The following is a 72089-nucleotide window of genomic DNA, read 5'->3' as shown; positions in this document are numbered from 1 at the left end:
TGACTAATGATAGCCTGTGTTGATTTCCCAAATCACCAAAATCTATCACATCTCAGTGCAAGTTTGTTTAAAAAAATATTTTCCCTCTATAAGTGTAAGAATACTGGAACTGTAGAGAAATATATATCACAATAACTTCAGATAACTAACACATTTTGCTTTCATATGCAACTTTGTTATTCTTATAACTCCAAATTGTTTTATTGTGAGTTTGAAATTTCATGTAGATTCCCCTCATCCTTTGGCAACTGCTGCTGAAATCCTTTATAAATATTAATGATTGCTTTTCAAAGGCACTTTTTAATCTGCATCACCCTACAGATGTATGCCTGCGAGTTTGTTTATTATTACTTTTTGTTTTTTCCAGAGAAGAAAAGGTTTGCTTCAGGTCCACTTGCTTATTTTTTTTTTGTATTCCAGGGTTGTTTTGAGAGTTTCTCACAAAAGAAATTGAGAAGTAATAGTGTCTCTGCTAATCCTGTTTTGCTTTGAAGATGGTCAGCATCATGATGCTTGCATACAGTAACTTAGATGCCTTGCTGTCTTAGCCTTAGTAATATCGTCTTCCTCCTGCCATGTTGTAGTTTCTCCAGACTCAATATGGGTGCATTTTCCCCTTGCGTTATTCTGGTGCCTTTGGTCTCATGGGCCTTCAAGCTCAGTGTTATGTGTTTTCATGGGGGTTTATGATCATCGTAATTTCATCATAATTTCACATTTCCCCATCCTCCCCCCTCACCCTTTCTTTTATCTTTTCTTTTGATGGTTTTACTTTGTGGAAGAGAAAAACAAAAAGCAATGCACAGCAAAATATATCACAGTCATTCAGATAAAACATTAATATTGACCAACTTGTGCACAGGAACTTAACAACCTGTTGTTGTCCAACCTTTTGGCTTGTCTGTGGCTACATTTAGTGAATAGTTATCTTGGACCACACATAAAATACATAATAAAGTTAATACATGTAATTAAGAAAGCTTATTTTTTAATGTATCTTTTATTAAAACATTAAAAAAAAAAAACAACAGATCAACAAAACATAATACTAATGGGATGTTTCTTTTTTTCAAACTGATGCATCAGGCTCAAGGGCAGTGGCTGTGATTCCTAGCGAGTTCTCAAGGTGTAGGTCAAATTTTTGATGAAATATTACTCTTTCTATACTTCACCCTTGGTAATAATTGTTCATACATGTATATACTGCCAAAAAATGATGACATGAGCAAGACATGACTGTGAATTGAAGGATATATTTCTCTGGTAAGAGAGACTCATGAAAGTCTGGTAGAGAGACATGACCAAATTTTTCTTTGAGTTGAATGTGATTGCAACTCTATACATTCCATGTGAAGATCTCTGGATAATGTGTTTATGTTACGTTGAATGAAAATAGAATTGCAAATATACAGAAATTTTATGGGTTTTTTTTTTGAAATCTTGAAATGTATTCTCAAATTCCTGTATCAAAATGGAAAACATGGCTGCACATTTTTCACTGCCACAGGACAGTGTTTTGCTAATGTATCAAAATGCATGAGATTATTTGCCATAACTTCAGTTTGCCGTAATTTAAGTGTAATTTTAAATGCTACTGACTGAAACATATTACAGATATTGTGATTTTCACCTTGCAGATTCATGTTTAACTCATTTAAATGAATGACCAAATCCACCAAAAACACTGTATCTGTAAACCATTTTAAATTTCACATTCTGGCATGAATTTTCTTCTTGATTTCCTAAAGGACTTGATTTCACTTTGTAAATCATAAAGTCTTTTTACTCTGTCTTAGCCACCCCCCTTCAGAAAAGGAAATGGTGTCCCCATACTTGGCATCCAAAGTTTTGAGGAAGTCCAGGAATTGGCAATAATTCATTTCAGTGATTTGGAGGGCAGGGGGCACACTGTGGGCTGTGCTGGGTGTCATGTGGCCTGCAGGATGCAGGTTGGACATGCCTGTAATAACCAGTGGATATCCAACAATTAAACTTCATGAGCGTATTCCAACCAGTGCTAACAGTGTTGCAGACTGAAGCAAGTACTTGGAGCAAATCACAGTGGAATGTACTGAGGAGAAAAGCATGCTGATGTTGGCTTCTCTGCTATTGTTAATAGCTGTGCTGGTGAGAGCATTTAGATGAGGACTCTGTGGATGCTCTTCCTTTCTGGCTATATCTTGCCTCTCTCTTCCTCTCTATCACTGTCTTCCTCTTCCTCTCCCTCTCGTTTTTCCTATTCCTATTCCCCCTTTCTCTCTCTACCCCTCTCCTCCTCCCTTTCTTGTCTTTTTCTTCCAGCTCTGAGCCACTCTAATAAATCTCTGTGCATATGAAACTGTCTTGACATCATTTGTGCAACAGTGCCGCTCAACAGTACAGTGCTCCAAAAACATGAATCTCCATGGTTTTAAAGCTAGTTTGCTGTAAATTCTACTTTACAACAGTAGGAACTTGATCGAACATCTCTCCCTAACTCCAGCTATTTTTAACTGGGACATACCGGGAGAAAGTTTAACTGGGAGTGCTGCTCACTGTATGCACTGCTGAGTGCAGTTCATACCCTCCAAGTGATGTGACATGGCTGTATGGCTGTCAGACTTCACCTGCATCCAATGCTGCAGCTTTTGTCTCCAGGAATAGCTCATTTCACCTAAAAGTATTGCCCAACTAACCCAAGACTTTGACAGAGAGAACATGAACATATCTGATCTATTCCAATGATCTTAAGTCACTGTTGAAAGCAATTCAAACTAACTGTGCACATTTCAGCAAGTGTGCTGTGATGCAAATCCACACTCTATCCCGGTGCTCTGCTGTAGGACTTGCAATCAGTAGAAAAGGGGCAGAACTGATAATATGGAGATATCCACTTCTCAGACAAGTGTAATTTAATTGAAAGAGCTCTTGTGATCCCTCCCATAAATACCTACAAATTGTGGTATTTTCTATGTACTGGATGTTTGATCCAACTGAAGTATAAAGTCCACTAATACCAGGGCTTTTACACTGCACTGGAAGACTAACTGATTTGGGGAAGCAATTCAGAAAACCAAGCATTGATTTGGCAGCTGTTTCCAACATGCTAATAAAAGTTGGTAAGACACAAGGTGAAATGTGAAATATGTAAAATGCTGCAACTTCTGGGAACATTCTTTCTGCCTTCCAAAACTTGTTTAAACTGTCCAGTGAGAAACTCAGTGCTATTTGGAGTAGCATGTCTAAATAGTACTTTTTTTCCCCTACAAGATCAGTCCCTTTAGATGACTTCTTTTTGGAAACATAGGATATGCACTGAGGGTATGTGCTTAGTTCTTTGACCAAGGCAGTTTTGGGCATTCACACAGGGCTGAACCTCAGACACAGCCATCAAGGGAATGTTTAGGAAAGATCTCAGATTCCTGGTGGATAAAAAACTGAACATGAGCCAGCAATTTGTGCTTGCAGCTTGGAAGGCCAATGGTATCCCGGGCTCCACCAGAAGAGGGATGGCCAGCAAGAACAGGGTGATGATTGTCCCTTTTAACTCTGCCCTCATGAAGTATCCAAGTCTGAGGCCACCAGTACAGGAAAGATGCAGAGCTGTTGGAGAGGGTCTAGAGGAGGGCCACAAATATGTTCAGATGGCTGGACCACAGAAGACATGGAGGACAGCTGAGGTAGCTCGGCTTGTCCAGCCTGGAGAAGAGGAGATTGCAAGGAGACCTCATTGCAGCCTTCCACTACTTAAAAGGGGATTATGAAAAGGAGGGAAATCAGTTTTTATTCAGGTAGATAGTGGTAGGACAAGGGGAAATGGTTTTAAACTCAAGGTTGGGAGCTTCACAGAGGGAGCTGGAACAGGCTGCACAGAGTGGCTGTGGATATTCCATCCTTAGAGGAGTTCAAGGACAAGTTGGATGGGACCCTGGGCCAGATCTGGAGGCTAGTGGCACTGCCTGTGGCAGGGGGGTGGGAATTTGGTAATACTTGTGGTCCCTTCCAACCCAAGCAATTCTGTAATTCTATGCTTCTGTGCTTCTGTGATCCTATGATCTTATGATAAAGAAATATGGGGATTAAGAAGCCAATCATGAAGTGGGATAGTTAAGTACAATTTGAGGGGCACTGAAGAAGTCACTTCTTCAATTTTTGGTGACTTTTCCATGAGAAGAACTGTCTTCTCTGAACAGAAACCTCAGATAGTATTGAACCATCTCTGTTGTTGATTCCATCCAGCCCCTAATTAAAATTAAAAAAAGAGGCAATAAGTCACTTCAAATCGTTAGTCACCTGTGCAAATCCTCCAATACTTTTTTCTTTTGTGGTAATTTTTTGTTCTCTTTCAGATTTTCTAGTACTGCAAAATCTCTCTCTTTCTTTTTTCACTACCTTTTTAGGGTAGGACAGACTTTCTGCCGAGAGCAGGGTGGTGCCATTTTCTTGGTAGTTTGCTTTTTTCCCCTTAATATTTATTTTTAAAGCACCCAGTTTAACATTTTATGTGTTCTGAGGCAGTGATTGTCATTCTCATTTTGAAAATGTCACATCATTTATTTGTGACATTATCAAAATAAGATTATTATTTACTTTAGAGCAATAATTTTATTTAACATTGACCTAATTTTGGAGGCCTGCTTGGTCAGGGCATGTGAGTTGCATCTATCATGAAATAAATTCTAATTGACCAAATCTGAAAGGTTTGAGACTTACAGTTTTCTTGAAAGTCAGTAGCTTGGCAAAGGAAGCAAATCCTTATGGTGGCCCAATGGGAAGGCAGTAGAATTTACACCTGTGATCACCCTTAAAATCTTAAAGGAGCCAGGCTTCATTGATACCACTACTTGTGTAAGTCTGGCTTTATTTTCTAGTCTTTTCTGGTTTAGCAGCTAGACAAAGCACTCACTATTTTCTCAAAATACATTAATCACAGTGTCAGTGTTAGAAATGCCTCACCAGCACCCATCACTATCTTCCACATGCTGGGGCTTTGCACAGATCTTTTGAATTAGGCTCTTGGAGTGTTCCTCATCCTTGCTTCAGAGAAAAGCTGCTCTTGTACTCACACAGAACTGTAGGAATGCATCCACTATCTAATTCCATCTTGAGAGACTTGGCCTTCCAGCCCATGATAGTCCAGACATTGACTTTGTGAGGAATTAAGTGTATGCTCACTTGTGCTTAGGAGCAATTTGGGCAAGTGGGGACATAAGGCTGAACATGGCTTCCCAGTACAGCTGCTGAAATGACCTCCCTTGACACCCCATCATATTCATGTCAGATGTCTTATTAGTGCTTCTTTCCATCAGGAAGAAAAGAAGTCAGATACGAAATTCTGAATATATGGAAATTTATTAAAATATTTTCAGCATCTGCATTTATTTATTGGAAATAAACTTTTCTTTGTAGTCAGAAAAAGGCCAGGTACCTAATTTTGCTGCTGACTGCTCTTTTTCAGTCTGTCTGGTTAGGCTACACCCATGAACTGTATTTTGTGAAAATAGTAATGAAATAGAAGTGCAGTAAAGAAGATTTAGGTCGGACAATGGGGAAATACTTTTAGTAGGGATATTTAGGCACGGCATTAGGTTGCCTGGGAAGGTCAAAGAATCTCCATCAGCAGAAACTTTCAAAATCTTTTTTGACAAATATCTGCCAGAAGTTATTTAGTTGTTCCTGCCTTAAAAAGGCTAATAAGTAAGATGACCTTTAAAGTCTGTTCCAGCTCTGCTTCTTACAGTTGCCAAGAAAGGAACAGAATACATAAAATAAGAACACTTGTGCCCCATTGTAGGTTCTGTGGCAGTGTTAACAATGGGGCTGTGCAACAGGGAGTCAAACACTCATCTTTCTGAAGCTCCAAAGTGCTCTGCAATAATCGTGTGTGCTTTAGAATACAGAGGAAGTATCATCATTAAATACAGAAGTTAAATTTATTTTTAGATGTATAGAAGCGCATGTTTTTAGTAGCCTGGCAACAGACTCGTCATCCAACACTGTAGTGCATTTAGAGGCACACAGATGTGCGTGAATGAATACTTTAAAGATAGAAAATGTAAAAGTAAGCTGGATGCTCTCCTGCTTACTCATCATCAGCATCAGCATCAATTGCAATAAGATTCTGTAGGATGTGTTCTCTTCACACCAGGGAGTCTTGCTAATTTCCAGCAGTGCGCTTAGATGGGGCAGGATAATGTCGTCAGTGATGATACCATGAAGTAACTGAAAAACAGACATCTGGTAAATGAGATCCTGAAGTAAAACTCTCAAGGTTTTATTTATCTCCTTAATTGAGTAGCTTAGTTTTCCCAAGCGGTCAGCACAAAGCAACCATCATTTTCTGCATTTCTGATAATCTGATTGTCGACTGCAAAAAAAGAGAGGAAAAAGAAAAAAAGAAAGAAAAGTAATACCATCTTCTTTAGACACAGTGTTTTGTAATACTATAGAAATCCTCCAAACTCAAAAAATTACATTCTTTCTCTACATTAACCCCTAACTTAATAAGTTTTCAAACATATGACTTATTTTCTGTGGTGGATGATATAAAAACTATACATCCCATCCTCATACCTGCTACAGATCTCTGATCAGAATCACCAATGTAGTCCTCTGCAGTAAATCCTCCTTAGCAACAATATATCGTATAATGATCCCAAGATGAGAAAACTCTGCATAATGCTGATTTTGAACAACTACTGAAGTTAGTGCTGGAACTGTTTTAATCCAGAGCAGAATTAATGCATTTTATGTTTATCTTGCTCTTGTTTGGTATAGCTATCAGAGACAATTTAATTGCTGTCCTAAGTCCACTGGCATCAAAGAAGTTGATGCCAGAAATCTGGAAAGCCATTCCATGCATAACAGGTGGTTTAAAAGGACATATAAAATTGGAAAATTGTCCTTAATTTATTATACAGACTGATTAATCTTCGTAGTGAAAGGACAATTACTGGGACAACCATTTGCTGCTTCAATAGTAGTGCTTTTTGGAGGGAATTTGTGATTGTCTGTGTGAAGTTTCGGGGTGTTTTCATAGGGATGAGATGCATGCTTTTTATGGAGGTTGAGTTAATCACACTGGTTTAGGTACAGGCGTAGTCCAAATGGTATACAAAAAAATACAATCAAGGATGTATGTCTTTCAACATAACTAAAGTTATACCAGGACAAAACTGCTCACACAAAAATAGTAAACCGTACTGCAGCTTGATTTTTCTTCCATCTACTTTTCTTCACAGTTTCTGCTGTATTTCTGTGTAAATGACATGACAGAAAAGCCATGTGACAGTAAAGCTGTTACACTCCATATTTAATCTGTGTCAGGATTATTTATAAAAAATTGTTCATGAGTCCAAGAAGAAAATGCAGGATAGACTGACAACTCTTGCATGTCTTGAAGATAAGATATTGGCTTTCTTGTGGCTTTCCCACACAGGCCATTTGAGCAAAAGGAGAACAGCAGTTTGGCAGGTGCAGGTAACATGGAATTTTCAGTGATGCACATCAGTTTCATAAGGTGCGTGCTGTGGAAATGAGGAAGTGAACTGAAACAGTCTCACCTTTAATTCCTGAGCCATTTCAAACATGACACGTTTTATTTCTGAAGTGTATCTTTCTTTCATAATGCAGAACTAAACACAATCTCTGTCCATGCCATATATTTCACTAGAATAGAAATCCTTCTTGTCACCACTAGCATACATTTTGTTAGTTTATAGCATTGTTTACATGAAATCTAACCTGTATAAATCTTCTTTGCTGAAAAATCCCATTATAATCCTTGCAAAAATATTCTGCCCTTCTAGAAAGAATGCAGTGGTATCACTAGATGACACTTTTACAAAACTGGTGGCACGCAAAGATGTAAACTAGCATTTCCCATTGGGATTGTATGATTAGATTCATTAGGGACCGTCAGACTGCTCTTGAAGATAATGCATGCACACAGCAGCAATCCTTCACAGATGACGTGTTTTCTTGTATTTCAGGAGACAGTGGCATCTGTACATACCACCCTGCAGGTGAGAATGAGAAGGCTCTGATCACTCTCTCACTGGAATAAAATAAGGTAAGAAGCAAGGCTGGACTTGGGCACAAACCCAAGCCAACTCTAGAAATGCAGCGGGGGACCTGTCCTATGCTGAAGTGCACCTGAGGAGCAATAATTTTTTTGAATTCATTTTTTTCTCCCGTTGCTCAGGATGAATAAAAAAGATGTGACTTCATTGACAGGTACCAGAAGAGCTGAGATGTGCAATGTACATCATTTTATTTTCACATTTTCTTCAACACTTTGTAAACTTTGGTGCCATTCTGACAACAACAGTCTCATAGTCAGATATTTTAGTGTCCATTAGATGGTAAATGCTCTTATCTAAAAAGGTTTTTGTCATCTAGACCAGATGGTATAATTCATTTCTGTAATGAATGCTTTTTAATGTAGACAGTATAAAGCAAAGATATGACAAACACACAAAAGGGAGGCTCAGAAAGCTCATATATAACTAAATGGTTCCAGAATGATCAGATATGTCATTTCTGCACTTTAGGGAAGCAGAAATTACTGCAATATCATTGTCTGCTTGTCTTTTTATGGGTTTACAAATGCACAAGTGATAGAAAGCTGCATATAAAAAAAGGAGCACTTATTTTAGCAAGTGGAGTTAGGAAGTAAGAGGAGGATCCACTGAAGAACCTCATGGACCTTAGTTCAAGTTAGGTGGCTGGAAGATTCATGGATCCTAGAGCATCAGTTTGAGGTGCTTGTTGTTACTAGTTACCAGTACTATTACCAATACTAGATTTGTTCAGGGAATGAATCATGAATCATTTTGTTCAAAGCTACAGTAATTTCCCTTTGAGAAAAAAAAAGAAAAAAAAAAAAAGAAAAAAAAGTAAAGAAGAAGGAATTATTATGAAATTAAAGAGCAATTAACCCATTAATCTGTTCTAATCACTGTTGTAGGGCAAGAGGAATGAAGCAGCTAGAAGCTAATACGGAGTCTTTCAGATTTACTTTGGGCAAGAATGCCTCCACTCCTGCTGAAGAACTTTGTTCTTTGACATACATTTTGAATATTGTTCTCATTGGTTTCCTGCCTTATGCTTTTACCGAAATAACGTGTTTAATGCAAATATTGATGAAAGTATGGCTAAGCCCCAACTTAACCTATTCTAGGCCCAGACACTGTTGCTGTATACAGTGCCACAAGGAGTACTGTCAAACTACTGAAGTATAAAGGATTTGTTTCTTCTATCTGATTATATGAAGAACAGATAAACCCTTCATTTATTTCTCAGACATTTTTGCTGTCTCTTTTTTTCTTTATGAAAGCCTTGAAACCTTCTTTAAATTTCTTCAGTGTACAATAAAGCTTCACTTTTACAGAGGCTGTTACTATTCTAACCTTCTACTTGGGGAATGATTTTGGTTTTACTTCTGTAATGTCACATGCGTGACACTCCTCATCATGACAAAGATCGTGACAAAAGGCCAAAGTTCCAGAAGTAAGCTTCAATTAATGCTTTAAATCACTGTAGTATCTTCTATAAGTCTTTGGAAGGTGCTGTAACTTTCTGAAGGTGTCATTTTCATTTAGCAATTTCCATTTAGTTGGCTTACGCAAGACTACTAATTTAGTAAGTCATCTTCCAAGTGAGACCAATTTTGTTTATGATTAACGTACTTCTCATAGCTGCTGATGGCATTAAACAATCATTCATTTACTCAAGGCCAAGTTCTTAGCTTGGTAAATTTTAATTACTTCAAGAGAATGCAGTCAAGAGCAATTTTATTTAATTTAGTTTCATATTTGCTCAGACATCTAAGAATTTCTTCTGTTGGTTTGACTGAAGATTTAATTGAGCAGACAGAGCACCTTAAAGGCTCTCAATTTATTGGAAAATTCCATCTACAAAATGAACTAAAACTTTTAACTCTTAAAGCAATAGCTTCAATCATTCCTTCCAGCCTGCACTTCAGTTTCTGTTCACCCCTGTTCAAAATCATAGTGGAAGGATTGCCTCTGATGATGTAAACAAATTAGTATGCATTTAGCCTACCTACTTTAAAGGAAAAAATGCTTCACGGATCTTGGGAAAGTTTCACTAAAAGATAAAAATGCCTGATGAAAGAATGAAATCAGATCTCCTGTCCAGTCAGCTTCCTCACTTCTTTCCTTCACCTATTCTCCATATCCTAACCACTGAGACCATTAAGCCTAGTCTTGCTATTTTCACACACCCTAACCATGCCCTGACTGAAAATCTTCCAAGATTTTCTGGATAGGTAATGATGAATCAAACGTCAGCTTCGATGTTTCCTTCTGGCCCATAATGGGAGCCTGAGGAGGACACATGCTCTACTTGGGACTTGTAGCTGAGTACAGCAGCGATGCACTGCTGAAGTGGGCTTCTTTAGTCTCCTCTTGCAAGTGATTTTTGTTGTAAGTTCCGCATGACAGGATCCAGTGGTCCTTCTAAAGTAATGAAGCAAGTTTTTAAGCCAAAATGTTGATGAACAAGTATATATTTGAGACTACAGTTGTTGGGCTTCTTTTTTTTTTTTTTTTTTAATTTTTACTGCATGCTTGAGTTACCTTACCATGCTTTTTCATAAAGCTCTGAGAGCTATAAATTCATGTAAGGCTCTCATGCAGTGATTTAAATACAGAAATGTGGTTCTTACGATGTTTTTTATCATCAGACCTTCAAGAAAGTTGTAGAGACTTGAAGCAATATTTTTGCTGAGGTATTTATGTGAATGTATGCTAAAGTTAGGGGGAAAAAAAAGAATGTCAAAGGAAGGTTAGAAAATCTCACTTCATACACTGAAGTGCAGAGGCTGAAAACCCTGAAATGAATTTTTCAGGGTCAAATATTCTAGCATTCCTCATCTGCTTCTTCACCTCCTCCTCAAATCCTACCATTTCTAATTTGTTTATAAAGGAAACAGTATTCTCCTTGGGAGTATTCTCCCACATTTTTGGATAAGACTAAATAAGTTTTTATTTTTCTATGCTGGCAGTTTGAGTAAAGATGAAGATTTCTTTCTGCCTTCCAAGTAAAATTTTAGTGACATCCATGTAAGTTACAGCTCTTCTTTTTTTTGAAGAGGTTTAAGTCATGCATGTCCAACCTGTGGCCCATGGATTCCATGTCTCCTGGTATAGCTCTCACTGTGGCCAGGCCTCTGCCCCACATCATCACGGTGGTGGCTCGGCCCTGAGTGGCCCAACCTGAATCCAGGTGTGCACCTATGACTCAGAACCATACAAACAGTGTGCTATTAACACATCTGGGCTGAAATCAGGGCATGCAGGGAGAGCAGTACAGCACTAACTCACATCATGGCAAATAAGTTTATGGATTTTGATACGCTGGCAAAATGCAGTCCTGTGATAACCAAAGAATGTGCAGATGTGTTTTCCATTTTGATACAGGAATTTGAGAATAGGTTTTAAGATTTCAAAATATCAGTGTTTAAGACTCCATTTTCAGTCAACTTAAACACATTACCTGACAATTTTCAAATGGAATATATGGAGATGCAATCACATATTCAACTTAAAGAAGAATTTGATCATGTCTCTCTACCAGACTTTCATAAGTCTCTTACCAGAGAAAAATATCCCTCATTTCACGTTTTTTCCCTCATTTCAGTCACGTCTTGCTCATGTCATCACTTTTTGGCTATATGTACATTTGTGAACAATTATTATCAAGGACGAAGAGTAATAGTTCATCAAAAATCTCTTATGAATGGCAGCCACTGCCCTTGAACCAGCTTGTTGCATTAGTTTCTCAAAAACAAGATAAAGAATCCCACTAGTTTTATGTTTTTGTGGATCGCTTTTGTTTGTGTTAATGAAAAATAAAAATTGAAGTAAAAAAAGTAATTTTTTTTACTTATATACATTAGCTATATAATACATTTTATATGAGTGCTGCTACAAAAGTCATGCCTCCTGTTTTATTCTGTTTGCCTGTTATATCAGAGGTGGATGTTGGTAGAGGCTATAGAGGATGAAACTTACCAGCAATATTCTGTTACATTTTGTTGTCGTGCAACAGATGGCAGCAGAGGGGCAGTCTGATACAAAGGCATCTGCCATAGAAGTGCATATGAAGCAAAGGTGTGTCATTGAATTTCTCTGCGCAGAAAAAAATGGCACCCACTGACACAGATTAACACTTACCGAGCGTTTCTGGGGACCAAACATTGGATGTGAGTGCAGAGAGGCAGTGGGTGGTGCATTTCAGCAGTGGCAACAGTGACAGTGAACCTCTACTGGTTCATGTTGTTACAAGTGTTACAAATGCAGGCAATTGTTCAGGACTGGAAAAATGCACAGCTGATGGTGGTGACTGTTTAAAAATGGTGCTCTGTAACAGAGAGAATTTGCTCTATCAAATAATGTTACTGTGCTCTTTATATCATATATGTAGTTTATATGGAAATAAGTGAGGCATTACTTTTGGAGCAAACTTTGTAGATGCAGCCCTAGACAGCTCCTCTTTAGTCAATGTAGCCCAGGCAAGCCAAAAAGTTGGACACTCTTGTCTTAAAGCAAGAGGTTTTTGAAAGTAGCTTAATAATCACTATAGAAGATCCACAGACACCAACTAAAGTATCCCTTCCAAACCATAGGAGATCTTATTTAGTTAAATGGTAAGGGTAGCTTAATGAACTAATAAATTATTATTACTTTCTCTCCTATCTTTGTCAAAAAATTGCTCTCAGGATAAATACACATAACAGGGCCTGAACTTCCATAACAAGCAGTAACAGCTGGTAAGCTAATAGACTGAGTCAATGTTTTTGGTAAAGCTGTTCCTACATATGCATTAGGTATCTATAAATATTTATAACAGGAGTCCAAGTTTAACTAGCTGGGAGAAGTATCATGTAAAAATGAGGGGTGTTATTTCTAATCTATCATTTATATTTGGAAAAAATATCCAGAGCAGCTTTAAAACAGTTGCCTGTGGCTGGAAAGGGATCCTTATCCAATTAAAACCAATTGGTAAAATTTGGAGGATGATTTTGCTTTTTCTTTTGGGAGCTTCAAGAAACATGGCACTTCTGTATCACCTATGGAGAAAGTGAATCATGCACTTTTAGAAAAAAAGTTATGTCTTTCTGCTTACTTGCATCTATATTCCTCCTTTCTAGAACACATTTCCCCACTTAGCAATGGCTAGATAATGTTCCTTTGTGCATTATCCATCAGTGGTAACAAGGAAGGAGGTAGGTGAATTGGTTCTGTTATGCATGTGTTTGTTGAGTCACACCAGAAGGGTGAAGAAAAGACAATTTATATGGAAAAGTTATTCCTGTCTTCTTACGTAACTCTTGACCCAAATTTTACTAAAACCAATGGAAATGACTGCAGGATGTATATGCAAACATCTGTTGAATAGCTGAGAAAATTGGCCAGGAAGAGAATGGAGAAATCAATTCGCTTTCAGGAACAAGAGCTGGAGTATGTTGAAAAGCACCACCATGAAAATATTAATTTTCTGTTATACATCTCTACAAAACTAGTAGGATATGGCAAAGAAATATGTGACACCAGAAGGAAGAAGGGCGATAAAGCTTTTAAAAATCAGATTGTTGTAATACACTGTAATCAGAGCTATCCTGGGACAATAGTTTGTGTTTGTGTTTGTGTTTGTGTGTGTTTGTGTAAATTAATATTTTTTCTCCTTTTTAACTGTTTACTGTGAAATTTCTAGTTCATAGAAAGCTATTTACGATTACTGATTGGAGTTGTATGCCTAGATTGTGTCCAAATGAATTATGCCTGAGTAATAGCAATGGGAAAATGTCTACAAACAGAGAATACGCTGCTAAATTGCGCTTGCAAATGTTAATGCACATTAATTGAAGGAATAAGCAAGAAGATAAATTCCCAATGCTTGCAAGACATTTATACTTGATATTTTTCATTAGTTTATTTTAATATGTACTGAATGAGATTTGCTGTCAAGGAAGTTAGTTTTTATCAAAATTTCCTTTAAATTAGCATTTCTCAATATAAAACAATTTCCAGGGAAGCTTATAGTTCAAAGCACCTGAGCACAAGAGATAAAAAGAAAAAAGGCTGAAAATATGCAGCAGCACTACAGGGCTCCTCCTTGGTTATTTGGAAATCCTAATTATGTGAAAAATACATCCACTGGCTCCAGATAATAAGATCCTGATTTCAGGCTGCTGTCTGCCTGCTGTGTTGTTCCATGCATCTTCCGTTAAAGAAATCTGATCATGGCAAGTCCTCAAGGCAGGCTGTGGGTCTGAGTGGGCTGATGTGGTCTCCAGAGGTAAGGCAGTGGCTGTATTTAAAGCTCAGCCTCAGTTCAAGCATTCTTACTCCTGTTTTCGCTTGGCAAAAGGCATGACTTCCAGTACATGCCATGCCAGGGCCACGGACAGCCCAGCGGGTTGTATGGGATGACCTGCAGGAGCCTCCTCTCTGCCTCCCTTTCCAAACTCACACATCCAGGATGTTTCACCTCTGCTTGCCGCTGTGCTCTGAAAGCTGCACTAATCCAGAAACATTAAACTGCTGATCTGAATTTCATGAGGCATTTGTCCAAGGCTGAAGGCACTGTATGCTCTGTATACATTAGGGTATTCACAAGGCTGGGGCTGTACTATAGTGCACGCTCACTATCTCCTAAAATGTTTGTGTAGATTTTGGCCCAGTTCTGGCCTCCATAATCCAGGGCTCTCCAAGCAGTCTTCAGGCTTGGTGTGATGAGCACAAGCTGGAGACCACTTCCAGACAGCCATCTACAAGAGCTACTCCAAAAGTGATGCCTCCTATATTACTACCTTGGCCCACAACGTCAGAGATGGATGTTGGTGGTATGGCAGCAAAGGCTGAACCTTCCTGATAATATTTCATTGCATTTTGTTGCTGTGTGACAGATGGCAGCGGAGGGGCAGCCTGACACAATAGCGTCTGACATGGAAGTGTGCATGAAGCAAAGGTGTGTCATTGAATTCCTCTATGTGGAAAAAATTGCATCCGCTGACATTCATCAGCTTGTGAATGTTTCTGGAGACCACCCAGTGGATGTGAGCACAGTGAGACGGTGGATGATGCGTTCCAGCAGTGTGTGACAGTGACAGTGGGTCATCTCCACTGGCAGAGATATTCATGAGCACAGCATGTAGCTCTTGTTCATTGCTGCCAAAAATACACAGCTGATGGTGGTGACTGTGTTGAAAAAGAATGTTATGTAGCTGAGAACTTGTTCTGTAAAATAAGGTTGCTGTGCTCTTTGTACTTATTGTAGTTTTTGTGGAAAAAATTAGGATGCATTACTTTCAGCATGTCTTACATATTAATACTGTTATTATCAATATATAATATTGTATGCACTAATAAACACTCAATATGCAAATATTAAAGATTACATTATATAACTATATATTTATATTTTATCTCAGTACTAATATGTACTATTCTAATACACTGTCTGGGGAGAGCCTGGGCTGTGCCACACTGCTGCTGTCAGGACCAGGCCATGGCTCCCTCTCTATTTCACTTATCCACAGGGATTTGATCAGAATGTAAAGAGCAGTGGCTTCTAAACATTAACCTCTAACAACATCTGTCACAAAACAGATTCTGTAACTAGAGATGGCTGTGGTCATTTTATGACAGAAATGTGAACTTTGCTGCTATTTTCCTGTTGCCACCAGCATGACTGGGAGTTACTAGACACCAGAAGATGGATTATTTTCTGTTGTGATGCTTTTTCAGATGGTTTATGTGTTGTTTTTATTTGCTTGTTTGCTTGCTTTTAATGTGTTATCACTAATATTATCACATATTCTTAAGAGTGCAGAGAATAGGCAGCATTTCCAACCATGTAACAGAAGTGTACAGTCACACCAGTAACCAGTGTGTGCAGTACTGCTGGGATCGCTCTGGGTCTGTCTCAGATTTGTAATCCAGAGGGAAAGCAGGGGCTGGCAACTGGTAAAACAATACTTGTTCTGTCAGCTGGCCTAAAACACGCTAAATCAGTTCTCTTTATCAGACCTATGCAGACCTCATTTGCTGAGAGAAATTAGCTGCAACTAATTTACAAGCAATGAGTAAGAAGCAACTTATCTAGAAGCTTACAACAGTTGCCTGGAAACAAATCTGTTCAAATGTGTTTATATATAAAACGCTTTTAAAATATTTGCAGCAATTTGCCTCGATGACAAATTGTCAAACAGAAAGCCAGGCTGCACAGCACAGTGCCTTCGTCTCCTGAAGGACTCCAAGTGCCTTGTGTACGCCTCCACTGCCGAATGGGCACAAAGAGAAGCAGTTGGCTGTTGGGCACTGTGCTGAGAGCTCATGCAGACCCTGAATGCAGAGCTCAATTTGCCTGTGGAGCATCAGAGAGCTGAAAATGGAAAGAGCAGAATGTTGTTTGATCAGCTCACTATGCTTATGAGCTGCTATTACTTGGCAAGTCATATCGATGAAGAAAACAATTTAGAAAATAATTAAGACACTGAGATATACTGTTTTAATGAAGGGCACTTACGAGCTGAATGGTTAGCATTGATTGCAAGGATGTTAAAAACTTTTGAGTGGAAAATAAAATTTCACTGAGTGAAATGGATGAATGTATGATCTGGAGAGGTGTTTTGAACCAGCTTTTGTTCTCATTTTGTTGCTTGTTTGCATTGCCAAAATCAGCTTCTGTGCAGATACTTACACATCAAACACTGGAATTCCTAAGGTGAATGCTGAGCTGCATCCACATGTCCAACAGCTGAGTTGTGTCCTAGAAAGCCAAGACTGTTGTGAGGAACAAGGATTTGCTGTTTGCTCAGATTAGACTTACACTCTGATTTTGGTAGAATGTGTATTTTGTTATACTGTGACGTACCAGGTTATGAGCTAGAAGATTTGTTCTATATAACAGAAAAAAATGAAAGCAAAATAGAAAATAACAGAGGAAAGTAGCACAGACACAGAGGAAAGTAGCACAGGGACAGCTGTGAAGCTTCTGCTGCATTTTCCCCTCTAATTTGTTCCCTATATTTTTGAACCTTGTTAAAGAAAGAATAGCAGAGTGTTCTTTAGGAGCCGTGGGACACAGGAGAGCTCTCTTCAGGCAATTTTTGGTATTTCTCAGGTTCCTTTTCCCTGGCAGCTTCTCACACAGAGAGTGGGCAGGGTGGGTAGAGGAAGTGGCTCCCATGACTTGAAGTCTTCTGCACCTTGCTATATGTAGAGATAATTTATGCCTGGAACAATGAGTTTTTTAATATATTTCTTATAAGTTTCCAACAATCAAGACTTTCCCTACTAAAAACTTTTTCACAGACTTAAAACAAACAAGAAAAAAAATGCGTAAGATAAAATAATTTCTACCCACTATATTACATTGTTTCTCTCTGTCATTTTTGTCTTCTATTTCCATGATATACTTTTCCTAGTTTTAAAGGTCCAAATGGTCACAGTATCAAGAGAATCAGTATCAGCCACTTTGGCCACAGCAGTGCAAAAGTAGAACTAACTGAAACGTAGCCTAAGCATATTTACTTCCAATCTTTTGAATTCTCACTTGAGTTTTTATACCTCAAATTCCTGTTGGTATTTGTGGATGTATGTAAACTTTGTCCTGGAGAAAAACAGTGACATTTTTGGGTGTTTTTTAAACATTATCCAAGTGGTCTCCCTTCCAATAAATTGCAGTCATCTTTATATGACTGCTGAAAGCACTGCCACGTGGCTCAAGTACTTAGCCAGGAATTCAGGACCTTGCTAGAAAAGGTTTTCCTTGTAAGACAAGTTCTTGAAAGATTCAAGTGTCTCTTTGTCATAACCCTCTTTATCTGCAGAAATGTAGTCAACAGTGCGTTTCCTGCAACACAGAAGTGATGAGCAGCAGGAGGCAGTTTTCTCTTTCAGAAATCAAGGGCTTGTCCCTGCCAATCAAAAGGCAATAGGCCTTTCCCTGGGGTGGCACCATGTGTCCCCCACTGGCTCTCTGCATCATTTTTTATGTTCCAAGAGTGAATGGATGCTCCACAACTCCTCTTTTTTTTTCCTCTGCAATTTTTCCCTTTGAAATATATTTACCTTCTTGACTCACTTTCTTTTTGACAGCTAAAGCTAGTTTGCTAATCGCTTGAATGGTAGCTGCTCCTATTTAGCTGCAGACCAAAGAGTAACTTCCTATTTTAGTGTGAAGTGGCTGCTGAGCAACCCTTTCAAGGGTGGCAAATCAAAGGCAGCATTTTCTTAGTACCTACCACCACTTTAGAAGATCAGTTGTTCTCTGAATGTACAACCTTCCATCAAATACCTGTAAGGTACAATTTGGTATCCATAATTGAAACAAATCATAGAATCATGGAATAGCTTGGGTTGGAAGGGATCTTAAAGATTATCTAGTTTTATTCTCCCTGATATGGGCAGGATTGCCAACTACTAAATCAGCCACTGGATCAGGCTGCCTGCAGCTATATCCAGACTGGCCTTCTGAATGGGGTGGACTATCCACAGCTTTTCTGGGCAGCCTGTTCCTGCACCTCATCACATTGAGTGATGTGTTTCTCAACATCTCCCTTCTTTTTAGTTTAAAACCGTTCCTCCTTATCCTTCACTATCTGTCCATGTAAAATGTCAGTTTCCCTCTTGATTATAAGCTCTTTTAAAATATTGGAAGGCCACAATGAGGTCTCCTCTGAGCCTTTTCTTCTCCAGAATGAACAAGCCCAACTCTCTCAGCCTGAATTTGTAGGAGAAGTGCTCCAGTCTTCTGATCATCTTTATGCTCTCCTCCGGACCAGCTCCCACAGCTCCACATCTTTCTTGTACTGGAGGCCCCAGGAGTGCACACAATACTCCAGATGGTGTCTCATGAGGGCAGAGGAGAGAGTGACAATCACCCCCCTTTCCCTGATGGCCACTTCTCTTTTGATGCACCCCAGGATGCAATTGTCTTTATGGGCTGCAGGCTCGTGCTGGCTCATGTTAATTTTTCTCATCCACTATGACCCCTAAGTCCTTCTTGGCAAGGCTGCTGTCAATGAGTTCTGCTATGAACCTGTCTGGCTGTTTTTTAGGTAGAAGATGGCTATAGCATTCCTATGAGGATTAGTTCACTTTCATTATGTCTGTAACTCAAGTCTATTCTCAGTAAAAGATAAATCAGAAAAAGGAATAATCTAAAGCTGATTGTAGGGGCTGTCTTCTTCCCCAAGAATTATTAATTTGTTGAGTTTCTTAGCATTTTTGCAGGATTGGAAAGAAATACCAAGCTTTTGTCATGAGAACTTGAATTTTATAATAGAAATGGTTTTGATTAACTAACAGTCTTTAGTATCTTCCAGTCATGTGACAGAATGTATCATCAAAGTGAAGTAAAACACTACGTGGAATTTAGACGTGACTTTGGGAAACTTCAAATTACATTTTAGGTCACAGAGTTTGTTCCCAGTAAGCAAGATATAAAAGAGGGTACTCTATGTCAGCAAGAAAATCCTAATCCTAGTGCATGTCCTCTGGTTAAAATTACATAGGAAGTGCTGAAGCAGACTACACAGATATGAACCTATTAATGCTCTATTTCACGGTATCATTTTTTTTCCTTTGCCTCTAGCTTGATTCAAGTTTCCAAAGATACCTGTTTTGTCAATTTCAAGAGACATAGACAGTAAGATTGTGTCAATTCTGTGCACACCAACATGTTTTCCTATCTTCTAAAGCATACTAGATCTAGAGTGAATTTTGATTTCTATGGAAAATAAATGTATGCTTTATGGTTCCGGTTCCTTAGCAAAATGACTCTGGAATTATTGTTATTACATGACTCTGAGAAATAAGATTTTTTTTTCTCATTAAAAAGCATGAAAGTCACAGTAACTGCTCAAAGTAGGGGTTTTATCTGCAAATATTTTTTCAGTAGTTGTATGTATTATCACTAACGGTCCCACTGAAGTCACACTTAAAAGTCATTAATGAAGCATTAATATTTCGATGTATGTAAAGTTATTTCAAATGCATTACATTTGAATACCAATTAAAAGTTAACATAATAATTATCATAAATTAGTATCAGAGCATTGGTAAGTTTGGAGCAACTCAGGCCAAAGTTCCACTTAGTTTGGTATTCTGTCTCCAAGAATGGTTGAAAGTACAAGAACAGGGCAAATGTGTCTGACAATTCTTTCCTACTCTCCTGGATATAATTTGCTTACTTAGAGAGTCTAGATATAGAAACATGATCAGTGGGCATCTTTCCAATTCACTGTCAGGCTCCTCTTGACCTTGAGTAGACTATTTGCATCCACAGTGTCCTCTGGCTGAGCTTCATGAAACTCCCTGTTTTAAAATTATTCTTCCCACTGCACAAAGCTCTGCCTGCTGTTGGGTACTTCAAATATTTGTGAGATATGAAAAAGAATGCCTGCTTTACAGAAAAAAAAAAAATTAATCTCCAATTTTCATCTTTAGTATGACATATTTGTCATATGTGTAGTTAGTTGTTGTAGCACTGAAGGCATGGCATTTGTAAGATTGAAAACTACTGCATGCTGCAGATGTGATGAACAATCCAGCACATACCTCCATGACCAGAATAACACCTGAGCATCTCTTTCCTTTTAGAATGAGAAACAAGCAAGCCAGGTTAAACTCAAGAGCAAGGCTTGACCCAAGTGGAAGTAACCCATAATAGTTATTGAAGCACTTGTAGCAGGCCTCCATCAGTGTCTTTGCCCTTCCTCCTGCAGGTGACAAGAGCTGGATCGCTCTCTGGATTCCGCAGGTGGTGTGGACAGCTGTGACAGGCTCTTTGTAGGTAAAAAAAAAATACTGGGTGCTGAGATTACAGACAAAAATTAATCTCTTTCCAGGTGGATAGCACTGTAGATATACAAACTCTCATTTTAGAAACCAGAGAAACTGTTGTTATTTGTTGGCCGTGAGATTCAGACCCAAGAGAAAAAAACTTGGTAGCCTGCGGAGATGTACTGGGAAGTTGCAAAGAACACAGCAGTCTTCTTGGCTCAACATCTTATTCTGAGGATGGCAGCTGCTGTGGTCTGATTAGCAGCTGGGAAACTGCCTAGGTGTAAGCCATGCTGATAAATAAAGTAACTCTTTCAATACCAAATCTACTTTTAGGTGTTTAGGAATGAAAATATAACATATTAACTGGCCCACTTTATTTTGTACTCTTACGGTAAGTGTGTCACGTCAGACAAGAGTAAGACCCCATAGAGCTGAAACATGTCTGAATTTAACGGATATTTTTAAGACTTCTGAGAAAAATAAGTTAAGTAGTTCAAACTGTGGAATGAGATCAGAATGACCTCAGTCCAGTTAGTTAAAAGGGAATTTCACTCCCACTGATCTGAAAAACATTGCTGGTTGTCTGCAGTGTCCAAAACTGCATTAATTTTAGCCTTCCCAGATAAGCTGGGCTGTTGAACAACACGATTGATCCCCAGAGCAAAATTAATGTGATCCTAGCCACAGTGGTTAGCCAGGAGTATCTCGATTGCCCATAGGAGCTGAGCATGCTGAAGAGAGGCTCCTCCAAGCTGTGACACACAAAGGATTTCATGAAGGGATAACACTGACTTCAAAGATAAGCGAGTTGCTATGAAAATTAAATCCCATTGAGTATGACGACAGCTGGGGAAACCAAATAAGAAGATTAGTAAAAAAATGTAGTAGTCATAAGGTTTAGTAAGTCGGCAACTCCTGTTTGATCCTGGAAAGTATTTTTTTGATGCTGGAGAAAATAACATCCTCAGGGCATTTCCTAGGTGCCCTGCATTATGAAGTTGACTTACACTTAAATATTAATGGTAAAGAAAAGAAAAAATACACTTGAAAATAAGCGAAAGCTTCTTTTCAATTTAGGGGAAGAAGCGACTGCAAAGCAATTTGTTCTCAGTGTAAATTTAAGCCAAAATAGATCATACAATTTACATCCACTGAAACATCAATTCAGTGATCTTGCAGATTATCAAAAGCTGTAACCCCATTGCAGATCTCATGGTCTGATAGAGGTGGTCAGCTACTGCCTGCTCCCTCTGCATCCCTGTGCTACTGCGTCCTATCGATGAGCCTGGCACTGCTCACTTGGAAAACACGTTGTGCTGGTGGTAGTGGTGTCTGAGCAGATCTGCTCGAGTGGAAAGGCTCTTTGAGCAGAATATAAAATCTTCTTGCAGTCTACCAGACTTAGGAGGGGTAGCTCAGTATGTTAAACAACACAGCTTCACTATTATAACATCCATGCTGCTAAAATCATAGGTTTTCTTTAAAATCAACTACTCAGAGTTATTAATATTTGTGGATATCCAATGAAATAATTGGAATGGCATCTGGGAAATAAGAGGGTTTATCTTTCTCTCTCTCTTTCTTTCCATCATTTAAGTTCTCTGGTATGTTTCAATTATTTCTGAGCAGTATTGTGCTAATTGGTTTCAGTTTCCCTGGGGAAAGGATCTGATGGTTTTTTTTTTTCCTTCAAGAACATATTTTCACACTTTTAATAAGAATATGCTGAGACTGCTTCAAGCCAGAGGAGTCTGTCAAAACATACAATAGAGGCTGGAGAGTGGCAGTGCCAGGTTGGCTTTTCTTTTTATACTTCTAATTTTAATTTTTTTTTTGGAAACAAACTTCAAATCTGTTCATAAATATACATACACAGATATGTTTACAAATCATCTGTGGAGATTTTGGTGATTGACTTCCGAGGCTGAATTTGGAACAGATGAAGGCGGGGTTTTTAAGCATGTTGCAGCCCTGGAGGACGTTGTCAGAAGGAGGAGGTTATGGAGGTTGGCAGCCCTGCCTGCGGCAGCAGGGTTGGAGCTTGATGATCCTTGAGATCCCTTCCAACCCAAGCCATTCTGTGATTCTATGAGAAGGAGAAATGGCACTGTTTATCCCACAGAACATCAGCTGATATTCAGGCCACTTTTACTCTCCCATTAATATTTCTCTCACAGGATCAGCAGTGCAACCTGAAAACAAAGTGGGGCTTAGTGTGGGAGGATTATGCTGTTTCACCACCGCTGATTCAAATGGGCAGTTTCTGATACTCTCTTAATCACACAGAGGTGTCCCTAATGCCACCATAGCCTCAGAGCCTGCATATTTTAAGCACTGGCAAACAAGAGGCTCTACTTTCCCCTTGTCATCTGTCCTTTGGTTCTGTTTTCACACTTTTTTTTTTTTTTTTCCTAGCTAAATATAGCAAGGAGAAGATTTGCAAGAGAATCATAAAACAAACAAACAAAAAAACTATAAAGCAGTAAGTACATTTGTTATAGCAAAAATGAACTGCTATTGCTTAAGCATTTGTACTAATTCTGAGAGACTGTGTCAAAGAATAGAGGTGGTGTTTTTTTTCTTTGTGTTTTCCCCTAACTGGAGAAGTTACAAGACAGCATGTGGGCATCTTCCCATTGATACTGCTGTGCTTTGCATCATCGTGGTATTCTCTCCCAGCAAAGTCAGAGCTCTGTATGCCACATGCCATCCTAAAATGACTTTTTTCAGCCTTAAAGTGTGATTGCCAGGACATGGCTAGAAGCTATTGCTTTTTCTTCCATGTAATTTTCTTCTTCGTTTATGGTGTGTCTTCACTAATAGCAAAATCAGCAGATATTCTGAAAAAGACAATTAAAAGTCTTCAGCCAAACAAAAACATTTCCTTGCTTTATGCACTTGTGAACACAAGCACGCCTGTGTGCCAATGCTGCGTTCAGGGATGATAAACAGAAGGATGTGCCTTTTGTTTCTTGCAGTGCCTGCCCGTAAAGCAAAGAATGTCTCCATGTGGGACTGCAGGGACTGGGCACTGGGCCTCTTCTCTCCCTGTGGCATAGCTGGGAGCTGCCCTGCTCAGAGCCCCGCAGGCTCAGGGCTCCAGATCCTGTGGGTGGATCTGCCTTAGGAGGAGATTGCATTATGTGCACTCCAGAGATGTGGTAGAATCAACATTTCTAGGATTCTTTGGTTCTGTGATTTGTGGCTAAGATACCAAAGTGGCATTTGGATGCTCTGAGGTCTTTTTCCATCGAAGGGAAGCTCTGTATGGCTCCAGCTCCACAAAATAGAAGTGGCAAAATAATCTTTCTGTTACCTGCTAGTTAATTCTCCTACTGCGTTCATCACTGGGGTATGTTTCCAGAGCCCCTCACCTCTGTGATACACATTCCCCTCATGGCAGTAATGCAAATGACTCCTAAAAGCCAGCGGGCTGTGGTGTTGTGGTTGTGATGGGTCATGGGAGATGGAATTTGGATAAAAGTTAGATATTTTATGTTGCCTTGGCCCCCACTCTCTCTTTAATCACTTTCAAGCTATTTTCATAGCATGTTTTATAGTCCCTTCAGGATCATGAGTTCATTCCTTTTTTTCTTTTGCATTTTTTGTATTAGATTTATGTTTTGTTTCAAGTTTAAAATAAATGTTTTCCATTACAATGCTTTCCAGCAGCTTTAAAAATATTGTTTCTCTTTGCATCAAACATTTAGAACAGAATTGTGTTATATATATGAAATGAAATCATCTGAATATTTATTACTAATATTTACATGTAGAAAGAAAATATTAATCATTTAGGAGTCCAATAAAAAAGATGAAAGACCACAGAAACGTTGAACCTGTGTTCTTGTGGAACTGCTCTAAGGAAGTGTTGGCTATAAATGAGTGATGTAGTTTGAAAATGGTGTGAAGCCAGCAGGTTGACTTCAATGGCATTCTTATTCTAATAGGTCCGTATTTTGCATGAGGTATTTCAGAAGTTACTGTTCTCATTTTTCAAATGAATAAAATGTTTTCACTGTGGACGGGAAGGTTTGCATTTCTTCCTGAGGGGCTACTTTCCTTCCAACAGATGTGACACCAAATTGAACAGAGTGTATACATTTGTCCTTTGCTGGGGTTGCTCTGGAGCCCTGTGGGGCAAGCTCTGATGGTAGTTGAATGCAAAATCTTCATTATTTGCTGTGAGAAGAGGAATGAGCACCTTTAAGAGGAATCACAGAATCACAGAATAACAGAATGGCCAGGGTTGGAAGGGACCTCAAAGATCATGAATCTCCAACCCCCCTGCCACATGCAGGGCCACCAACCTCCACGTTTAATGCTAAACCAGGCTAAACCAGGAAGCACTGAATATGTTCACAGAATGTGAATTTTTCTGTTCTCTTATTTCAGATTTACATGAGGTCTTCAAGAAGAGTGCAGATGTGGCATTGGGTGACATGGTTAGTGGGCATGGTGGGGATGGACTGATACCTGAATAGATTATCTTAGGGTCTTTTCCAGTCTTAATGATTCTATTATTCTGTACTGCTTCTAGAATCTGTTGCTTTCCCTTTGGAGGGTAGGCTGCAGGGGGAGGCAGGTCTGGAATGCAAACAATGTGAAAAGCTCTATGTTGAAAATTTGGCATTGGCTCCATCTTAGTCTTTGCAAAGGGGCTGAGGAAAGGACAGCATAAATTTGAAGTTCTTATTTTGCATTTGCAGTCATCGATTTCAGAAAGCCTCCAGTTTACCTTCCCACAGATTGTGGGGTCTAACACACAGTTGCCTTTCCAAGCTTTACTCATGGAATTTCTTTCATATGAGAAATATATGTTACTGAAAACAAACAAACATACAAACAGAAATGATCAGTGTAGTAAACAAAGAATAGTGAGGTTGGTTTAAACTTGAAAAATCTGACTCTGCTTCGGCTTACTGTTTTCACTCAGACCCTTTGAAAATCACAGCTCTGGGAAGAAAAACAAAGTGAACAGTCACTTAATGCTGGCAATGTTTCTGCAGTTCTTAAATATTATTGGGTTCTGCTTCTTCTCTAGAGCACTGCAGAGTCCAGGGCTGTAGTGTATGTGCCAGTCTTAATGTTATTTTGGACATTCACAGCTATAGGTATCTGAAAGGTAACTTGTTTCTGTGTCCAAAACTATCAGTTCTGCTGATTAGAATGCAGTGAAGGGCATTTCCCAAAAGGCTGTTGATCCTGCCAAGTTCTGAGGTAACATGAAACAGAGATTGCCAATGCTTCACAGTATTAGAAACAGCTCTGCAAGAAAAGGCAGGACATGTCCTCCTGCCACGTGGTGCTACATTACTGCTTTGCCTTCCATTGTTAAAGTGGTTCAGAAAGGATAAAATGCAGGCTCAACATAGATGTTGAGAAATAGGAATACGTTGGTTTTTATGCTTAGAGAGTGATGTTAGTGCAACTAGGATTTTATCTGGCAATGTCATTTCAAAACTTTTTTTTTTTTTTTTTAGGCAAAAACAGTACTTTGAGTCCTTTGAGGGTGTCCCTGTGAGAGAAGGAAAGGCAGGGCACTTTCACTCCATCACTTCACACTTGTTCTCCATTGCATCTACCATAAGTGCATGACACTCATTTCATCACTTCATATGCAATGAAACTTACAGTTTGCACTCATGTTTTTTAATTGCTCTTAAAGATATTTATTTAAAACCTAAAGGAAATTTTTTATGGCTACCTGGGATATTATTTGGCAAGCTTAACATATTTCTTGACTGTTAGGCTGTTTTTGTTCCTGCAGTGTGAAACTAGAAAATTAAACAAAACTGCAGGTGTTTTCAGAACAGACAGTTCTTACAGCAGCTTCCAAAATCCTTCCAGCTTTTATGTCCCCTGTGCTGGGAGGGAAACCAATGATTTCCACTGTTACGTTATTCCTACAGCTGTTAATGAAGAGAGGAAAGTATGTCAATTTTCAGTCTCTATTCATCAAATAAACAGATCAAATAAAACAAAAACATCTGTAGTTGCGTTTTTTATTTTTTTATTTGCATTTTATTCTGCCATTCCTATGTATCTGTTGTCAACAGTGAGGGAGTTGCAGGTACAGCCCCCACAGTTGTGGATTTATTATCAGCAAAATCCTTTCAGACATGATGGGTAGTTACTCTTAAATGAAGTAGGTTATAAAGATGCCTTGTTCATTAGAAAGGAAAACATCCAACATATTTACACTAACTGATGGAAAATAATTCACTTTACCAGCCAAAGAGGAGTCAAAGGAAGCTGAGGATTTCAGCTTACTAAGCCTTGAGCATGTGCTTAATCTGATTTTACTGTGAGCTCAGGCTGAGACAAAGGGATGCAGCCTGAAAGCATTGCCTGCTCCAAGCTGCAGGCTCCCAGCCACTTGGCTGGGGATTTTGCGTTAGGAGGCTGTGTTCCTGACGTCTTGAAATGAGATTAGTGCAAAAGGTGAACAAAAACAAGATCATGGCTCTGCCTTCTCATAGTAATTGTGCTTTGTAAGTGAAGGTCAGAAAAGGATGCCTGCAGTTCCCCAGTGTGGTCTCTCTGAATGAAGAGTTTGTCTAATTTGTGAGCCTGAAACTTTCTTGTACTGTTAGAAGCCAGGACAATGTTACTCATCAAAAACTGTGGGTAGTGTTGTAATTCTTTTCAGATGCTAAATGCAGAAAAAAGTATACCTGAAGCCTACTGTAGTCTCACACAATGGATCCCTAAAGCAATAAGTTTGTGACTTCAATGTTAAAACTATAAAATACAATTTAATTTGGATTTATGACTGTGATCTCATTATGGTGAACTGTGTGCTTCTAAGTTGTGAAATTAGTCAATTCAAGTGCAACTGTGGTTGAGCTCATGTTTCTGTGGTAACTCTTAGATAAGTGTCAGTTTCTAATATATTTTTTAATTAAAAATATAATTGGGATTTGTTACTGCTTCTAATTAATCCCTGTAAGTGAAACATACTTTTGTTCTCATTATCTGCCTGTTTTTCTCTGTGCAGCATTTTCTACCACAGCAGTTCTCAGTAGATTGGCCTACCGGCCTCTCTATTTCTATATAAAGTAAACCAAAGGGATGGGGGAAGGAAGAATAGTTGCCAGCATCCATCTGTATTTTGCTTCTTCATAGAGTCTGTGCTGAAGGCTTGACATTGTTCAAAGCTTTGCCCCTAGAGCTAAACCTTGAGTATTTGTCCTTTTGCACCAGCTTGTGGGCAGAGCTCTGTTGGGGTGAGACCCAGCACACGGGGTCACAAAGCAGCATCCTGGTGTGGTCCTGAGCAGCAAACTGCACAGCACGTATTTGGTGCTGATAATTTCACAAGGCATCAGATATGCCCTCTGGCATCTGCTCTGCAGACATGGCTCTCACTCAACCCCTGGACTTTCAGAACACTAGAATCAAAGTAGGAATCATTTAATTTAATCTATTGCTGTTCTAGGTCAGTGAATTTCCCCTTTTCCAACCCAGTAGTGGAAATGGGACACTGCTTTGCCAGTGAGATGTGCATGACTTTTTGCAGGTATTGGCTGGGGTTCCAGGGAGGAGAACAAGTGCCATGCTTCCCCTTACTGGGTGACAGTGGAGTGGCAGACATTTTCTGAGAGTTGGTGGTAAGTCTGTTGAGGCCCACCAGTGCAGTGCTGTCACAATGGCTGGTCACCATGCGGTCAACAGGCAGGAAGGGTATGCAGCTGGTGTTCTGTAAATGCCCTGCAGCCAAAGTCATTTCTACACAGTACAGGATTTCTTATCACGTAAGACACTCAATAAAGGGTTTTGATGTACATTTAATAACATCTGCTGACTGGTATGATATCCAAAGGTTTTGATGCATTTTGTATGTTGCGAAACTACAGTCATCATATTTTTATTATTTCCCATCTCCAAATGGTCACCATTCTGGTCATTGAGGGCTCCCAAGACCCATTCTTATGCAGCCTTATGGTCTATTGACTCAGAGTGAAGGTGAGACTAATGGCATCTATGATCTATAATGTGCTTACCTAAGCAGACATTGCTGAAAAAGACCTTTTCATGGTGTTTGATGCTGCTTTGACTTGAGCCTACAGCAGGCACAAAGTCATTTTCCATCTCAAGGGGCTATAAGATGTCTGATGACTTTTGATTCATGTTATTCATGAAGCAATGCAGAGCTTTTATGCCTGATATACACCTTGTGAGGACTCAGAACTATGCCTCAGATACGCTCTGCCTGAACAAGGTGCCTGTTGAATTAGTTTTCTTACTGATCCAAATTTCCTGCATGGAAAGATTTCTTTCAAACTCACTAGGAAAAAAAAAAAAAAAGAAAAAAAGAAAAAAGGAAGAAAGAAAAAAAATCAACCTGGAACTACATACATAATGTATCTGAACAGAAGCCCTTCTAGAAACTTTTAAAGACCTTCCTCTTGTCACTGATACACAGGACATGAAGTCACAATTTGGAACAACTGCCTTGTCAAGATCCTCTTAACTAGGATTTACTTCTTCTAACTTACGCCTTTCTAACAACTATCTGATTTACTTCTCGAAACACAAGATGGCATTCATTTTAGCTAGCTCCAGGTATGAAATATTTTTGTCTAAAACATCCTATGGGCCATAATCAGTAGATAAATGTGCGTTTCCTCCATTCGTTCTTTTTTTTTTAACAGAGACATTAGATACTGCTTAATGGAGGAGCACCTCATGACGGAGATATCCAGAGTCAGGCGAGATGACTCCTTTCGAGAGGCTGTGGTGGAGGTCCATTACTCTGGTTTTGGTTTCTGGCTGCATTTGATCAGAGAACAATAGGCTGAACACTATGTTCTGTAAACCCAGAGAATCTGCAACTACCCTTGAGGCAAATTTATGCCTCTAAACATAGAGTATTCCTAGGCACAGCTTTCTTCACCATCTGTTTTTGCCATGGCTGACCTGTAGACCTGTTCCACTCATTCAGAAAATCACACAGCATCATGGTTTTTGTTGGCACTGTGCTAATGCTGCCTGGCAGTTTAACCACAGATAAACCACACAGATACTTCTGACCTGTACTGTAACACCATGTTGTCTTCTGTATTTTGAAACTAACAGAGGAATATGCAGGAAAAAACTTTCTAGAGTATGCAGGACCATGTTTCCCCAATAGCAGTACTGTTCACAGCAGCTGAAATTGTGTGTTCTCAGCACAAAGTCTGTTCCACAAGATCTTCAGAGGGAATGGAGTCATGCATAAAACCACTGTGCATGCAGCTTCCCAGTTACAACAACATGGCCATAGTGCTTGTGTCGCAAAACAGACATTCTCGATGAAGGCTGTGATTAAACACTCACATAATTACCCTGATTAATATGCAAACAAGCAATGCTAAACTGTTTAAGGGAAGCAAACTTTAATCACTGACCCACTTCAACAAACGAGGAAAGCAATCATGCTCCATGGTGACAATGAATAGATCTTTTACCACTCTCTTGAGCAGAAGGCTCTTGAATTTCATCTTTTTTTGCTCAGAATTCAAATGAGTTTCTTCTCTGAAGCTTTACTTCTGTAAAACTGAGGAAAACTAGTCATGCTGTTTTATTCAGATAATAACTTACTTTACTACAGATACATGTGAAGAATAAGGGGGAAAAAAATCCTTGCATAGTTAATCTGTTTGCATGGGTTTCTGGCAGTAGAATGAAAATGAAATGTTTAGGCGGATTTCTATAGCACAGACCAGTAGCACCACCTGCTGTTTATATAGAACACTGCTTTCTATATATGAGATCCATATAAATCAGAACAAATAATGTATTCCAGAATAATCTATACAGCTTGACCTCTTAGAATGGAGGAGGCTTCTAAATTGGTTTTATGCTTTCAGAGATACTCTTCTAAATGACCTCTGCAGGAAGACCATATATTAAAACAGTGCCAGACTTTCAGCAATATGTCCCATAATACTTAATTACTTACTGGAAAAAAAAATGTTTGCTTAGAATTCTGATTGTTAATGCTTTTTTTTCTGGGAAAATATTCGGGGAGAAATTCATCTCTTCACAGCAGGAGTAAATGGCTTGGTAAATCTGACAATCATCACAACTCATTTCAGTAAAGGAGAAAATAGAGTGGTGATATTTTACATGATTCAGTGTGAATAAAATTCTAAAAGTATCAGCGTGTGTTTGGTCATAAAGTCCCCTGTTAATTCAGCAAAGGAAAATATATTGTGTCCAAGTTTAAGTCTAATTTTAGTTCATAAAAGCATACAATCTCATTTTCTCTTTCCTTTCTCTCCTGCCTTGGTGCTAGTAGCCCATCCCACCCCCCAGGGCATTACTGAGTTTTCCCGGTAGCTATGAGAAGTTCTTGGTGCGTGGGATCCTAAAAAAGAAACTTTTCCCAGGCAGGAACCCTAAATGCCAAAGCCCATTCTTTCCTTTTCATCTCCATGGAATGGCTCCAAGCATCTTTTGCAGAGTTCTGACGTGCAGATGCCACTTTCTCTCCAGCTTTCTGACAGATATGGTGCATGGCTTCTTGCTTTTGGAGTTCACACGGGGAAGTGGCCTGAGTCACTCAGCACAGCCTGCCCCTTGCACCTTCCCTTGAGAGTGGATGTGAACTTCTAGTTCTGCCTGGGAAGACAGAGAATTGTCAAGCTGCTGTTCATAATGTCTTCTGGATTTCCTCTGAAAGCCGGTTGGGTCTTTCCCAGTATCTCTGGGTACTTTTTCCCACAGGAGCAGGCTCTGGATTTCTTTGCCATATTCTGTTAGTAAAGTTTGAAACAACTGAGAGTAAAAGATCCGCTCAGAGTCTGGGAATAATGCATCCTGCTACATGAAATCCACTGCTGTCATTGACACAACTGAATAACTATGGCTGTAGGAATCCAAAAATTTCTGCCTGCATGAGTGCTCACCTAGCTATGTGATGGTGTTTGTCAGTGTTATACTACATCTCTGCAACATGGAAGGGCAGAGCCCAGCTGTGCCCACTGCTTTGCTAAGCAATGCAATTAAACAGCATTATCAAGTGAGAGGAAGCATCAAGTTGAACACAAGGCAGTTTGGATCAAAGCATGGCTAGGTAATCAGGCTACTGCAGAAGGAGGCAGGAGATGGACAGAAGTGCAGTTTTTAAAAATGCCATATGTAGCTTCAAGTTTGCTGAAAAGACAGTATCTAGTGAGATAGCATCCAAGTTTTCTAAGATTGGAGCCAGAGTTCAGAGAAGGAGAGGATTTAATTGGGAAGGAAGAATAATTATAATCTCACCAAGGTAAAGGAGAGTAACTGAAGACATCTAATGAGAGGTCTAGACAGACTCCTAATGAATGCTCATGAAGTGTGGAAGAGTGCAGTCACTACTGATGCAAGAAATCCCAGATACTCATTAGCCTGCAGGAAAGAAAATAACCCCTGTAACTCTACTGCATTCAGATTGAGTTAAATAAAACTTCACAATCCATTTGTAAAGAAAATGAAAAACTAGGAAGAATGGGCATCGGTTGATTCCATATGGAGATACACTGCTCATCTGTTAGCTTAATAGGACTGGTGGAATTTAAATGAAGGTGTACAAGGAAGCCAAATGCCAAATTCCTGCAGTAGCCAGAAGAAAAATACAGCTTAAAAGTTCAAAAGAGATATTAAACAGTTGACATGCTAAAACTGGAAATGTCAAAGTAATTACATTAGTAAAAGCAAGTAGTCAAGATAAAAAACGTTGATGCAAATGTAAAGTTATCAAAAAGATAAGTAAGTTGATTTTGATCAAAATAAGTTTGATACATTACAAAAGTTTTAATGATTCAATCTACTAATACGATACCAGTTAAGATCTCAAGGATTAATGTAGCTCCTTTGAGAGTACAAGAAGTTTAGTATAAAAATTTATACAGCTTTATGATTAGGAGACACTGAGAACAAGACATGCATGTAGCATTTAACTAGCAATGTGTGGCTGTTCAACATAGCACACGTGGCACATTTCTTTGTTTATAATGATTAGCTTGAGTTAGTAAGTGTCAGCATACTGCTGAAGCCAAGCCCCTAACTATATTTTCCAAACAAAGTCAGCTATAATACTAAATTTGTTTCAAAATATACAAAGTTCTCTGTCCAAAATAATTTGTCAGAATAAATTTGCAGCAGTGATTTCAGAACAGTCCTGATTCTGGTTTTCCTTCAAGCTGCACACTGTTTTGTGGTGGTTCAGGCTCTTCATCACCATAGGACTGGCCCTGAGAAATGCTGCATATAAAATGATTGTTTTCAATCTCTGTCTTTATTTGTTTATTGTAAGTTAAATATGCAATGTTGGCTGCTGCTGCAGAAACCACAAACCTAGATGAGATGCACCATGATCTGACACAGGGAACAAGACAGAAAATTCAGGATTAAGAGAACTGGTAAATTTTAACCTAAATATGTAAAGTCTTGCTTGAAAACATAAGGTTAATAGAATGTTATGGTATTTAACATCTATTCCAATGTTAAATAACTTTCAAAAAAAGACCATTGAAAAATAAAGCAAATATTATCCTGCTTTTTAAAAGAGCAGCAGTTACTTTGGGTAGCATTTAGGGTAACAGGTCATTAAGGCCTACATCTAGCTTTTCTCACCTGAACCTATCTGGCATAAAAAGTTGTATGCAGAGGGCCATTTATGTCCACCCAGGTCCCATTGGTTCAAAACACCCTACAAAGAAATTTGTAGGCTTGGTGAGTGCTTCTAAAAATACAGAACCTTTCTGCTATCCCCAATAAACTCCCTAAAAAAAGGAAAATATCTTTTATTTTCCCCCAACTTTAAAGATATCTATGCCAAAAAATAGCATTCTTAGTATTAATACTGGGAATTTTTGTGAAATTTGACTAGTTTTGTCAAGATTTGTAAATCATGCTGCTTGATCCTCACTTACTTAACTAACAAAATTCTCCAGATGCAGAATGCAACTGACAGGGAACGGAGCCAATTGACTGCAGAGGAACACATTAGATCCAATCCTACACTGAATTGATGTTGGGTGAGGACATCTGAATATAGGAAAGTACCTACAAGTTCCTGAAGAACTCTAATCATTGCACATCAAAATTCTAAGTCTTAAGGGTTGGCATGCTGACAGAATAAGCAGTAGGTATTTTAAAAAATTCATTTCCCTCAAAATAGATTATCAGTACATTTCCAACACATTCATGTCCTGTGCACTAGGAACAGTTCATAGTATCAATAAAGCGGACCAAATTTTTAATCTCATAATTAATTTTTCAAAGAATAAGTTACAGAAAAACAGTGCACTCCTACTTTTACAGCAATTTGCTCTGCAAAATGTTGCTTTCTTCAGTGTATTATTAAGGATCTATAAATTTATACATTAGGTTGCATGACCATCAAAGCTGAGTAGATAGCATCACTGAATATTTACAACTTTCCTCTTTAATCATAAAACAGTCACTATTTAAGATAATTCCTTCCATTTGAGTAGAATATTCCAACATTCCAAAAAGAGGAGAACGATCTGTTCATTCTAATAATGCTATCTAAGGAAAAAACAAAACAAACAAACAGAAAAAAAACCAACTAAAAACTAAATGAAATGAAAGGACACAGCATTTATTGAAGAAAAATTTAATAGGGTCAAAGTATACAAAAGCTATCAATGAACACTAGACAGAAAAAGACTAAAGAGTAATGGTGGCTCCACTGGACAATGTGTAATACATACCTCTTTACTCATGTGAAAGAGAATCAGGACAATTTTTTCTTTTTTAAACAACTGCTTCATAATTGTCCATTCTACACAGTTATGAAAATCCATTCTAATGCTACTGTCCCAAATGCAAAACCTGCATGTCTCAGGAAAGCCTCACCTGGAAAAGCTTGACTCATTTTTACTGATTCACCTCATACACTTTAACAAGACAGGCTTTGTTTTTCTTTTAAAACTCACTTGCAAGTCACATTTTATGGGCAACTGTCTACCAGCTAAGATTTGCAGAGGTTGATGTAACATTTTAAAGAACATTTGCTGTTCACACAGTTTGCATTAAATACTTAAAATATCATGACTGAAACAAAAGTTAATTTGTACAAAAGGACAGTCAGAGAAGCTAAAAAGATACTCAAGAGCAACCATTCAAAGCCTTCACTGTATCATAGTCACTTCAAGTGTTGTGAAGCAGTTTTCTACGATCTTGAGCTTTTCTTCAGAAAGCAGGTTTTCTTGCTTCAATTGTCCAATAAGAGCTTCCAAGGACCTGAGTCTCCCCAAAGTTTTTACCTCCTGCATTTCAAGTAGAGTTATCTTAGAGTGGAGCTTTGAAATTTTTTGCCAGAGATGCTCTCTGTCTACGTCTTGTTTGCAGTATGAGTGCTCAGTTTGTAATATTTCAATTCCATTATATGCATTCATATGCAGAGAATTATCTGTTTCTGCTTCTTCTGTGTCAAGAAATTCTTGTTTAACAGGCAAGAAAGATCTGTTTATTATTTCAGGCTCTTTTGGACTCTCAGCTGGTACAATGATAGCAATGACAGATTCCTCGCTTCCATTGAGTTGTTCAAAAGTTTGTGTGACTGTACTGACCAAAACTGCATTTTCAGTTGTTGGTTGCACTTCAACAGAACAGCCTACAACATGAGAGTTTGGATTTTCAAGTGAATAGTCAGTAACTGAACCCAAAGTATTTTTCAGTTTCACAGATGAATTCAAGTAGTCAGGGTCTGAAAACTGCAAGACTGTAGCTGTACAATTTACTGGAACTTCTACAGAAGCATGAACATCAGTAGCTTCCACATTCTGGTCTGCTGCTGCCATTAAAACAGGCTCAGGTTGAAGTATACACTGCTGAGATGAATTACCAAGAATGATACTGTCTGTTTCAAAGTCTTCTCTGTTTTCAAGTTGTAGTTTCTGTACTTGTAAAGATTTACTCAATACAGTTGAGCAAATCACTTCTTTTTTATCTGGGTCTTCTGCAGTTACAGAACTTTTCTTTGGTGTACAAAGTTCAAGTGATAAGGGAACTTTCTTAGACTCAACATTTTTAGTGGTTTCTTCCAGGACTTCTCTCTTTATCTCTTGTGGGCTGTTTTGAGAAGAGTCTTTTTCCTGAAGGAGAAAAAAAAAAAAAATCACAAAAAATTATGCCATGTAACTAGAAAAACTGATTACCATTCCTTATTACAACTGAAACACTGTATTCAATACACACATATTAAAGATCCATAAAGGTGCAACAAAGTTGTTTCAGCAACTATTTTTTAGTCAGGCAGTCTACCTCAGGGAGAACTTATCAATAGCAGAAGAAAAGATAAAAACTCACAGAACAGTAAGCTATATCACCACATGATTAGATTTAAGATCAGTATCCAAACAAGCTTTTTAAGGGCAGCCACTGAAACAAAAATATTCAGTATATTTTTTCACAGCTCTGTCACAGGACAGATGGAACAGCCTTTGTAGCATATCTTCAGTAGCCTACAAGTGCTTGAGAGGCTATTAACAGGAGTAAGAAACATGGAGTTTGAAAATAAAATATTCTGTAGTCAGTAAATATGTATAGTTTGTTAATAGAAGGCTTTAAAAGAACATTCGATTATAAGGAATAATTGCACAGTAAATATAATAGTCTCATAGGAAATCATTTTCTTCCTAAAGGAAATATTTCTTCAATTTCCAGTTATAAAACAATACTGAACCTCTAGTCAAAGCAGCTGTCTTTCCTTTACAGTATGGAATTACATGCTAGTTTTGTGTCAGTTTCATTAACAAAATATTTTGATGGAGAGACTTTTATTTTTAAAACAAACTATGATTATATTAAAGATAACTAGAACATATTATTGCATAAACAGTTGGTTAGATTTCTGCTATTGTAAAAAAGATAGGAAAACATTACCTCGTCATCCGGGGAAGAGAAAATTGTTGGTACAGCTGTGTGTTTTAAGTATCTTATACCCCATCGCACATCAAGGGAATCAGGGGTAAAATGATCACTGCACAGAAGCTGGTGCTTACTCGGAGTCCACGCATCGCGCTTCATGTTCCGCAACCATTTCTCAAGTCTCTCTTTATCATGAAGTGGAAATCTTTTTTAAAACAGTTGGGGGGGGAAGCAAAAAAATGTTATTTTTTAGAAGTTTCTTTATGTTAAAAAGAAACCAAAGAGCATCTTATTATTTCTTACAAGGCTGTCCTTCCTTATTTGAATTCTGTTCAGAGAATTCAATTCCTTTCTTTCTCATTTTAATCCAGCTCCTCCCTCCCTCAGAAAATATTGTCACTTACATGTTAATCCACTATTCAACCAAATGGTTTCTGGTGGATATCAGCTCAAGAGTCCAGCAGAATTTCTATTGTTTTCTTCTGGCCAAGGACTACAGACCTTTAGGCTAGTGTGTTCAAAACTCTCAAGTCTGTAATGCTTGCTCAAAAAGTTCTCCTGATGCCTGGAAATACTCATTTCATTAAGAAAATGTAAGATCTAGTCCTTACTCTAATCATACTATTTGTGGAGCTTTTATTTTTTTAATCTTACTGTACAAGTTAAGCATAAAAAACTTTAGGTTTTTTTGTTTTGTTTTGTTTAACGAAGTACTGCTTAGTGTACATCATACTTACGACTGTCGAATCACTTAGAAGTGTGAATATTTCCACTGCAGGATTTAACTTTCATTAAAGACATAAATACACACCAAAACAAAATATTCTCCATGATGTTTCAGAACTTCAGCTTTCTCACAGTGTTCAGTATCCAGTGTTGTGTAATCCATAACTAGCTTTGCAACCATCTAACCTACTTGAAAATGAAGACTATACAGTGTTATTGAAATATGTATATAAAAAAATTGATTTTGAAAGCATATGCAAGCAGTCAAATTATGTGGGAAAGAGAACTAAATTAAAACAAAGTGAGCAAAGATGTGTAGTTTACTCAATGAATAACAATACACAAAAGTTAAAGAGAAACTAAATGCTTGTTATGATGTATGAAAAGCCAGGTTATTATGGTAATGGCAATACAAACATCCAGAACACTATGAGCTCTTGTACCAATCCCCAGCCGTGGGCAGGATTGCTAGACACTAGACCAGGATGCCCAATGTCCCACCCAACCTGGCCTTGAACACCTCCAGAGATGGGGTATCCACAACCTCTCCAGGCAACCTGTTTCAGCACCTCACTATCCTCTGAATGAAAAATTTTCCCCTGACATCTAATCAAAATCACTCCTCTTCTAGTTCAAAGCCATTCCTCCTTGTACTTCCACTATCTACCAATGTAAAAAGTTGATTCCCTCTATTTATAATTTCCCTTTAAATACTGGAAGACCACAAGGTCTCCCCAGAGTCTTCTCTTCTCCAGGCTGAACAAGACCAGCTCCCTCAGTCTGACTTCGTAGGAGTGGTGCTCCAGCCCTATGATAGTCTTTGTGCCCTTCTCTGGATCCACTCCAAGAGATATTTCTTGTGCTGGGGCCCCAAGCCCGGACACAGTACTCCACATGGGGTTTCACAAGGGCAGAGTAGAGAGGGACAATAACCTCCCTCTCCCTGCTCTTGTGATGCAGCCCAGAATTCAGTTGGCCTTCTAAGCTGTGAGTACACACTGCTGGCAGATGTTAGGTTTTTCATCTTTCCACAATCCCTAAGTCTTTCACAGCAGAGCTGTCATGAATAATAACAGTAAAAAACAAAAACAAAAAAAGAAAAACCTATGCTTTTGAATAAATTATATCATAAGTGACAAATTCATTGGGTCATCAAATCTGACCTGACTGTAACTGTAGGACGTAAAGAGAATCAGATACTGGCAGTGTGAAGGACAACATCCACATGTTAACAAGTGCCTGTAGCTTCATTAAAGCAGTTTTACTATCTAAATAGATGATTTGTCCTTTTAATTAGCAACCAATTCTTTTAGTAGTATTTATTACCATACATAAATACACCACAGTAATATTAACCCAAATTTAGTGTGCAAAAAAATTGTTCATAAGTAAGGTGCTCACACAAAGCTGAAGAGAGAGCATAGAGCGGCAAGAGGTTACGTGCCACACAAATTCTATGAAAGGTCAACTCTTGGCAAACCCTTGAACTTCTGAGCCCGTAGGTTTCCTCAATAGTCACACATAGCAATAACTCCCCTCTGCAGACCCACAAATGTCCTAAAACTCCAAACTTAGCTGATTTTGAGAGAAAGATATCTGAGATTTACGGGATAAATGTGCAGTTCTTCATACCCCATCCCTTACCCCATCTTTCATATTTGTTGCCATTTAAAATTCCAAGTTACCAAGAACAGAGAGCAAACTGATGATCCATTTGGCTCAGAGTATATGCAGGAATGCACAGAACAGTGCTAGCAAAACCTACATAACCTCTCAAGGACAGGTGAGAGGCTTGGTCTTTTCAAATTCTGTCTGCTTAGATTGTGTGCATCCAGTAGCAACGCTACATACATTATACAGCATGTTTCATGAGTAACAGAGTTTAGCCCAGGATGGTTCTGCATAGTCCAAACAAGTTTCTCAGAAAAAGGATGACGTCTTTCAGCTGAAGGTGACGTCACCAAGCACAGCCTCTCAAGAAGGCCTTGGGAGTGTTTGATTCCTTTGCCAGAACTGTAGCAACACAGCACCCACTGCCTTCTGTACCATCAGGCAGCTTCAGATCGAGAAACAAACAAACAAAAAACCCACAGTGAGAGATGAGGTCAGACAGCAAAATTTGTTATTTTAGCCAAAGTGTAACTTTACCAGAACTTGCTCTTGCTCTCAATGCCCCCCTGCCCCATCATCAGAACCTGTTCTCTGTTGTGAATGAGTCTCAGCACCTCTTCTGCAGGACTGTGTTACTCATAACACAGCACAATTCAATGGCTGCATAAAGCAGCTGTGTATTTGAAATCATCTTTGTATTGATGGCATACATTTGAATACAAATATGTACCATAACTCAAACTTGTTCTGATTATCCATGTGGCACTCACATTCACTAAAGCAATATAAATAATTTATTTCCACTCATTTTCATGATCATTTTATGGTGATAACATGTAGTGCTGTATCACGTGCTATATACATTCAAGGTTACCTAGTTTCCTTCAATTGAAACTAAAGCCCTTTTCAAAGCTGTCTTCCTGTGGGTATTCCTACATGGCCCTCCTCATCCTGGAATAACAATGACTGCAACAAACTTACAAGTCAGAATCATAGAATCCTTAAAGTTGGAAGGGACCTTTAAAGATCAACTAGTCCAGCTCCCCTGCAATGAACAGGGACACCACAGCTAGATCAGGTTGCCCAGGGCCTGATCCAGCCTTGCCTTGAAAGTCTCCAGGGATGGGGCATCTTCCACATCTCTGGACAATCTGTTCCAGTGCCTCACCACCCTCACCGTAGAAGACTTTTTCCTTATATCTAACTTAAATTTACCTTCCTTAAGCTTGAAACCATTTCTCCTTGCTCTATCACAGCAGACCCTGAATTAGTTTAAAGTAGCCCTGCTGAAAGAGATTGGGGGTCTTTGTTGACAGTAAGTTGAACATGAATCAACAGTGTGCTTAGGTTTCTTCAGCCTAGAGAAGAGCAGACTGAGGGGAAGCCTAATGACAACCTAGAGTTTCCTCAGGAAGGGAGCAGAGGGGCAGGGGCTGATCTCTGCTCTCTGTGACAGGGCTCAATGGAACAGCATGGTGCTGCATCAGAGGAGGCTCAGTTTGGGGATTAGGAAAAAGTTCTTCACCACAGGGCACTAGGCATGGAACAGGCTGTGCCCAGGGCAGTAATCATGACACTGGGCTGCCAGAGTTCACGAAGTGTCTGGACAGTACTGTTAGATATATAATCTGATTTTTGGGTGGTCCTGTGAGGAGCCAACAGTCAGACTCAATCATTCCTATGGGTCTCTTCCAACTTGGGATATTCTAAAACTTAGAGAGTAATATCAAAACAAGCTTTTCCAGTTGACTGTGAAATCGATTCCTCAATCTATATTTTTTAAATGCTAGAAAATTCCCCGTACAAACAGCTGCTCACTGCGTTTTCCTTCAGCAGAAACGCACCAACATTTTGCTACACCCCTCCCCCCTTCTCCCCCCAGGGCTGACACCGGTGCGCCGAGCTCTGGGACCGACACCAGCACGGAGCTGTTTTGATAAGCAGGCTGGTGAGCCTGCAGGCAGCCCAGCGTCCTCCATCCGCCCACCAAGGCTCCTGACTGCAGCGCAGACCAGACAGCGATTGTAGCGGTGACGCTTCCCGCGAAGGACGGGACTCGCACGCAGCTAGGCTCGGGGCTGCCCCCAGCCCACGCCTCCGGCATCACGGCTCCCGTCGAAGCATCCCCAGAGCGAGGAGAGCCGAACCGCGCGGCGGCGGCGCAGATGGCACTTCGACGCCTTCCCCTCATCCTTTCAGCCCCGGTCTGTAAGCACAAGCGTCGCCTCCCGCGGCCCTGCTCGGTTTCTCGCTCTCCCGAGGGTCGGGCCTCACCCAGCGATGCCCACCCGCAGTTCGCCACCTCCGGGGGCGGCTCGGCAATCCCCGTCCCCCTACGCGCTTACTCACGGGTAGAAGCTGAGTTTGCGTTGGTCCCTGGCGCTCTGCCCGCCGCGGTTCTTGCAGCAGGACGCGGCACAATACCGAGGCATGGCGTCGCGGCCGGACGGGGCCCGGAACCGTCCGGGCGGCGGCGGCGGCGGCGGCGGGGGCGCCGGGGGCGGCGGTCACGGGAACGACAGCCACCGCTCCCGCCCCTCGTGCCGGGGAGCGCCCCGCCCGGCAAGGGCCCCGCGTCACGTGGCGCCGGCGGACCAATGGCGGAGCGCTTCGTGTAGGAACGGCCGATGGGGCGCGGAGGGATGCACTGCGCGCGCGCTGGCGGCTGTTGGGCGGGAGTGGCGCGAGACGCTGCGGGGCAGCGGCCTCAGTGCGGGCGGCGCTGAGGCGAGGTGAGGCGAGGCGAGGTGAGGGGCGACGGGGCTGCAGCTGCAGCTGGAGGGCTGGGACTAGGCGAAGTGGGTGGCGGTGCGCGGAGGGAGCGGGAGGGTTACGAGGCGCTGAGGGGGCGGTGCGGGGTCGCCAGGCCTCCTGCGGTGGGTTTGTTCGCTCCTCTGGGTTGCGGCTCCTCGGTAGGCCCGCCCGCTGTAGCCCGGCTTGGGGCAGCGTCCCGCCGCGCTCTGTTACCCTCAACTCAGGGTCTGCCTGCGGGCGGGGGGGAGAGAGGCTGGGAGAATCCGATTGCAGGGGGCTGCAGGAGGGCTGTGCTGGCCGCGGGGCGGGCTGAATCATCGCGTTACTCCTAATGGCAGCCACGGGGAAACTTGGGGAACTTTGCTGCCGGTAACAAATCGCTTGCGAAGGTAGTAACGCGAAATGAAACTCGCGCTGTACGTAGTCAGAGTAGTGATGTGTGGGGTTTATGAGCGTGCGAGACTTGACGAGCGTTGAAATAAATGAGGAGCTGGCGTTGCGAGCTGGAAGGGGCTGCTCTATTTTCTGCGTGTGACAAACGCTGCCTGCCGTGCCTCGATGAAACCCGCACTACTGGTAAACTGATAACCAATTGAGCACTGTCATGTCTTCAGTGCTTCTGATAGACGTTACTGTGCTTTTTGCACCGAGCTGAATAGCAGTTGAGATCTGTAATTATTTATCTAATACAGTGAAGTGCTTAATCCGTGTTCATAAAACCTCCCATTTTGTTGCTAGATGTACCCAAATAAAATCTGGCTCCTAATAGTGTTATGCACTGTAGCTGTGGGGGGCTGTTCTGTTGAATAAGCTTAATGCCAGGCAGCTTGTAGAACTTATTTGAGAATTCATAATTACTGGAGAAAGCCTAGAAAGTGAAACATTTCCCTTTGCTGGGGAAGCTGAGGGAGAAGAAACATGCGGAGTAAGTATTTAAAGGAGACTTCATTATGAAAGCAGTTGTGAAAATAGTGGGAAGTCAAACCTGGCCTTTAGTTTTGTCTTAATTGGCAATAGCACCACTGAGATGCTGACTGCATATCAAACAGCTGTTCTCTGGGGGAAAAAATCCAATATCTTTGATTAATTCAAAATATGTTATCTAAATACAGGACTTAGGATAAAACGCTGTTTACGTTTGAGTTCCATTTATATTTGATTTACATTTGTTGTATCACTTCATTTGAGCCTCTCTTTTTTCTTTCTGGCTTAAAAGATTTGAGAGGTTTCCAGGAGCGTCTTCTTGAATGCATAGAAATTTTTTATTGACTTCACAAATTAATGGGGAAAATGCCCATACAAAATTAAGTAGAACTAGGAGCAATGGAGCATAGAATGGCATTGCCAAAATCCTAAAGTAAAACTGTAGTGAAAGAGAAACCTAAGTATAATTCTTATAAAGAGTAATATAAATGGAGAGGCTTGTGCAGAGCAAAAAACTAGTGAGTGACTTGGTGTTCTCGGACTGGAAATCATGGGTTCTGAGAGAGTTTGTCCTTAATGAAGAAGGTAGACAACTCTTCAGCTCCATTTAGTGTTTAATAGTAGAAGCAGGGAGGTCAGCCACCTCCCTGCCATTCCAGGAGAATGGAGCAGCATGTCTTTGTTTCCTCATATTCCTCACATTGTGCATACATAATTGGTCTCTGCATACATAATTGGTCTCTGCATACATAATTGGTCTCTGGCACATTAAGAAGACAAATCTGTGTGTGCAAAGCAGAAGGAAAGCACAGAAGGTGGGGAGGGATGGATGTGTGTGTAGGTCTTGATATCCAGGTGGGAAAGTTTCAGATGAGTGAACTGGTGGGAAAGAATGTGTGGAAAAATGTGGGAAGCTTCTTGTGCTGAAAATCTGTCTGGTGTCATGCAAGAAGAGTAAGGCAAAGAACTGCCCATTTGGTGTCTAGATATACTGATGAAAATACAATTTGTTTCGACTGCTACTCCATAACACTTGATATCATGCAGGCTGCTAGCCAAATAAATGCTTAAGAGGGCATGGGTACGTTAATCTTCCATGAGCTTTTTGCTCTGACCTCACTACATTCATTTTAGCCCCTTGACCTATCTCTTAGAAACGTTTTTTTTTTTTTTAATGTTTTTTTTGTGCTTCTATATGAATTTAGTTTAGAGGGACTTCCTATTTAAAGGCTCAGTTGTCTCATTTACCTGATACGCATTGTTTAAAAGACTTTGAAGAGCAAATGTTTGAATTGTGTATCAGCTAAAGTTAAAGCATGCTAGCTTTTGTGATGCTCAGACTGTAAGATTCGCTTATTAAACTTTCAGCAAATGGCAGCATATTTTGCCTTGTGTAGAGAACTGCTTTTTGAGTTCAGTTAATGCATTGAGAATTGGGTGTGTAAACCTATTTATGCAGTGATATTTATCAGATAAATTCCTTTTATCAGAGGTTTGATAGGTGTTTTTATTTCAAGCACATTCTATTAAGAAAGCAAATTAAGTCCAGCTTATTGTAAGCAGTGGAAGAAGTTTTTTATCTATTTGTCTGAACTCTGTACTCTAGATGAGTGTTCTGCTGTTATTATGTTCGACGTAGGCCAGTTAAATGACCTGAAGTTGAGCATTAGTGTCTAACAGTCTTGGTTTAAAGTTGATTTTTAGTCCTGCTGTGTTTTCAGATCTTATTGTTGCTCAAGCTCATCAGTGAATTGTTCTGCCAGTATATTCAGTATATTTTGAAAATTGCACTGTAATTCAGAGCTACTGCGTTTATGATCCTAGAATTCAAGATTTAAAGTTAGTCCAGGTATGTCAGCATAAACTGTTTGTTGCAGTGAAAGGCATTGTGAATTTAATTCGTAGTCCAGTTTCTAGCTGTTGAGGGAATGCATAGGTAATGTTTTAAAAGCAACAACAACAAAAAAAAACAAACAAACAAGCAAAAAACCCCAGCAAAACATAGCAGTAATTTGTGATAGATGTGGAATATGAATTTGCAGGATTTCCATTCGTGTATTTTTTGATTATAAAGCTAAAGAATGGAACTTTTTAACGTGTGTGAAAAAACTTGTTTACATATCTGTCAGAGTGACTCATGAAAAATACACGTCATACTCTTTCAGCTTATAGTTGTACCTTTTCTTTAAGTTGCTGTGGAACCTGAAATAACTTGTTTGGGTATGTTTATTTTTTCTTTCTAGAAACCACAGACATGGCAACTATGCAATCTATCTTCACATTTGCTCTCTGCATTTTGATGATAACTGAGCTAATACTGGCTACAGAGAGCTATTATGATATCTTAGGAGTTCCGAAAAATGCATCTGACCGCCAGATCAAGAAGGCGTTTCACAAACTGGCAATGAAATACCACCCAGATAAAAATAAGAGTCCTGGTGCGGAAGCAAAATTTAGAGAAATTGCTGAAGGTAACGTATACTAACCTTAATCTTAAAATAACTGGACACATGGCTTGTATATTGACTTTTTACGTGGGGAGATGGTGATAGGACAGAGGGAGAGTGGTTTTAAACTGTAAGAGAGGGAGATCTAGGTTAGATGGTATGGCAGTTTTTTGTTTTTTACTGAGAGAGTGGTAAGGCACTGGAGCAGGTTGCCCAGAAAGCTATGGATGCCCCATCCCTGGAGGTATTCAAGGCCAGGATGGATGGGGCTCTAAGCAGTCTGATCTGGTAGCAGCCCTACCCATGACGAGGGGGTGGAACTGGGTGATCCTTGAGTTCCTTCTGACATAAGCTGTCCTGTTATTCTGTTCAATAATTATATCTATGAACAAATACATTAACTTAAGTATACTGCTTTAGTGTATAAGATAAGAAAAATGTATATATTTTTACTTTTTGTTGTGGCAAATGTCACGTGTCAGTATTTGACTCGTGTCTGTTTTTGTATGTAGGCAGGCCTCTTAAGCAGTTTATGCATTTCTGCCTACTGAACTTCTAGGCTGAAGTCTCTTTTCACAAGAGTATGTGGGAGTAGGACAACTTTAGCCGTAGGAGTATACTTCAGTGACTGTACCTTTGATCTGCCTGATAAGATCCAGCTCAGGATTACTAGGGCTTCAAGAAGAAACAAAAAAAAACCTTCAGAAAAGCTCTTTGGTGGCTTGTGGTGGAAATACAAGAGACATTAGGCGCAGGAGTTTCGTTGTGGCTACAAGGTGAAGCTTTCTTTGCCTAGGGGGTGGGCAGTGCTTGGAACAGGTTGCCCAGACAGTCTGTGCACATTCCATCCTTGCAGACTTTTCAGGAGTGAGAAGATAAAGCTCTGAGGAACTAGGTTGATCTCATAACTGACTTAATTGAGCAGAGCAGTAAACAAGAGGTCGCTTCCAACCTGAACTATCCTAAGAATGCACCTTTCATGAGTGTTCTGTGATGAAAATACATTGGTGGAAGTGAAGAACATGACAAGGTTTGCTGAAGAATAAGATGTTCTCACTTATGCTCCCCGTAGGTTTTTATCACATCCATCCATCTTGTGTGTTTCTCTCAACTGTGAGCTTTATCTTGTTGTCTACAGAACAGTTACTTTGAGAGAGGGGTAATAATGTAGTTAAAAGAAAGGGTGGTCTTTTTAGAAACGGCAGCTGTTACAGTGCTAAAGGAGGAAGTGGGAGTTCTAAGTATGTGTTGAGCTGTATAGAAAAATTGGGAAACCCTTGACAGGTAAGAAAGTGGTAGTGCTCGAAATGCATGTTCTAATTACAAGGAGTATTTTATATGTCAGTTTCTGCCTTGAAACAGCTGTAGCTGTAGTTTTGGACCAAGGAACAGATGGAAATCTAATTCCATTTTGGTTATACCCAATCAAAAAATGTAGGTTTATTGTTAAGCTTCTGAAATGTTGAGAGTTTAGACAAATAGGTAATTCATTTCCTTTGTTTTACTTTTGCCCTTAATGTTTAGCTTATCACTTAATTCTGAGTCCTGCACAGCTAGTGCTTACTGTCTGCCTGCAAGTAGCTTTGCAGATACTGCACTGTTTCTGTGATAAGAATGCAGCAGGCAATTTACTTGTTCAGGGAGAGCTTCTAGCACATCCTCTTACCTTCAGTCTTTTGCATTGCTATATCTTGCTGCTGTTTTCTTTCAAATATAAGCAATAATCTTTATTGCTAGCTAAACAGTGTTTTGTGAATTAAAAATTTTGAGGCTGTAATCCGCCTTCATAGTATAACTATTACTGTAAGTAAGTAGCTGTAATTAATTTGAAACAACTGATTTTGGATTGTAGGAAGTTAAATATTAATCTTGATTGGACTTGAGCATTCAATTAAAGTCTAGCTTGGAGGATATCTCATTGCAGGAGGGGGGAAAGGCCGTTCTGTGTGTTTGTTTGGTTGTAGTCTTCATGTGCATGCAATTGACATTTTAAAACGTTTTTTTCTTTTGAATTGGAAATAGCATATGAAACATTATCAGATGAGAATAAACGAAGAGAATATGATCAATTTGGCCGTCACGGAGGACAAGGAAGTAATGGAAGCCCATTTCATCAGTCATCATTTAACTTCAACTTTGATGATCTGTTCAAAGACTATGACCTGTTCAGTCAATACTCACGGTCGAAAAAGCACTTTGAAAATCACTTCCGAAGTCATCGGGAAGCTCACAATCGGCAGAGACGTTCTTTCCAGGAGTTCTCCTTTGGAGGTGGACTGTTTGATGATGTGTTTGAAAATATGGAAAAGATGTTTTCTTTTAGTGACTTTGAAAATGCACACCGACACGCAGTGCGAACTGACAACAGGTTCCATGGATCCAGCAAGCACTGCAGGACTGTCACTCAGAGACGAGGAAACATGGTTACTACATACACAGACTGTTCTGGACAATAATGTTTCCTTTCTTTTCATCTCTTCTTCTTTCGATGCCTCCATAATTCTCCTTGGTTATGTGCTAATATGGAAAGAGATCTTTGAACTGTGTATTCTTAAAAACACTTAACTGCTATAAAGAATTTATAGATGGAACTAATTCTCAGAATAGAAACAACATGCAATTAAGAGCTAAATGCCTCAGTAACTACTTAAAAGAGGAGAGAAATAATCTTGCAACAGAGGAAATTTTGTATTTCAATTTAGTAAGCGCTCAGTAAATTCATCATATGATATATTTTTTTTAATTTTAGAAATATAATATAATTCTTGTATGCCAATTCAGGAATGTTTGAGTTACTGGTGCATGGATTTCTAGCAGTGGTGATACTTTATTCTGAAGTGCTGCTTTTTTTATTATGCCTTTCAGATTTTCGGTAGTGGTTTTTACTGAATGTGGACTTAGTCCACAAGTTCAACAATTTGCACAAAATAGCAGCGGAAATAAAACTGTGTCTTTGCAACTTTGTCCAGCATTGCAAATCTGTTAGAAACAAAGCATGTATATTCCAACTTAAATGAAAAAGGAAATATACTAAGGTTGTTCATCACCTAGGAGAGTGATGTAGGTTGAGGATGTGAATAACCCTTCACTCGCTTAAGGGCTATTGATGTATGCAAGTTTGTGTATGCACATAGTATGTTTCTTACTCCACCTCTCCAAAACACAAATATCTCTTAAGATTCAGAAGAGCATATTGAATACAATCCTGCTTTATGCTTCTCATAATTATCATGTGTGCACTGTAGTTGCCATAGTTCCATTTGTTGAACTTAAGTTCTCCTTTGTGCTTTGGCAAACTTAAACAAATAAGCTTACTTTCAGATTCCTAGTGTTTCTGGAACAGTCTAAATAAGAAATAGGTTGTGTTTGGATATATTTATTACCTGTCAGCAGAGATTATTCAGCTTTGTGATTTGAAAGGTAAACTCTTGGCATAAAGGAATAGTAAAACTGGAAGTTACAGTTCCCATATTCACCTAATACTTTGTGGTGCTGGTGTCTGATAACAGGCAGGGCTAATAGGTAACAACTTCAGTGCTATGGAAATCTGTAACCAGTATAAACTCCTTTAAACAAACAAACAAACAAAAAAACCCAAAAACACAACTCCTAATATATATTAACTGAAGTTAATATGTATCAACCCAAAAGTTCTTTAGTAAGGTTATCACACACACGTTGCTATCTGTTGAAAATTATGAGAATTTACCTTTCAAATGGATTGCATGAGCAAAATAAGTTTTTGAACAGCAGTGTTATAAATAGGCTTTGAATTCTTAAGATCTTTAAAGAAAAGTTTAACTCTTTGCTTCTTGAACTGATACTGAAAGTGAACTGATACTGAAAGCTGACTATTTGCTAAGTAATGTTAACCTTTCCCGTAAGGGTGCGTATTATCACTTGTTCTGTTTTCACTCACTAAATACTTGGAATGGATTATTGCATTATATTAAGTGCTTTTCCATATTTTTTTTATTTATTAATGGACTAATACCTCATACATGGTCTTTATAAAAAGCCAGTAATTTGTGCAACATTGTTGGAATGTGCAATATTATAGTTGGAAAAATGATGGGGTGTATGTGAATGTCTGTTATTTCCACTCTTTTTCTGTGCAAATAGATGTTTTAGTTTCCTCTGTGTAATTAATATGATTGAACTGAAAATTGTAATTCATGCAGATTTCTGACTCCATCAGTCCTACATGAGTCAGTTTGTCTGATTTGTACTACATGGACATCCGACTGAACAAATTACTAACTTAGAGACCTGAATTACTTTCTCACAGATACCTGCGTTTTTGTTTGTTCTTTTTGGTCACATGAATAAAAGACAGACAAGTTCTCTTAATTATGTGTCATGGGAAAACAAGTAAATACATACTGTAATTCCTAGAGCTTCTAAAACTGACCTTTTTGCTTGCTTTGATCATCAAAGGTAACATCCAAAGGAGAACCTTACAGGTAGGACAGAAGCTCCCAGCATTTATCTATCTCTATAGCTTTCTGCAGTGGATATGTTTTAAGTAGACTCTAACTTAAGAGATTCAGGCAGGCTTTCCTCAGGCAGCTGTCTTCAGTTTGTGGCTATCAGAACGCAAGCTTGCAGAACATGTTGTGCATCTCACTCACTTGGAGCTCTTGCACATTCTTTTCCTATTTATAGTGTTTGCTTCATGGTAGGCTTGTTAACAGAAGTCCTCATATAACCTTGAGAAGTTTGAAATGATTGATTCTTGTCATCTTTGATATCTTGTGAGAAGACCCAGCTAAAGCTATTTTTTTAATGTAAGAGTGAAAAGTACAAATCATAATCCTTAGGAAGGCATTTATGCATATGCAACTCTGAATAGTTGAGTTCTTTAAACTTTCAGGATAACTAGTATTTTTTTTTCCCTTTTTTCCCCATTATACTTTTGAAACACAGTATCTAGTGGAGACAAAAAGTACTGTAAACTTGATTAGGGTGCCATTACATTAAATGTGTGAAAATTGCTTCTGTGTGAAAGCCTTTTTTTTTTTTTCCTCCCCCCCTCCCCTTCCTCTTACAGTCGATTAAAGCTGGGTTAAAATGCATTATGTGGAGCATGTGTTGTATAGAACACCTTGACTGCTACATTTTCCCTAAGAAATTGATGGGATGACTGGGAAAAGCAGCTGGAATTGAAAGAAATAGACAATTCTCTCTGGTCTGGTATTTTTTGTTTTGTTTTGTTTTTTTTTTAGAGGTGTTTGGAGTTAGTTGGTGTTCAGGGATTATGTCTGTAAACCAAGCACACAGAAGAGCCTGTGCAAGAGGATCCTAATTTCTTTTGGGATGCCATAGGTATATCAGTTGAAAACCTCCACCTTCAACTGTGGGATCTTTCCCTGATGTCTGTGCTGTCTACTCAGCTGAGCTATGTGAGATTAGTATGACAGGCATGGGTTGGTGCTGAAAAGCATAAATTCTGAAGGAGCACTGAGAATGCTGTCATGTTGATTCAGAAGCTGTCTGCATAACTGCTTGAAAGTTGTGTTCTGGGCCTAATACTTAGAAGGTGGAGTTGAAAGTCTTACAAATCAATGTGTCTCATTGGGCTGTATCTTAGATCTGGCTTTCCTGGAATATAAACAAGGCTTCCATCTTGATATAGAACCAAATTGTTAGGACTGAATGTATTTTAAGACAAGAAAGTTTGTGTTTTTTTTATGCTAAAGGGTGGTTGATTGTGTTTAGCTCACACTGAAATTGTCTCTTCCTGGTATTTGAAGCAAAAGCTTCATGTAGAATACTGTTCCACATGTGGAGCTCATTTCAGAAAAAATGCTGTTCAGAGCTCCATGTGACTTTGTTTGCTGATGTGGTTGAGCCTGACTGGCCTGCCCTTTAGTAGTGATTCACACGGTCATGCTGTTAGCTTATGTAGTGTGAGTGCCTGTGAGTGTTTTTGCCTTAGAGACCAAACAGGGGCCAGGTATTTCTTGTGGTGGCTACTTAACTTTGATATCAGTTGACAGCCACTTATAGTGTGTCTGCATCAATTCTAAGCTAAGGCTATAACTCATCCTCGATTCCGGTTCAGTTTAAACAACTGTTTTTAAGTGATAAATTCTAAAGCTTTGGCACTGTGGAAAACAACTTTTTATATGGTGTGTGTTACCTTTTAAAATGCTGGCTTTTGGGTCAGCAGCTTTGAAGTAAAGGTTAGAAACAAATAAATGTTGCTGCATTTATAGTTTCTAGTGTAATTGCACACCAAAGGATGCTGTTGAGGGGCTCAGATCACTAGGGTTGACTGCAGAGTTCTGCTGACTTGGGATCCCTAACTGAAGGTGGTGGACCATCTTCTCCAACCAGTGTTTCTCAGACAGTTGACCACAGAATGACTGCACACGCAGGATCAACATACATATTCATTGGTTTTTAAGGGATCTGCTGACAGTCTGAGGTGTGACTCTGCATTGTGTCTTTGCGTTGGCAAGAACTGTTGCACTTCTCTAAGGTGTGATGAGAAAATGAGAAAACTGGTAAAACAGTGCTGAGTTCTGCGTAGAGGGCCTCTGTCAATAGTACATTTCATGTGTGGTATTTTTGGGACCATACTGCCCTCAGTGCTCAGCTGAGGAACTCTGCATTGTGTTACTTCTGAAAGTCAGAAGCAGAGACAGTTACAAGCTGAACTCAGAGGAACTGGAAGAAATATTCGTGATGATTATTCTGGTGTTACTGTTCACCCAGCTTTTTATGGATTGCTGCACTCATCGCATAAGCATGGCAACCTTTACCCTGGTACTTCTCCAGGAAGTAGTCAGGCTGAAAATGCATGTTTCTGTTTCAGTTGCTGGTGATGACCAGCAATAGGTACAAGAAAAATATATGAATAAGGACTTTCCTTTCTCCATACGTGGCTGTCTGAATAGTGACTATGTGGTGCCTCCTGTCGTGCATGCTGTTGAACTGATTCAAGGAGACTAAGTTCAGACTAAGGAGATTCAAGTTCACTGGGGGATTGGGGGAATTGTCTTGACCCAGGGGAAGACTTACAACTGCATAAGGCTCTAGTGACATGCAGTGGTGATGCAGCTTATCCTCCAAAATTTGAATTTCCTGCAATGCAAAATGGAATACTGGTAGAATAATTTTTACTGCATAGGGGATGGCATATGGAGGTGAGTCTTTGCGTCATTTCAAGGATACTCTGGATGTATTGCAGAGCATAGATGAGCTGCAGGATGTTACTCTCAGCCTGATCTTGAGTATGGAGGTACTTTTTTTCAGTGCAGATCGTCTACCATTCACACAGAGAATTTAACAACGTTGCTATTTTCTGAAGCTGTTAGTTTCACATGAAGAGGGACCTGTATAAGCTGGAGAAGTGGGCCCATGTGAACCTAATGAGGTTCAACAAGGCCAACTGTGAGGTGTTGCACTTGGGCTGGGCAATCCCAGGTATTTATACAAAATGGGGGAAGGACTCCTTGAGAGCAGCCCTGCTCTTGGGGGATCCTGGTGAACGAGAAGCTGGACATGAGCCAGCAGTGTGCACTTGTGGCCCGGATGGCCAACTGTTCTGGGCTGCGTTAAAGAAGGGGTGGCCAGCACAGGGAGGGAGGTGATTGTTCCCTCTGCTCGGCTCTTGTGAGGCCCCATCTGCAGTACTGCGTCCAGACCTGGGGCTGCCAGAACAGCAAGGATGTGGAGCTCTTAGAGCGGGTCCACAGGAGGGCACTGAGATGATCACAGGGCTGGAGCACCTCTGCTATGAGGAAAGATTGAGGGAACTGGGCTTGTTTAGGTTGCAGAAGGCTCCAGGAAGACCTCATTGTGGCCTTCCAGTACTTGAAGGGAGCATATGAACAGGAGTGGGAATGGCTGTTTACAAGGGTGGATAGTGACAGGACAAGGGGAAGTTGTTCTAAACTAAAACAAGGGGAGGTTTAGGTTAGATATCAGGAAGGAGTTTTTCACACAGAGGGTGGTGATGCACTGGAACAGGTTGCTCAAGGAGGCTGTGGATGCCCCATCCCTGGAGGCATTCAAGGCCAGGCTGGATGTGGCTCTGGGCAGCCTGGTCTGGTGGTTGGCGACCTGCACATAGCAGGGGGGTTGAAAATAGATGATCTTAGAATGGTCTGGGTTGAAAAGGATCAAACTTTAGGCATTACTAGCAATTACTTATTACTAGCAATTACTTAGCAAAATTTTATCTAGATATAAGGAGAGAAAATACATTTTAGGTTGTTACTTGTTGATAATACTGCTATAATCTGTTCTTCATTTCCCTCTGGCACAGAGGTGAGTATGCTAACTGGGAAATAAGAAAGATGAAGTGAGTCTTGTCTGAAGGGTCCCGCTTGACTTCACACCATTTTGCTTCAACACCTGGCGCACACAAGTGTTTTACCTTTGAATATGCAGGTAATGATTTGAAGAAGTCCACAGGGCAGGAGTAACATACATTTTTCTTCTGTCATGCAACAATAGGCACTTCAGAAAACTCAAATTATAAAGTGGATCCAAAATGCTTGTCCTGGGGCAGTATTCTCCTTACTCCACCTGTCTAATGAACGAGAACCCTTTGTAATGCCATGATCTTAATGCCGAGCATGCAGATTTCCAGCAGAGAGGGAAGATTCTCTATCCCTTAATTTCTTAATGAATCCAAACTGTGCCTTTGATTCAGTCATTCTGCTCTAGTATGTACATTTGAAGTAACTTTAAAATAGACTGGGCCTTTGGCCTTTTAGGCAGTTAACGCAGCTGCCTGGGGGCTGATGGTTCTGCCATCTCTTGGTAGCTCAGATTTGGAGACAAAAGGAGAGGCAGTGTGGAGAGAGGAATGCTAGTTGTGTTGCCAGGATCCGTTCAGCAAGCTGATGTTCGCACTTTCGTATGAAGAAATAAAGTAATTGCCTGTGTAGGTGGAGCATATATAGAACTTGCTTCAGCTAGGAACTGAACGCAAATGTTGTGGTTTGTTGGTAGAAATGTTATTTAAATCAAGCAACACATTCTCTCTTCCTCATATAACCCCTCCCCACCCGATTTTCTTTTTCTTTCAGTGTCTTGGGCTTTGCTCTAGTACTACTTCTTTTCCTATTTGGCAATTGCTATAGTTACTATAGCAATTTCTATTTGCATTTTAGTCTGTACGACATATGAAAAATACATTGCAATCCGAAGAAATTTTATCAAGTGGTACAAACCATTTCAGTGCAACCTGATTTCCTCTTCCCCATCTTTCCCCATATCCTGCTGAGTTAGTAAAATAAACAGTACGGAGTTTCATACTGGTTTTCTGCTTTTATTCTGTCTGTGGTAGGACAAATGATACCCAGTTTTGCAGGAAGCCAGACAGGTGCTGACAGATGATCTCCCACATGAAATCTGCTGGTTTAAATTTAACCTATCCACATAAAAATAAATAAGTGACCTGGCAGAGCAAATTTACATTAAATCAACACTTTACATGATAACCTTGAAGTAAATAAAAACAAAAAGGAAATGTTGATGAGTGCAGAGTAATTTGAGAAGGGTATCTTTCCTCTTATTAATCCCTTTTGTGTTGAGGGAATAGGAAGTTACACCATTTGATAAATGAACAGGATTCTGTATGAGATAATGGAAGGAAGTGACTGTGACGCTCAGACCTCCACAGATACTTCTGTGCTATTTAAAACAATGATTAATTTCAACTTATGGGCACCTAACGAAAGCAACATATGGCACATCATTAAATTATCCCTGTCATCTGAATTTTAACTATTTCTAAGTGTTGTCTTGTGCCTTCTCAGTTTCAAGTCATGGAGATTAGCTTATGTGTCCTTTGCTGGCAATGCAAGTTGTTACCATGAGTTATCCCTGCTTAGACACAGTCACTTATTAGATGCTCATAATTCAGTCGTGCATTTGAGCCCTGACCTGAGTAACCCGTGGTTTTGTAAATAATCTGAGACAGAGCTGCAAGGATTTCTTGGCTCCTGACTTCTCCTTATCATGAGTTAATTCTGGCTCTACTCAGTGTTTGCTTCAGTCAGCTGCTGTCTGAATCAGAGTTAAATTAACAGGCTGCATCAGATAATGACTTGTGGCTGCATTACAAAACATGTCCTGTGTGTGCAGTGCTTCTGTTGAAACATCTTTCTTCTGTTGTGATGAAGGTAAATGTGATGGTTTCAGGCTGATGAGCGGATAATTCTGCCACATTGTTCTCTCTGTCCCACTGTTTAAAAAAAAAAAAACTGTGAGAAAACACAATGGGGAAAAAAAGCCTGGGGTTGAGATGAGCACAGGGTGATCGCTCAACAATTACTGTGATGGGCAAAAGTGACTCAGCATAGGAAGTTTAAAGTTGCCTATTACTATTATCATTGCCTATTACTAACATTTTAGAGCAGTGAGAACTAAAAGCCAACTACAAACAACATCCCCCATCCACCCTCAGAGCCATGTTTATTTTCACATCTTTAGATTTGCTGCTAATTCAGTTGGTCTGTGTTTTGAAAATGATTTGAGTGGGAAAACTGCAAATGTAACAGTACTCTTGAAAAAGGGTAGGCCCTGCCATAAAGAATGGCAAAGTGTGAAGAATGGGCAATTTGTCACGGAACATCACAGGTGCCCAGTGAGCAGTCTTGATGTGCCAAGGAGAGTGCTTCTGAAAAAGGGCATATGACTGCATCATTGTGTTTACATGCTGCAGAAATCATGTGGATACACATTATTTATGCCTGTAGGTATCATTTCCAGTATGTGTCTGACTGTCACTTCACACTGACTTAAATACTATGAAATAACAGCTGTCACACCTCATGAGAACCACAGTCTATTCTAACAATCCCATAAATTTGTTTACTTGCGATCCGTGAAGGCTGAGGGCAACACAGATACTACATCTCACAGCAGTGCTTCCCTGTGAAATAAGCAACAAGCCATTTTTTACTGCATTTTTTGTAAGCCAAACAGTATATTTCAAGGCAAATAAATAAGAATAGATTCAGAAAGTATGTTATTTACCCATCACATTCCAGAAAGCATGAATACACTCAAAGGTTTTACTCCGTTTCAAATCTCAAAAAACAGCCAGCAGCCATATTCCCAACACAGTGTCTAGGAGATTATTCTGCCTTGGAAAGCTTCTTGCTCTTCAAATTCACTGAAATCCACTGATGTACCAGTCCTTATGTGCAGATTGTGTTTATTCTTGCTGGAAACATTCTAATGAACAATTTTAAGACAAAAAAACCCCAAACACTTCAAAATTCTGATTGAACTGAAAACATTAAAAAGAGCAGCTGTAATAGGAATCTCTTCATAGCTATTTCTTATATAAATAAATTATCAATATTAGTAAATATTTTAACTCTGTGAAAAATTAACCTCTTGTGAATAGAGCAATTCCTAGGGAATAAAACTTGACATATTTTCTCAGTTAATCTATTGATCTCTATGAAGCAGTAGTACACAGAAACCAATAGTAAAATTTTGAAAGAGTAAAGTGCAAAATTTACCACTTGAGGCATGTGTAATTGTGGACAAATTTTATGAAAACTCTATTTTTTTCTTTCTTTTTTTTTCCACCTGGTGAGGATTCTCGTTGATGTTTGCTGAATGTTTACGGGGACCAAACAGTGGATTTGAGCACAGTGAAGTGAAGGGTGGTGCATTTCAGCAGTGGTGACAGCGACAGTGGGTCACCTCTGGATGGTACAGGTTCTGACAAGCATGGCATGCAGGCTCTTGTTCATTGCTTGTGAAAATGCAGAGCTAATTGTGGTGCCTATGTTGAAAAATAGTGTTCTGTAGCTGAGAATTTTCTCTATCAAATAGTTTTATCGTGTTCTTTGTATCAGTGATTGTTTCTATGGAAATAATTAGGAGGCATAACTTTCAGAGCAACCTATGTGTATAAGGGCAATTCCTCTTCAATTGGTGTGGCTCAGGCAAGCCAAAATGTTGAACACCCATGAGTTACAAGGACCAGCCAGTTTCAAGGAAATGAAGGAAGTTAGCAGTTCTTCATGGAAGATATTAGACACACAGAACTTGCAAGAAAAAAGAAATAACATAGAGAGAATATGAGACAAATTCAAGGTGAAACTGGGCAAATCTTGGAAGAAATTTCTGTCAGGAATTAATAAATAGATAAGCCTCTTTAACTCAGGAATTCCCTGAACAGACAATATTTGGATCTGCTGGAGCAGAAGAGAAAAACAAAATACGCTCTCACCTTGTGCTAACATTTCTAGGCATTTCCATGTTGGAATGGTTGTAGACAGAGGAAGGATCTTGGAAGATCCTAGTTTTGAGCTAGTACAACCATTCTGATCTTCTAAGACTTTAAAGCCCATATTATGATGAAGTTAATTAATGGTACTTTCATTTTCTGAAAAGAACTATGTATTTGTTAGCGTGGTTTCTAGTAAGAAAAGACTTGCAGATGCATTCGTGCTCTGCTTGATAAGATGTTCTTTATGCAGGTACAATAATCTCTAATAGCCTCCTTGAGCAAATTCAGGTTTCAGTTCTGTCCTCTGTCACTCCTAATACTTTCAGTACTGTAGTTTTTGAGAGGAAATCATGACTCTGCACACTTAACGTTATTTTTCATTGGAATGAATAACTTCAGTTTAATTTTCTTTTTCACATGAGTGAGTTCATGAGTTCATGAGTTCATGAACATGAGTTCATCATCTCTTATGATTTGGATTTCTAGGCCTGCTCTTCTGAGGGATAGATTATACAATAAATGACTACCATAAATAGTACAGTCTGAATTACACAGGTTTAAGGCTGATATATCTAAAGGAATAATATAAAAAATTGAGTCTTATTTACATTCCTCATCTTTTCTTACAGTTTGCTGTGAAACTGTACAGGCAACACTACAGAAAATCAGGAACAGACATGTACTGTGTGTCTATTTGACACTCAGTCCTGGCTTGCGGAGTTGAAAAGTGCCATTGAGCAGGTTTGGTCAATTAACTATTGCTGACCTAAAATTACTTCAGCTAATTTGCAGAGACCAGTGGTTAAGATGAAGTGCAGCTTCCTCAGTTACTTGACATATCAGTAAGATTATGTCTAAAGTCTTCATCTTACGAATTCTCTTAGAATATGTATTTCACTCTCTCTGAGTCGCCAAGCAAATGGATAAGAAAGCTTCTCAGAAAAGATATGTGTCCAGGTTTGTTAGTTTATAAAGCCTGCGGATTGTTCAAGAACATCTGAGATGATAGTCCTTTCTTTTGTACTCGCTCATACACACACATGCATATGCACTTACAGTACCTTGTGCTGCTGCATGGTGAGTTACTGAAAAAAGTTTTGGTTATGAGGGTAACAAAGATAATTTATTAGTCACTGATTAAGTAGAATTAATGATCAAATATAGATGGCAGCTAAGCACTCTATTATGGTTAACTCAAAACTACTTATGAGATTCCTAGTCATTAAGTTGGCTTGATGTATAGAAAATATCGCTTTAACTTGATATGTATGGATGTTGCCTGCATATAACAGTGACTTTTTCTTGCTGGAAACATCAAATGCCAGATAAGGGATCCCTCAACCTCAAGGAGCAAACCTGAGATGAGTCCCTGCTCAAGGAGAGATCACTATGCAGCTCTCCGCTGTGCCCAATGGGCTGTGTTGGCTACAAATATTCATAGTGAAAAGTTATGGACTTGTAGTCAAACTTCTTCCTTTTACTGTCTCGCAATACAGGCTGTTAACCTGACCCTTTGTTAGTAGTTTCTCAATGACACTGGCTCTGCATAGGAATTCATGTCTTTAGACAAGCAGCTTAGTTCCTGACAAGGTATGACTGTACAATTTTACAATGTTTGTGTCCAATTAAGCCTGCCTATCAGCAGTGCCTGAGCCAGAGTGCTGCTAGCATGAAATAAAAGAGGAATACAACCATCACACATGGCTGTCAGGTCTTCTAGTTACTAGCTCTAGTTAGAACTGCACTCTGAGATTATACCTCTGGGATGCAGAGCCCATAAGTGCAGGCATAGCCATGTGTAACTGACATAACAGGGAGTGCTGTTCAGAGGGCTCTGTCATCCTTGCACTACCCCCTCTCAGCCCCACATAAATCTAAGCATGTCCAGAATTGCTTTTTGTTTTGAGAGAAAAAAAGATCAATGGTGAACTGAGTTCCCAAGAAAGAGATACGTCTTAATTTGGGAATGCTGAAATAGAGGAGGAGAAATTCCAGCTACCAATAATGCAGTAATGATATGTCAGAAAAATTTCAAATGAGTAATATTTTTTTCCTCAAGTACCAGTTTTTTTTTTTATCACAGGCTGTAATTATAAGAATTCAGTTGGTTGGCTTGGCATAGGAAGGAAGTCAGTTTATCAGCTCCTGTAGCTAATGATATACTGTAAGGGCTCCAAGTGTTCGTACTTAGCATAGAACAGCACGGTGATGTCAGAGCAGACATGGAAAGTGAGGAACAAGGTAACAAGGTTTGCTTTAGTGTTACAGCCAGCTGTGAGGAGGGGGGATGGACTCTCTGGAAGCTCGTTCAGGGTTGCTGTTGCCTGCTGTTTATTACCTTTTTAAGTCAGTTGTTAATGCAGACTTATAAGCGAATTTGGGCAGTTCAGAGCCTTTTCTCAAAGGCATTGCAAATTGGCCAGTTACTTCTACGTAAAGTGCGGAGAACTCTCAGATCACTGTAGGCTGCTGATGGGGCCAGAAATTTGTGAGTTCCTGGGAGCAAGTTTGGGAACTGGTAAATCAGCTGAGTATCGCAGTCAGCCTGTCTTATCTGCAGGAGTGCACAGTATACGTTGATGGATACTGGAATAGGCTGGAAAATAGGTAGGTGATTGCAGGTACCTCCATATGGCAAATGGAATGCATCTGTTAAAAAAGATTTTAAAAAATGGAGAAAGGGAAAAATAAATGAGATGAGAGGGGATTAGATCCTGAGATCACCCTCCATGCTGGGTACAAACCATTCAGGAAGGAATTTGTGGTTTACCTGCACTTGCTGGTAGATCCAACATTAATTAATAACTGGACTGCCTCTTTGTTGTTATACTTTTCTTCCTTGGATGATAAGGATGGCAGGGGTAAGAGCCTCTGCTTAAGTGCAGCTTTGTTCCAATAGCACTGTTGATGAATTTCCAGAGCTTCTCTCCAGCAGAGGAGACTGCTCTCAGTCTCCTGTTGCAGGTGTGTAGATGTCCTTCAGACTCTTCTATCTTCTTTAGAGCCAGCAAAACAAGCAAAATGTAGCCTGAATGCATTCCTTGAAAGTGAAGCCTGAAGATGGTAGGTGTATGTGAATATAGAGCTGGCCAGGAAGAGATACAAAAATGTCCTGGGGATTTGGAGAATTTTTTTTTTAGGTTAAATCTTTTTGAAGAATTGGATTATTTAAAATAAATATACCTGAAATAATAGAAAAAGGAAGGTTGCTTAATCCTTTGTTTTTCTGTAAACTAATACATTCCCTGACAAAGGTAGATTTCCTTGTACATAAATTTATAGCTTTCTTTAGTACTTCAACAACTAAAAGAGAAATATTCTCGGTGCTCTGGCACTAAGCCAAAGTGCTTAATGAGAGCTTTAAACTAGACTAGGAACATATTTTCACACATAACTTTACGTGCTCTTAGTGCCTTGCCGGCCGTGTTCAGTGCAGTAGGGCCATTTGAATGAATGAGGTTGTTTGCTAAGGTTATAAAGGAGGTGGTCCGAACAATCCTGAACTTTCTGGCTAGACTCATTTCAAAACTTTCTGGAATCAAGGGTACTGCCTGACAGATGATGGAAATAGCAACTGAGCATTCAGAGGCAAGCCCTTTGGTCAAATGTCTCAGGCTGAGCTATGTTGCTGGCTCTTTTGATCAACTTCAGAGCTATGATACCTTCAAAAGAGAAGAGACCATGCACGGATTTAAAATGCTGAAATGTGATGTTGGATAAATTGATTTATCCCCAATCCCTTTCTTCAGCTATGTGCATACACAGCAGGTAGAATGTGCCTGTACAGGCTTCAGTAGCATCCTCAGAATAGGAAGATCTCCACCCTGAGCTCTGCCAGCACTGCTGTGAGGGTTACCCAAGGAGATGGGTTACAAATAGAGTTGCATTGTCTCTTTGCTCTTGGTTTCTGGAGATCAGCCAGACATTGGCATACTTCAAAGCAATTAAGGAAAGCAAAACAAAACAAAAGCAGGTCAGTGTAACATTGCTGAGAGTCTGGCACAGGCCATATATTGTCTGAATTAACCTTTCACACTGTTTTTTTGATAAAGATCCTGTTGTCTTACACAGACAGCATCATTTTTTCTCTTCTCTGTGAGGAGAATCTGGGACCAAATATTTGCTGAGGCCGTGCCAAAAATGAAGGGAAGGGAAAACGAGAATGTATTCCTGGAGGGCAAGGTAAGAGTCAAGCTGAGGCATCTTGGCTCTGAAAGACAAAGCACCAGCTGCAGTAGTGAGGAATAAACTTGGCGTTTCTCAGGTACTGACAGCCGACTCTGCCTGCATTTTGTTCTTTTCTATCCATGGCATCTAAAATCAACATGGTATAAGAAAGGCAGTGAAGCTGGAGCTTAACTAATTACCGTGTCTCTGCTGGCGAAGTTGTGTTAGGTTGTCTAACCCAGCCCACTCCATAGTGGAGTTCTCTGTCTGAAAAATGTGAATTGACAGAAGCACTCTGTCTAACATTAGCAAGAGGAGGTTATTGATGTAGCTGCATGAAACTGGAGGAGGAACAAGAGAGGGAGGTGGGCGAGTCCCTCCTTTCTTGTATCCAGACACTGTTATGTTGTCAGAAGAGCATCAGCTTTCAAAGAGAATTTTGAGAACAGAAGGAGGATAAGAATTAAAACACACAGCTTTTAGCGTGGAGATTTTTTATAAAAACAAATACCACATTTTTTAATAGATTGAATGCATTTTTAGATCTCATATATTATGTTTCAATGTAGTTATCCAGTTAATAATTGCATATTTTAAGATGAGCACTTAATGTATTTCTTGCTTAAAAATAAGTCTGACAAATTGAAATTCCAGAAAAGCTGCATTTTTTATGTTTCACCACTGGATGGAGGTAGCACTCCAAAACTTATAAGTAACTACTAATGGGACTGTAATGAAATCCCTCTCGATAAAGAGATTGAATAGATTAGCAGACACTGCAGCAACAAACAGTGGAACATCAGCTAGATTTATGGCAAAAAATGTATTGAAGGCACATCCTTTAGATTTGTGCTTGACCTATTTTTACAGTGAGAAAAGATTTCGTTCTCAAAAAAATTAATTCCACTTCTCTCTCTACGCACACAAAGCTGTGTTAACATAGACCAGCAAAAAAAGAAGGGAAGATAAAGTGAAGCTTTGTAGGGCACTCCTTATTTCTGCCAGGTCAAAGCATGTTTTTAGGTGACGTTCATTGGCAGTGGGATCCTGTGTGTCTGGCATCCAGAGCCTTATTTTGGTGGTAGCAGCTGAGGTTGCTCCAGCAATTCTTGCCCTCAGAGGGGAGCTTCCCATGGGCAGGGCTATGGGGAGGCTGCAGGAGCAGTTCCCATCAATCTGCCTGTGCTGTAGGAAGAAATCACTGCAGTTCATGGATGGAGCCATAGACAGGGAAGAACATACTCTATTGAGGTTCAATCTTTTCCTCAGATATTTTAGGGTATTTTTACATGCTTTTTTCCTCCCTGAATGTTCTTCTGTGGAGAAGGAAGGAGGAAAGGCCTGCAGTGATTTTTAGCTCAGTTTCTTAAGTAATCCCACTGTGCTTCTCTGTTGCCAGCAATAACTTTTGAATTTCTTGGATAAATTAGTGGTGAATGAAATGAATTCAGACAGCTGGATAGAATGGAGAATCTTGAAATGTCTGACTGAAGGAAAGGCTGGAGCTCATATACTAGAGAACCCGCTCTGTAAAGATCTCTGATAAATGCCCCTGCCCTGGGAGAAACTTTAATCAGAGTTTGCAATCAACCATGAGGGAAAAAAACCCACAGGCAGATGGATTCATTAGTTCAACTAGAACATTTCTTTAAAAGCAACAAACAGAAAATCTGACCTGCTCCACTGTCATCTCTCCTCTGTCTCCAGGTCACAGAGTCCACACAGACTTTAAAAGCTGAGAGTTCCACATAGAAAAGCAGCCATGAAGAAAATAATATACACTAGAGCTGATTTCTTTATGGATCTGCTTGTTATATTCAGGAAATGTATTTTCAGACAGCTGCGACATTGTATAGTGGTTAATGGAGTGGAGCTCTTTGGGGAGAAGGAATAGAGAAGGAATGTTGAAAGCAGTGTGTGACAGCTGCTGATGTACACCTGATGCTTTTGTTCTCCAAATGCAATTTCTGTATGTACCATGATTTACAGGAAAATCCTCTTATTTTCTCTTAAATCGAGGTTTTAAGTGTAATTGGCCTGCAGCCAAGTACTGTGTAGACCTTCAAGGCTAGATCCTTACAGGAGTGAAAATCACTATGTAACTTCAACATTTAGGATCTCTAGGGAATGAAGATGGAGTCTGATGCTGAGGTAGGAAAGCTGGTCAGTTTGATGAGCAGAGACGGTGTTAAAGCATGAGGGGGGACTGACCTTCTGCAGGTAGGATTTGATGGCAATCAGACAGATGTTTGCAAGCATGAGCCTTGTTATTTACTTATCTGACTGCTTAGCTGTTGGATATGTTCCTACCTCATCTGTTATTCATCTGGTATGTTGCTGTTTACAGAAAAAGGTGAATACAGAAAGTCTCAAAAACAAAACTTTCCTTCACTGTGCTGCAGGAATGCTCTGACTTGCAGCAGGCTTAGGATAAAGAGAACTAGTCTTATTTCTCCTGCCCCCAGTTTTTTACTCTTTGTGAGGAAAGCTCTGATGTGAGGGCTGGTCAGGAAGAGGGTCATGCCGTTATGTGGCTAGTCAATGTGAAATTACAGACTGGAGCTTTGGTCAGAGGTGATAGACTTTAATTCAGAGGAAAAGCCCTCTGAAGAAAGAAATATGTCAAAAGCCAAAATCTGCTCTAGGTGCTTGGTATGGGAGCAGGAAGATTTACTGGATGGAATTAAAAACCTAGATTTAGACATGACAAATGGAAGGCTGGAACTTTGGCAGTATAGGCTTATAGTGGCAAAAAGCACTGATGTGCAGTAGATACACTGGAAAAATGATGTTCAGGATTGGTAGAAGTCAAGACCGGGGCTCTGAACAGTGGCTGCTCAGGCTCAGCAATCAGTGATAGTGAGACATGACCCACAAGTGTAGGAGCCTGCTCATGGTTAGCCATGACAATTGGCAGGAACTTGAACACTTTTGACCTGCCTCATTTTCCCAATCCCTCTTCTACACTCCGATGTTGGCTTTGTGGTTGTTTTCTGTGTGTGTGTGTGAACTGACCAACCAATATATCAGTACCCACTTTCATTCCCTGTGGCACAGTGGCATGTGGTAATTTGCAGCTCTACAGCTACCATGTAGAGTACCACCGAGTGATGACTGTAGCTGCTTTTGTTAGATGGGCTTCCAGGTAACTGCAGAACAGTGTCTTGCACTCTATCATTGCTCTCCAGCTGCCAAAGACAGAACTGAATATCTTCACAGTTCTCTGCTTCTGTGCAGATAAGTATAACAATCAGCAGTGATCACCAGATGGTGGAGTTCAAGATCTTGTGTGGAAGAAGCAAAGCAATAGCTAGAATTACTGCCCTGAACTTCAGGAGAGCTGACTTTAACTTCTTCAAAGACCTACTTGGAGGAATCTCATGGGCTAGAGCATTAGACATTAAGGGGCACATGAGAGCTGGTTGGCACTTAAGCATCACTTCTTCGAAGATCAAGATCGGTGCATTGCTAAGAATAAGGAACTGGGGAAAGGTGGCAAGAGGCCTGCATGGATGAGCAAGGAACACGTGGATAAACTGAAAGGAAAGAAGAAAGCCCATGAAATGTGGAAAAATGGCCTGTCCACCTGGAAAGAATATAGAAATGTTGTCAGGGCTTGTAGGAATGTAAAGAGGAAGGCTAAATCCCTCTTGGAATTAAACCTTGCAAAGGAAGTAAAGGATAACAAGAAAGGTTTTTTTGAGTATACCAACAGTAAAAGGAAGACTAGGGAAAATGTAGTGGGTACCTTGGTAACAGGGAACACTGAGAAGGCAGATCCTGACCTCTCCTTTACTTCGGTCTTTAATGCTAAGACTAGTCCTCAGGAATCCCAGACCCGGCAGGTAAGAGAAAGAATCTGGGTAAAGGAAGACTTTCCATTGGTTGAAATGGATCTGATCATAGAGAGTCTAGTCAAAATCAATGCACACAAATCCATGGGCCCCAATGGCATGCACCCATGTGTACTGACAGAACTGGCAGAGGTGATTGCTGAACCACTCCCTAGCATCTAAGAAAGATCCTGGCAAATGGGAGAGGTGCCTGAAGACTGGAGAAGGGTAGCCAATGTCACTCCAGTCTGCAAAAAGTGCAAGAAGGAGGATCCGAGAAATTACAAGCCAGTCAGCCTCACCTCTGTCCCTGGGAAGTTGATGAAACAACTTGTTCCGGATGCTACCTCCAAGCAACTGGAAGAGAAGAAGGTTATCAGGAGTAGTCAATATGGATTCACCAAGCGGAAATCATGCTTGACTAACCCACTAGCCTTTTGTGATTTTATCACTGTCTGGGTAGATGGGGAGAGAGCAGTGGATGTTGTCTACCTTGACTTCAGCAAGGTGTTTGGCACCGTTTGCCACAACATCCCTGTTATGAAACTTAGAAGAAGTGGGGTGAATGAATGGATGGTGAAATGGATTGAAAACTGGCTGACTAGCAGAGCTCAGAGGGTGGTCATCAGTGGGGCAGAGTTTGATAGAAGGCATGTAACTAGCAATGTTAGTGCTGGGTCTGATCTTGTTCAACATCTTCATCAACAACCTGGATGTAGGGATAGAATCCACCATCATCATGTTTGCTCATGATACAAAGATGGGAAGACTAGCTGGCATGCTGAAGGCTGTGCTACCATTCAACATGATCTGGACAGACTGGAGAGTTCAGAAGGGGGGAACCTGATGAAGTTTAACAAGAGCAAGTGTAGAGTCTTGCACCTGGGGAGAAACAACTGCATGCAACAGTACAAATTAGGGGATAATCTGTTGGAGAGGAGCTCTGAGGAGAAGGACCTGGAAGTCCTGGTGGACAACAGGTTGCTCTTGTAGCAGTGTGCCCTTGTAGCCAAAAAGGCCAGTGATATCCTGGCATACATTTTAAAAAAGTATGGCCACCAGGCGGAGGGAGGTAATTCTCCCCCTCGACTCTGCCCTGGTGAGGCCATATTTAGACTACTGTGTCCAGTTCTGGGCTCCCCAGCTCAAAAAAGACAGAGATCCTCTAGAAGAAGTCCAGCAGAGGGCCAGAAAAATGATAAAGTGCCTGGAACATCTTCAGCATAAGGAAAGGTTGAGTAGCCTGGGTCTGTTCAGCCTGGGGAAAAGAAGACTGAGAGGGGATATGATAAATGTTTATACATATCTAGAGTGAGGTGGGAGGCAAATGAATGATGCCAAGCTCTCCTCAGTTGTGTGTAGCAATAGGACAGGGAGTAATGGCCTAAAACTTGCACTTAGGATGGTTTATAATAACATGCAGAACTTTTTTTGCACTAAGTGTGGCAGAGCACTGGAACAGGTTACCCACAGAGGTGGTGGAGTCTCCTTCTATGGAGATATTCAAAACCTGTTTGGATGCCTACCTGTGTGACCTATTGTAGCGAACCTGCTTTAGCAGAAGTGTTGGACTCTTGATGCTGATGGTTTCTTGAGGTCCCTTCCAACCCCTGTGACTCCGTGATTACAAACCTTCACGCTGGCAATCAGCTTTGGAAGTGGTTAGAGTCAAGTAATACTTTGCACTAACCAACTTGAGTAGAGGAGAGCATCTACTTATATACAATTATGATTTATTTTCTGGTTTGTCCTTGAGTTGTGGTACAGGTGATGCAGATATGTTTATGAAAGTTTGCACCTTCATAGGGAAGATCAGGGGCTGTGTCTATTAAACAGTGGTACTTTGCCGTTCACTGTCCTTTCTCCTAATGTGGAAATGCTAGTGAATTCCCGAGGAGGAGAACTGATAAAGATGCATATTATGGCAAACAGGAAAACCTTGCATTTCAGTGCTGGAAAGCCAAATCACAGACTTTCTTAGCATCTATGATGCACGTGCACGTACAGACAGAATTTCAAGAATTTGCAGTCAGTTCTGCAGTATACATACATCTGCCAGAGCAGTCGTACCAAGATGAATCCAGATATTTACTCCAGTGAATGTTTCAATTTGTATCCTCTGTTCGGGCTAGATACTTAAACACTGTTTTATTCTCAGTAGTGGAAAGGGAGAGGGAGATGCTGTAATATCTAATAATGCTGAAAGCATTGTAGGGTAGGTCTTTCTGATGGCACCTGCAGTTTTTTTCTTCCTTAAAGGCCTTCCTGTTTTTCCTTGCACTGGATCATCAGTCCATTCATTAGACAATGTTATTCTCTAAAACTCTTTTCTGTATGATGGATGATGGAAACAGTTCTCATTCAGCTTAGCAGCCTCTGTGACATGGTAGATGCTGGAGAAGGTTCTTGAGAAGCTCCATGAGGAAGTAATATCCCACAGAATCTTGTTTTACTACACAAGGGGTGAGTATATACTTTTATTACAATTTGTATCAGGAGTATAGCTTTGGTGCACTTGTCAGATTTACCCTCCTGATTGAGTTTTAGAGCTGAAGTAACAAATTTTGGGTAGACCATGAACCTCCAAAATGAAATATGAGCTCAATGTCCTTGAATTGGGCCTGGATCTAGGGGTTATCAAACTACTAAAGTGTTTTTCTTAAACCCACTTTCAATCAGATTTGGAAGCTGTGCAAGAAAAAATCATCACAATTTTATTAGAATTTTTCTTGAAAAGTTTGTCTTAAGACAAGCTGATGTCAAATCATGAACATGAAGTTTTTATCTTTTTTTAAGGAAACAGGTTATTGTGTAGAAGACCTGTAACCCAAAGCAGCAAGTATTATGGCTTTTTTTTTTTTAGTTTCTTTTGTTTTGGTTTTGTGCTTGCCTTCTTTAAAATGAAAGATCTAAATTAAAATAGAAAAAGTTTGAAATTTACATAGAAAAGTAGAGAATAGCATACATTAAAAATGCATAAAGATTATTGTGAAGTGTTCCAGTCTGGCTCAGAGCAAATTTTCACGCTTTTTATGAATCTATTTATGATATATAAGTTGTTAAAGGTGCTTGTACTCATATGTAAAATGCTAATCACGTAGGTGGTTTCATCTATTGAATGTAGAGCTATACAAAGTACAAACACTGGCTTTCTACAGATGCTGTATTTGCTTGCTTTGTGTTGTTGCATGTCATTAGTGCAGGAAACCATCATTTTCTCATCCATTTGGCCTGGAACACACATTTGTGTACACACACCTTTTTTTTTTGTTCTTCATGTTCTGCTTCGGGTTGCATTCCTTCATCAGTGCCTAAACGTAGGGCCTGATAGCTCAGTGCTCCCAGAGGATGGACATGCAGCTGCTTGACCAGCAGGCCCCTCACTTCTGAGAAGAGCACCGGAAATTCTTGGTCCATTCATGGCACGGCCAAATGCCAGAACTCTGATCTGTTTGTGACACTGCTTTGGCCTGAGACCCTGTGGACCACCAGAGCATTCATAATGATTGATACAGGTAGCCCTGTGATAATGCTTAACAAAATTTCTGCTCAGAGAGGGTGGTAACTCATGGGGTGAGGTGAGAGGAGAAGCGTATGCTCAGCATAAGTACTCAGCTCTGAGACTGCCAGGAGAGAGATTAGGATGAGTACAGGCTGCCTGAAAGATACCATTCTTTGTGCAGGCTTTCTGCTAATGTCTGGTAGTAGCAGCTGCTCCTAGGGTAAATGTGAAGGGTTCTTCATGAATGTAACAGCTTTTTAATGGTATTTTATGATTAGTGCAGTTAAACACCCCAGACAGATCTATAGAGAAATCATTGTTTCCACCCGTCATTGAAAATTACAGCAGTATCATTGCAAAGGAGAAGCTCCTTCTGCATTAGCAGCTCATACTTCTGATGTAGGACACTAACAAGTCCTTCTGCCTCTGCCTATGTGTTCAAAGAGCCCAAACATGCTAGGATGATCTTTCTGGAGGCAGTGACACCCTATCTTTTCCTGACAGAGCCCACTTACTGTGAAACCTACACAAAAATGAGTCATTGGTTAAAAACTCTTTGTAAGTAATCCTCAGCTGCCATACACAAAGTAAAAGCTCTCCATTCTGCTAATGTTGCAATTAACCAGAGCCAGATAGATGATCAGAGGAGAGCTACAGACAGGGAATACAATAGCAGGAAAAAACTTCCTAATGTGCTTTACTAATGATAGAAGTAGAACAGAATATTGTCTTAGGGGAGGCTGCTGCTTCTTCCTCTCCCTTCTTTCTTTTGCACCACGTTTTCCATAGATTATCTTCTGAAATTAATTCCTATATAATGGCAGTAGCCTTTAATTCAATGATTTTTTCTTACAGAGTAGGAATTAAGATTCCAATCTGCAGGTCTTAGGGCTAATTTTGGAAAACATATGTACCTCATTGAGGGCTTGCTGTACAAATGGTACCAATAAATTTGTGTGGTCTCTCTGGATCCAATTTAAAAAACAAATAAATCAAATTTGCAAAAATTTGCTAGTCTCCCTGTGGGTGCTACTGGGATCCCATTGTATAATATATAGCATAAAAAAATAATGTGTTTATACATGTGAGTGTCTGAGGTATATGCAAATAGATATATATTATCTATATGTATATATATATTCTCTCATGCATATAAAGCAGCTTCCTCTCAAGGGCTATTACACTTTAATGTGTCACAGACACACAGAATGTAATCATTAGGCACGGAAAGAAACAATTAGAGAGAGTTCATTCCCTTTGCAACAGGAGGTTATAATCCTCTGTGGATAATGTGAATGCTATTAAACTGATACCTTAGAACTTACCAGAATGGTTTCCCAAGTGAAGATGCTGACAGGATTATTTGGTTTTATCACTTTTGTGCAGGACCTAGTAATGCAGAGTAGGAGGGTTGTCTGAAGAGGAAGTCAAAGTTCAGTACGGTTTACTTCTGTTCTTTGCACTAATTATGTTTATTTTATTTCTGCTTTATCTTCCTTCCTTTGCTATATTCACTTATTTATCTCTAAGAATAGAGCAAGCACTCTCTTTTTAAACCTTGGAAGAGTGCCTACTGCCATGGAGATAACTTTGGAGCCCTTATTTTAAGGTTAAGCTATGTCTTGCCCAGAATTTGAGAGTGGGGCAAGGTGACCAGTGTGGTGTTGACTCCATTTCGGTTTGTGCTCACTACTCCTTGCCCTTTCACTGGCCACTGCTGTGAGTCATCTGGACTCCTTACCTCCTTCATCAGGTATTTATATGCACAGATACGGTCTCCCCGAGACTTCTCTGGGCTTTACATCCCTACCTCTTTCAGTACCTCCCTCTATGCTAGATGTTCTTAACCTTCTATCAGTTTAAGGCCTTTTTCTGAACTTAATCCCATATGTTCACATCTCTTTTTCGCTGGGGAGACCAGAGCTAGACCAAGCACTCCAGGTGCTGAGCAGAAGGGGTGAATAACCTTCCTCGTGCTGGCAGTACTTCTTGTAATGCTGTCCTGGATGCAGTTGACCCTTTTTGTACAAAAGGTACATTGCTAGCTGATATTCCTCGTGCCTGCCAGAACCTCCTGCCAAACTCAGTGCCCCCCTCATCCCTCCTGCTCCCAGCCCTCATTGGTACATGTGGATGTTTCCTCCAAGGTGCTGGACTTGGTATTTGTTTACATTAGCTGAACTTCCTGAGATTCCTATTCATCCACTTCAAAGGGAAACATTCACCGTTCACCTTCATTTCAAACAGCAAAAATGACAAACAAGAAAAAAAAGAAACACCAAAAAAAGAGCAAAATTGTTGTTCCTACTGAAGGAGGATTAAAAAGTAAACACAGTAAGGCAACCCACCTCTTTAGCTATAATAGGATTTACCACATGTTCTTTCCTTCCCGGTGTTAGACTTTGTTGATGTAAATCCCTTTATGCTTAATAGCTATACAGATTAGAGAGCCTTCTAAAAGGGACTGATCAGTATGAAGTAGCAAAATTTGAATACCTGATGTGTATCTGAATCTGAAAACTGAATAAATAACATGCATTCCTTAAAAATATTTTTCTGTGGTTAGCATGGATCTCAGTGCCCCTTGATAAAAAAAAAAAAATATATATTTTTTTCAATGGAAGAAAAGTGGAGAAAGGTTGCTGCTTATAATATTTCAAGACCTGGAAAAGAAGGCAGAATAAATAATCCCTGTGGAGAATCAACTAATAAGATTATTTCATTGTGCAAAAATCTGGGTTATTGTAATTTGCACAATGTTTTAAGACATGGAGATAGAAGAGAGAGTAACACTGATAGTTTGCATCATAGAAGACTTCTTACGGTATAAGGTTGGAATCAGTGTGGAAGACACACAAGTCAAAATAATACGAATGTGTATTTTCATATAATAAAAATTGGTAGTGGAATCTACATGCTAGTACATTACTGCTGACCTGCACTTCTCATAGTAGCCCCCTACAGCCCCAGTGGCATCAGTAACTCTTCAGGTGGCACTTCACAAACATTAAACCTGCCCTTCATCTTTTTGTTAATCTTTCTCAGTTTGACATAACTCCTTTTTGGTACTTGTCTTGAGGTTGTAAATCTTTTTGTTTTTGGTGTAGTGATCCAACTTCACCGGAAAGGAATGATAGCAGAATTTAGCTTAAGGTGTTCAGTTCACTTACTGTCTTTTGCCATGTTTCATTTGAAACTACTACTCATAGAATTTTTCTTGATATAGTAGTGGTTTATTTCAAGGGAAAA

General features: G+C 39.8%; 2 protein-coding genes across 3 annotated transcripts; one reads left to right on the top strand and one right to left on the bottom strand.

Annotated features, from left to right (window-relative positions):
* Positions 1-34371: 34371 nt before the first annotated feature.
* THAP5 (THAP domain containing 5) lies at positions 34372-41494 on the bottom strand. Its single transcript, XM_048936920.1, has 3 exons — positions 41352-41494; positions 36681-36870; positions 34372-35890 (listed from the first exon to the last, which is right to left on the bottom strand). Exons 1-3 carry the CDS (start codon positions 41432-41434, stop codon positions 34925-34927), a joined length of 1239 nt encoding a protein of 412 aa, XP_048792877.1. The 5' UTR covers positions 41435-41494; the 3' UTR covers positions 34372-34924.
* Positions 41495-41607: 113 nt separating this feature from the next.
* Positions 41608-49477, top strand: DNAJB9 (DnaJ heat shock protein family (Hsp40) member B9). 2 transcript variants are annotated; one of them, XM_048936955.1, is made up of 3 exons: positions 41608-41734; positions 44924-45151; positions 47150-49477. In XM_048936955.1, the coding sequence occupies exons 2-3, from the start codon at positions 44935-44937 to the stop codon at positions 47581-47583; spliced, it is 651 nt and encodes a 216-aa protein (XP_048792912.1). In that variant the 5' UTR covers positions 41608-41734; positions 44924-44934; the 3' UTR covers positions 47584-49477. The 2 variants fall into 2 exon arrangements, with proteins under 2 accessions (XP_048792912.1, XP_048792902.1); XM_048936945.1 differs by having other exon boundaries at positions 41618-41749.
* The last annotated feature ends 22612 nt before the right edge of the window (positions 49478-72089 follow it).

This window comes from Lagopus muta, chromosome 1 (assembly GCF_023343835.1).
Source record: "Lagopus muta isolate bLagMut1 chromosome 1, bLagMut1 primary, whole genome shotgun sequence".
In the NCBI taxonomy this organism is placed as follows: domain Eukaryota; kingdom Metazoa; phylum Chordata; class Aves; order Galliformes; family Phasianidae; genus Lagopus; species Lagopus muta.
The sequence above is the reverse complement of the archived record's forward strand: the minus strand, read 5'-3'. Positions and strand labels throughout refer to the sequence as shown.

What these genes read in the sequence shown, in the direction of transcription:
- THAP5 (XM_048936920.1), bottom strand. Translation starts at nt 41,434, where the DNA reads ATGCCTCGGTATTGTGCCGCGTCCTGCTGCAAGAACCGCGGCGGGCAG. An exon ending in CGCAAACTCAGCTTCTACCC is followed by an intron (nt 36,871 to 41,351) that starts GTGAGTAAGCGC and finishes GTTTTAAAAAAG; the next exon opens with ATTTCCACTTCATGATAAAG. An exon ending in TCTCTTCCCCGGATGACGAG is followed by an intron (nt 35,891 to 36,680) that starts GTAATGTTTTCC and finishes TTTCTCCTTCAG; the next exon opens with GAAAAAGACTCTTCTCAAAA.
- DNAJB9 (XM_048936955.1), top strand. Translation starts at nt 44,935, where the DNA reads ATGGCAACTATGCAATCTATCTTCACATTTGCTCTCTGCATTTTGATG. An exon ending in ATTTAGAGAAATTGCTGAAG is followed by an intron (nt 45,152 to 47,149) that starts GTAACGTATACT and finishes AATTGGAAATAG; the next exon opens with CATATGAAACATTATCAGAT.